The sequence below is a fragment of the Trifolium pratense genome, linkage group LG4 (genome assembly GCF_020283565.1).
Source record: "Trifolium pratense cultivar HEN17-A07 linkage group LG4, ARS_RC_1.1, whole genome shotgun sequence".
NCBI lineage: Eukaryota > Viridiplantae > Streptophyta > Magnoliopsida > Fabales > Fabaceae > Trifolium > Trifolium pratense.
Window position 1 is genome coordinate 56,938,612 of NC_060062.1, and position 72,089 is coordinate 57,010,700.

General features: G+C 37.7%; 1 long non-coding RNA gene, 1 other non-coding gene and 1 pseudogene across 2 annotated transcripts; 1 reads left to right on the top strand and 2 right to left on the bottom strand.

Annotated features, from left to right (window-relative positions):
* The first annotated feature begins 11,410 nt into the window (after window positions 1-11,410).
* LOC123922997 lies at window positions 11,411-32,092 on the top strand (annotated as a pseudogene).
* On the bottom strand, window positions 24,974-25,080 carry LOC123882508. Its single transcript, XR_006799838.1, has one exon. It is a non-coding gene; the product is annotated as a small nucleolar RNA R71 (small nucleolar RNA).
* A 3,459-nt stretch (window positions 32,093-35,551) lies between the features above and the next one.
* LOC123920381 lies at window positions 35,552-45,447 on the bottom strand. The gene is made up of 3 exons (XR_006813636.1): window positions 45,152-45,447; window positions 44,423-44,605; window positions 35,552-35,869 (listed from the first exon to the last, which is right to left on the bottom strand). It is a non-coding gene; the product is annotated as an uncharacterized LOC123920381 (long non-coding RNA).
* Window positions 45,448-72,089: the final 26,642 nt, after the last annotated feature.

Sequence of the window (72,089 nt, forward strand, 5' to 3'; positions counted from 1 at the left end):
GTGACAACTTCCTTTAAATAACCTGCGCTAGCATGGGCTAGGTCTTGAATTGGGCTTCGAAAACTCAGCAGGATCAAAAGTTCCAGCAAGGAATATTCTTGTATCAAATGTTTTGTATCCTAAAATAGTTGATTTGTTTAGAAACAAAACTAGGTCATGGCCGCCTTCTAGAACATCAGGAAAGGCGCTACTTAGTGCACAATACTTCAACTCAAAGCAACCTTGTAGAAAAAATATATTTTCCACAAATATATTTTCACCAAATATTTATTCCTTCCATAAATATATTTATTGTCCATAAATATATTTTCAGTAACAATCTCCTTGAATATATTTTCAATAATAATCTCCTTGAACCATAAAGATTTATTTGAAATAAATCTTTTATATTTTCTACAACAATCTTCACAAAATATATTTTAGAATCAAATCTTTTATCTCTTAATATTGAGGAACAAATAACACATAAATCGCTTTCTGAAGAATCTGGAAACACCTGTGTGTTGGCACACAAATTAAAAGATGCTCGCCATGAGCAGGTGATCCCCTGGTGAGCTTCGCTAAGCCTTCGCTAAGCCTTCGCTTAGCGAACAGTACTGTGACAGCAACTTTTTGATAGTTGTTTTAAGTGCAATTAGGCACTTGTAACATGGATTTAAGGTATCCTAACATGCAATTAAGTGTTTGTAACCATGATTGATTGCTTGTTGATGAATGATGAATTGTTGTTGATTATGATTATGATTATGATTATGATGATGTTTATTTAAATGTCAAAGAAGTATATTAAGGTGTTAATTAACTTTAATAAAGAAGTATATCGAATTATGTTATTCGATAAAGACGGATATTAAGGTATTGATTATCTTAATAAAGACGGACGTTGGATAGTGTTCCACGTTATTGTTGATGGGCTATATGCCATAATTGTTGATGGATATATTCATGAGTTTTGAGTGCATGCATCATGAATATTTAGGGATATTGGCTTGTCCAATAAAGAAGGATATCGAACTATAGTTGTTTGATAAAGAAGGATATCAGAGGTGAAATACCCTGATAAAGACGATGGTACCACATGCATTAGAGGTGTCTAGAGGACATAACATGAATGTGAAGCATTAGATTGCATTAGGAATTATGTGTGCATTTTATAATAAATGATGTTTGACACATACTTGGTAAATGTTGATTGTTAATCCGTATGTGAGGAACAGAATCCGTCATGACTATAAAATGAACAACGCAGGGTCCGTCATGACCATAATCTGAACAATGTATTTGTGGTGTTAGATTACATTAGGAACTTTATGTATATCCCTATTTGTAATTGAGTTATGTGATAATTGTTGATGTTTTGGTATTGTCCGAGACGACGTGAAACTATATGTTTGGTGTATTTTGTGAATGATTGATTATGTGATAAATGAAGTATATGCATGATATATGAATATGCATGAATGATGGTGATGTATATGTATAATGTATGATTATGCATGTTTTTATGAAGAAGTGTTTAAGTACCATTTACTTACACTTATATTTTGAGTATGTTATCTAACTCTCTTTTATGTGTTATGTGCTGGACCGTTGGGGGTCCAGATTTTACAGGATTTTGTGGTATTCGATGTCGAGTCGTCGGTGAAGCTCTGCTCTGATTGTGACACGGGAAAGGGTTTTATATTGTATATAAAGTCTATTGTCTAGGTTGTTTTGTATAATCAATAAATACATTATTTGATTCAAAGATTTGTATAAACACTACTTTTACTAATTAATTACATTAGTATTATTTTGATAGAGGAGTGTAATACTCGAACCGATATTCAATAAATTAAATGTGATTTTCCGTTGCGTGTTTTGAAAAAGATTTTACTAGAGGTAGAAATATATAAATAATGGGATTGGGTGTTACAATTGGTATCAGAGCCCCGTTGTCTTCGGACTGTGTGGGTTATGTGTCGATCAGAGCAGGTCTGTGCAGTCAGACCAAGTGAGTATTGTGTGTCAGTCGTGTTGGTCTAACAATTTTGTTGTGTTTGTTTTGTGAAATCACTTATATTGTTCATTTAGGAACTATGAGTGGTGTGAATTGGATTGGTTGATCCATTCTTTTGTTGAGTAATTGTATGAGTGCTATGCTTCTATGTTTATAATAGTTGTATATGCTTAGAGTTTAACCTTTGTGTAGTTTAAACTTCGTTGATTGATGCTTATTTGCTAATTGTTGACGATCCGGCATGATATAAAACTGCATGTGACGATCCGGCATGATATAAAACTGCATGTGACGATCCGGCATGATATAAAACTGCATGTGACGATCCGGCATGATATAAAACTGCATGTGACGATCCGGCATGATATAAAACTGCATGTGACGATCCGGCATGATATAAAACTGCATGTGGTAATGATTTGAAATAATTTTAAAAAAAACTAATATTATTTCTTGAAGATTTTGGTGAAAATAAAGAGTTATTTTCTTTTGAATAAGTGAAAATTAAAATTTCAAAATGGTGAGAAGATTAGGATATTAATGTGTCCTTGTATGTGTTTGTTATATGTTTGTTTATAACATGTGTTAGATGATTACTAGGGATTTGAACTGCTATGCGTTTTATGAGTAAAAACATGAAGATCTCATAATTCTATGTCGTGATTGTTGATGCATGATTCTAATTGTGCTTTCAAGTCTATAATGATGTTATATGCTTGATGTTTTGGATTTTGTGGATTAGTGAGTCGAGAAAACGAGAGTTTAGTGAGCGTAAGTTCAAAACCGTAGTAGAGCACCCAGATTTTTGGATGTGCTCGCTAGGCGAAGAATGAACCTCGCTGAGTCTCGCTAAGTCTTGCTAAATCTTGTGAATGTTTTTGACTTGTCTCGCCGGGAGCTCGCTAGCTTTTGCTAAGCGAGGGAGCCAGACAAGAAATTTATTTTGTTGACGTCTTGTTCTGAGTTGATTGAATGTGAGTATGAATTATTGCTATGCAATGTTCATTTTTCTTGTGTTGTTTTGAATTCCTAACTTTGAGAAGTGAGGGAAGTATAGGTTACTTGGATGCTTGCATGAATTTGTGTTAGTGTTTAGGTATCGTGGGTTAGGTTTTGTCCCCTGTATGCGACATGCATGTAAACGATGTCGATACTAGTTTCTTCTTAGGAAGAATATGTTTAGAGACGATAGAACAATTAGGTGTGAGCACCGGAAGTTCTAGTGGAAGAGTAGGAGTGAGTTTGAGATAAGTGGGGGAGAAGGTTATATCCCTCCGAGATGTTTCGAACGTGAGAAGATTGGATGAGTAGAGATGTTCTTGAAGCAGAATATTCAGGAATTGGCGACGTTGTTCGAAGTGGAATGAATGAGCGCAACAAGTTATGAGAAACTACTAGAAGGAAGGTTGTCGGACCAAGTGTTTCGTCGTGGGGCGTTAGTGAGATTGGTTAAGTGAAATGAAGAGAATTCGAGTCGATTGAGGATCGTGTGTTACACTAGAAGTATGGAGGCGTTGTTTGTGTGGACCAAAGTTGAAGTACCTATTCGATTAGTAGGAGTCGAATATGTAGAAAAGGAAGTGATTAAGATTCTTGAGGAGGTGATGATTTTGAAGTAAGTTGTCATCCAAGTGGATCGGATGTTGTACCGGATTCTTGAGTAAGAAGTTTTACGTGAGTCGTGCATTTGGTAGTAGGTTGAATTGGTTGAACAATTTGGAGTTCTAAGTCTAGTGTGTGAAGTAATTTTCATAAGAGATGTGAAGATTAGTGAACCGTTGGTGTTCATTAATCGATGAAGGGAAGTAGGCTTTAAGGTAGACGAGAATGGAATTGAGAAATATCATAATAGGATCGGTATGTTTGTTGAATCGTTGGAAGTAAGGATTGTATGAGTAGTCGAGTTTATTCGAAGATGGAAGTAGGATAACGATCCGAAAGATTTTGTGAGAGGCTTGTTGAAGAAAGAGTGATTGGATTTGGATAATGACCGAACAATTTGTGTCACATGTTGAACGAGAACGTAGAGATCTTAGAGGTGGAGATGAAGCTAAAAGAGAGGTATCATTTTTGAATGATGAAGAATAAGAAAGTTAGCCGTTGGAGAACGTGCAGAGAATGAGTATATGAGGTCATGTTGGAAGTGACTTGTGCTAGGTGAGAATTTGCGAAAGGGATTACCGCACATGTGAGTAGATGTTGTGTTTGAGCACATATAGTGAGAGGTTGAAGGCGATGCCCAAAGTAAGTGTCGGAGAGCATTTGGTAGTGCCCAAAAGATAAGGGCGAGTAAGTATTTGCTAAGGAATTTGGATTCATGGAATGAAAGAGTCGGTAGAGACTAGTTTTGTTAGATGCATCGTGGATGTTGATGTAGTATGGTCTCATCGTGGACGACGGAATGATAATGATTCGAGGAATAAACTTAAGATGTATTTTGGACGAAAATTTTGGAAATTTTCTAGATGTCATATTGAGATTAGACAAGGAGTCATGAGTAAGAATACTAAGACAAAGGTTGATTAGAATTTAATGGATAGAATTAGGTCGTATGGCGAATATTTGGAGTTTTGTAGATTTAATTCAAGAGTTTGATTTTGGTATCGAATGTACTAAGGAGGAGTTTAAAGATAGCTATCCAAAGAGAGATGATGATTGGTAGAGGTCGTAAGTGAATAAGAATTCGATGAGTGAATAAACGGAGAAGATTATGCTTGTTGCAATGCAAGATGATGAGGGACATCGATAGATGGATTATGGGCGAATTGAAGATGTCGTTTGGAATCAACGAGATAGAGGTTATGATTGTTTGGAGAACCAATTTTTGGCGGTAGCCTAATTTTGAAGTAGCAATTTGCTAAGGGATTAAAGAGAAGTGGTATTGGAAAATGTTTGCGTTAAGGAATGCAAATATTGGTTGAGAGATTACTTGGGAACAGAGTAGTCGTATTGGATTCGACTCGATGTGAGGAAGGAATTTGACGGTTGGAGACGGTAGTTTTTAGCATGTGTCAATGAAGTTTGAGAATGTTGGTCATCAAGTGATTGTTGGAATTGAATTATCGAGTGATATGTTGGAATAAGATTCGAACATGAATAAGTGATGTAACACGGTTAAGTGATTCATGAGGGAATCAAAGATTTATGAGAATTATGGAGTTGTGGAAGTATTCCACGGAAGTATCTTTTGGAGAGTTCGATTGTTTGTACCTGTTTTGGGGAAGAGTTGTGAGTACCATAGAATGTGAGTCTGTGGATGTTTCGTACGAAGTTGACGTTTTAGCGGTTTGATAAGAATGGTTTATGCCGATATCATGATTGTTGACTATCTATCGACAAATTGAGGAACTGGCCGTCCTTAATCTCTTGTTGATAAATGGACAAAAATTGTGTTGGATGGGATAAACTAATTTTGTCATACTTGGTAATGTGTAGCGTTTTGAGCGTTTCGTTGGAGGGTCGGATACAGGAGTTATCCGGAGTTGTTTTAGTCGCGTAATTTTCGAGGGCGAAAATCTCCTAAGTGGGGGAGAGTTGTAACGACCCAATTTTCATATTATTATTTTTATGTGTTAAAATATTTTATTTAACGTGGCATTTTAATTAAGTTAATAACTTGAGTTATTTATCGAGTACTTTAGTTATTAAGCGAGTAGAGAGAGTTAACGTGTTATTGGGCCAAGCCAATTGGGCTTGAGGCCCAATGGGCCTTGTGTGTGTGTGGAGCGCCCATATGGGCATAGTGAGGGAAGAGAGAATTCATTTCTCATGTTCTTGTGTTCTTGAAGAGAGGAAGAGAGAGCTTGAGGAGCTAGGGCAAGGGGAGAGCTAGAGATTCGAGAGCTTCGTCGTGTTTTCTTCGAATCCAGGTAAGAGAGTAGATTTCATATTCGTGGGTGACCCGAGGAAGGGGAGAATGTCGATTTCTCCTCACCCGAACTTCCTCCACCCCATTTTCGTTTTAGTTTGGATGGATTTTCTTAATGGAAATCGATTCTAAGGTTCATAACATGTTTAACATGCTCTTATCATGATGTATGAACGAATCTAATGGTTAAAAACGAGATTTATAAAGGATTAAACTCAAGAACTTTGTGTTCTTGAGAGTTTTGAGTAAAAGTGTTGAATCCCTACTTTTTCGTAGTAAAAATGGTAGATCGATGAAATGAACCGTCCTTTTGTGTTTAGATATGCTTGTTATGCTTGAATATAAACTTATTTGGGGTTTATAACATGAAAAATGGGATTTTTGGGTGATTTGGTGTAGAAAACGCAAGTTTTGAACTGTCCTGACAGGAGGCACTCACTAAGCCTTCGCTCAGCGAACGTGTGGCGAACAGCTCGCCACAAGCTCGCTGCATGCTCGCCATGAGCAGGTGATCCCCTGGTGAACTTCGCTAAGCCTTCGCTAAGCCTTCGCTTAGCGAACAGTACTGTGACAACAACTTTTTGATAGTTGTTTTAAGTACAATTAGGCACTTGTAACATGGATTTAAGGTATCCTAACATGCAATTAAGTGTTTGTAACCATGATTGATTGCTTGTTGATGAATGATGAATTGTTGTTGATTATGATTATGATTATGATTATGATGATGTTTATTTAAATGTCAAAGAAGTATATTAAGGTGTTAATTAACTTTAATAAAGAAGTATATCGAATTATGTTATTCGATAAAGACGGATATTAAGGTATTGATTATCTTAATAAAGACGGACGTTGGATAGTGTTCCACGTTATTGTTGATGGGCTATATGCCATAATTGTTGATGGATATATTCATGAGTTTTGAGTGCATGCATCATGAATATTTAGGGATATTGGCTTGTCCAATAAAGAAGGATATCGAACTATATTTGTTTGATAAAGAAGGATATCAGAGGTGAAATACCCTGATAAAGACGATGGTACCACATGCATTAGAGGTGTCTAGAGGACATAACATGAATGTGAAGCATTAGATTGCATTAGGAATTATGTGTGCATTTTATAATAAATGATGTTTGACACATACTTGGTAAATGTTGATTGTTAATCCGTATGTGAGGAGCAGAGTCCGTCATGACTATAAAATGAACAACGCAGGGTCCGTCATGACCATAATCTGAACAATGTATTTGTGGTGTTAGATTACATTAGGAACTTTATGTATATCCCTATTTGTAATTGAGTTATGTGATAATTGTTGATGTTTTGGTATTGTCCGAGACGACGTGAAACTATATGTTTGGTGTATTTTGTGAATGATTGATTATGTGATAAATGAAGTATATGCATGATATATGAATATGCATGAATGATGGTGATGTATATGTATAATGTATGATTATGCATGTTTTTATGAAGAAGTGTTTAAGTACCATTTACTTACACTTATATTTTGAGTATGTTATCTAACTCTCTTTTATGTGTTATGTGCTGGACCGTTGGGGGTCCAGATTTTACAGGATTTTGTGGTATTCGATGTCGAGTCGTCGGTGAAGCTCTGCTCTGATTGTGACACGGGAAAGGGTTTTATATTGTATATAAAGTCTATTGTCTAGGTTGTTTTGTATAATCAATAAATACATTATTTGATTCAAAGATTTGTATAAACACTACTTTTACTAATTAATTACATTAGTATTATTTTGATAGAGGAGTGTAATACTCGAACCGATATTCAATAAATTAAATGTGATTTTCCGTTGCGTGTTTTGAAAAAGATTTTACTAGAGGTAGAAATATATAAATAATGGGTTTGGGTGTTACAGAGAGTGAGGATTGTTTTAAAGGCAATAAACCAACATTGACGAGAGTTGAGGTTTAGGGCCGGATAGTTAAAACTGACCGTTAGTTCTAAAGTCCGCGAGAGCTATTTAGGATTGATGAGTTTTATATTGGTTTTCAAAGGTACTTATATAGGTAAGTGAGCGCGTGAGAGCAGAGCATTTATTTTATCTAAGTATAACGCTAGTCAAGATTTGCGAGAGCTGAGATTAGTGTTTTTAAATCAAATATAATTCTTGAAAACTGGCGACTGTTTTATTTTCTTAAGAAGTTTTTAATTAAACGTTGACTATAATTCGTCACGAGAGTGAGGATTAATTAAAGTAAAAATCAATAGAGCGAGAGCGTGAGATTTCTACTAGATAGTAAAAACTGAACATTAACTCTAATTCGCAACGAGAGTTGGGATTAGAGTTAATCAAATTATATTGCTTTTCAAAGAGTATTTTATTAGCGGATGTGACAACGAGAGTTAAGCATCACCTTTATATTATATAATGTTGGTCAAGATTTGCGAGAGCTGAGATTAGTATTTTTAAATCAATATAGTTTCAAAAATTTAACAGTTTGTCTAGCACGAATTAAGCATTGAAACCTCTGAAGCAACTAATAGCACGTCCTAGTAATACTTATTCCAAATTAATTTAAAAATCATAAAAAAAATATTTTATAATTTAAATCCCCTTTAATTAAATCATTAAGCCTTAGATTTACACAGTAACATTAGATAACGGTAGGTCGATTACTGGTCCTTTGGGTTCGATATCTTTTTAAAACTACACGACACGACTGTATACTTGCAGTCACGTTGTCGTCCGATCAAACAAGAGACATGCCAAATGGGTTGAATTTCTCGAACAATTTCCATATGTGATTAAGCACAAAAAAGGTAAGGCTAATGTGGTTGCGGAGGCACTTTCAAGAAGGTATGTGTTACTTTCCACTCTTGAAACCAAAATTTTTGGTCTTGGGCATATCAAAGAATTGTATGAACGTGATCTTGATTTTCCTTCAAAATATTTAGCTTGTGAGCATGCTGCCCTCAATGGATATTTTAGGCACAATGGCTATTTGTTTAAAGAAAAAAGACTTTGTGTGCCCAAAAGTTCCGTAAGAGAATTACTTGTGAAGGAGGCGCATGAGGGAGCTTTAATGGGGTATTTTGGAGTTTCTAAAACTCTAGAATTATTACAAGAACATTTTTTTTGGCCCCATATGAAAACTGATGTGCAAAAATTTTGTGACCGATGCATTGTTTGTAAAAGGGCTAAATCAAAAGTTATGCCCCATGGTCTTTACAATCCCTTACCTATTCCTGAATTTCCTTGGATTGATATTTCAATGGACATTGTTTTGAGGCTTCCTAGAACAAAGAATGGGAAAGATTCTATTTTTGTGGTTGTTGACAGGTTTTCAAAGATGGCACACTTCATACCATGTAAGAAAGTGGACGATGCATGCCATGTTGCTGATCTTTTCTTTAACGAAGTGGTACGCATTCATGGGCTACCAAGGAGCATTGTTTCGGATAGGGACTCAAAATTCCTAAATTATTTTTGGCGAACATTGTGGGGTAAGATTGACACAAAATTACTGTTTTCAACCACTTGTCATCCCCAAACGGATGGACAAACCGATGTAGTGAATAGAACCCTTTCTACTCTTCTTAGGTCTGTTCTTAAAAAGAATTTTAAATTGTGGGTAGAATGTTTACCACATGTGGAGTTTGCTTATAATCGGGTTGTCCATATTACTACCAATCACTCACCCTTTGAGATTGTTTATGGTTTTAATCCTTTAACACCACTTGATTTATTACCATTACCTAACAATTCTCTTTTGAAGCATAAGGATGGGAGGTCTAAAGCTGAATTTGTGAAAAAGTTACATGAGCAAGTAAAATTGTAGATTAAAAAAAGGAATGAAAGTTATGCTAAAAGTGCAAATAAAGGGAGAAAGAAACTGGTTTTTGAACCCGGCGATTGGGTTTGGGTATACCTGAGGAAGGAAAGATTTTCGTTACAAAGGAAGTCTAAACTTCAACCAAGAGGGGATGGACCTTTTCAAGTGCTTGTTAGGATAAATAATAATGCCTACAAAATAGAACTTCCAGGTGAGTATGGTGTTAGTGCTACCTTTAATGTTGCTGACTTGACACCTTTTGATGTAGGTGATGATTTAAATTCGAGGTCGAATTCACTTCAAGAGGGAGGGAATGATGAGGAGATTACCCAACAAGACCTTAATGAAGCAATCCAAGGTTTGGGAGGTCCAATGACAAGGGAGCGAGCTAAGAAGGCTAAGGAAGGTTTAACTAACTTAGTAACCAACTTGATGGGAGCAGAAGAACAAAAGGACGAAATAGAGCCAAGAATTATCAATTTGATCACGTCAAGTGAAGATGGCACTAGGACAGGGCATGCTGCCCAAATTTGAAGTTTTCTTAATTTTTTATTTCATGTTGTAATAAAAGTGTGAGGTCCAAATTATCTAAATTAGACCAAAACACTTAAAATATTTTTAGTTTATTTTGCTTGCCAATTATAAGCTTTTAAAGTTTTAATTAGGCATTTGGTGTGTTTATTTTCTTGCAAATAAAGAGCTGAGCAAGGGAGAGGAAAACAGCTGAGCATGGGTGAAATTACACAAGAAAACAGCTAGTTCACTCTTAATGTGTGATCATACCTTCCTTAATTGGCCACCAAGTGAATATTGGCTGGTCAATGCTAATTATTAGCAATAATGAGCGAGATTTGGCTCAGTTTTTTAGCTTTTGTAATTCTCCTATTTAAGGGGACGAAAATCAATGAATAAAGCAGACTATTTTGCAGAATTTTACACTTTATGTGTGAATTGAGAGTATTGTCTCTTTTTGGTTCTAGATTGGACCAAGCTTTTGATCTTATCAAGAAACCAAGTTTCTTGTGGTGATCCTCATTTTGGCTTATCATCCTTTCTAATCAATAGAAAGAGTGTGGCGCCCCATTTCTGACCTTTTCCACCCCATTCTTCACGTTATTTCTATGTTTCATTCTGCCATAACTATATTTTTATAAGTAATTTTCGTACTCCATTTTACCCTTTCCAAATACAAGCTTAAACTTCATCAAATATTGTGAAAATGGTTAATTTGTATTTAGTTAGCCATCATTTGGTATTCAGAGCAAGGTTCGTATAGGACCATCTCTTAGCACAAATTTCAATTTCATCTCTTGATAGTGCTGTTTGAATTAGGAAAAAAAGAAAGAAAAAAAAGAAGAGAAGTTTCTGATTATATGAAGCTTGTGATTTTTCAAAGTTATTTTGCTCCACACTCTTGTTTGTTTTATTTTTGTGAGTTATTTGTCCATACCTCGTATTTCTCTTTTGTTTCTCTCGATATATTGTGTCTGTGTTCTTGTTTCCTTTCATCTTAAGCCTTTTTGTGTGTTTACTACTTGAAAATTGTTTTTCTTGTGTGATTGAGTTTGGTTTTTTAAAGAACTAAAAAGAGCAATTGAGTGGTAAAAGGCAGAGTGTTTTTATTATATAAAAAAATGCCAAATTTGAGTGAAACACGAGTGATTGAGTGTAAACACGTGAGTAGAGTGGTGAGGTCCATTTTAAACACTTGTTACTAATTTCACAAATATTTCATAATCATGTCAGGTGCAGAAAATAGGTTGTTGTTAGAGGCTCTTACAGCAAGAATGCAACAAATGATGAGAGCAGAGTTAGAAGGTGAAATTCTGGTACACAGTAGACAAGTGTTGTCCACGATGTTCAGACACTTGTCGTAACACTTGTCTTAACAGAGAGAACAATAAAGAAGAGTATTAAAAACAGATACTGAAAAGCATAAACAACACACATAATTGTTAACCCAGTTCAGCCTAACAGCCTAATCTGGGGATACCAATCCAGGAGGAAATTCACTATCAGCAGTATTAATTCAGAGGTAAACTCCCCCGTTTACAACTCCTCACTTAATCCCTACCCAATGTAACTTCTACCTAGGAACTCCTACATATGAGACCCCGTCTCAATCCCCTCAACCTTACAACCAGTAAGGATTTCAATAACAACAAAATGGAGACACTCTCCTTGACAAAGATGAAGACACACTTCAATGACATTAACACCTAGCCAGCGACTAAGTTCACAATTTGGAGTTGCTTAAAAGCTTCCTCCAAGTACAATACTCAACTCATTACCTACAGGTTTCTGAGTGAGGACATAGTGACCATCTCACAACCCGAGTGGTTCACTTTACACCAACTCTTCTAGAGAGTGGCTTAAAGACACGAAACCCTTAAAGGACTACATCTTTGATATTCTATTTTAGCTTCAAGTTTCGGTGTCTAAAATAGGGTTAGCAACACCCTTTAAATAGCAGAGCCTCGTGGGCTTTTCACAATGCTTCAGCTCCAAGAAATCTTCTAGATGTAAAATATATATTTTTACCAAAACTTTTTTTGCATCAAATATTCCTCCCATAAATATATTTGTTGTAAATATATTTAAAAATTAAATCTTCTAATCTTCTTGAAGCACAAAGATTTATTTGAAATAAATCTTTTATATTTTCTGCAGCAATCTTCACAAGATATATTTAAAAAACAAATATTATATTTTCTAAAAGTTATTTTATTCCTTTAGAAAATAGAACTAGGGTTCAGCTGCCTTCTGAAACACATTGATCACGTGCGCCTTGTTGAGTAAGAAACCACGAAACAATTCTTCAATCAAATCTTCGAAAGATTGAGTAGAAAATAAAAACGCTAGCTGACGCGCAGTTCAGACAGACAGGTGTTGTTCCAATGTGTACGCACATCTGTCTCAACACATGTCGTATGCACATATGTCTCAACACTTAGCTAAAAGATGTTTTTGCAAAATGTAGCCAATATACAAAAACCCAACAGAAGGGTTTACATGAGAGGATTCACCGAATAGAAAATCGAGTTTCTAGTGGTGATGAGGAGGAAAGGAGAAGGAGAAGGCATGCGGAGAGGCCTAGGGAGGACAGATTGAGTGGCATAAAAATTAAAGTGCCACCCTTTCAAGGAAAAAATGATCCGGAGGCTTACTTAGAGTGAGAAACGAAAATTGAACAAATTTTTGCTTGTCACACCTATACTAATGTTCAAAAAGTGCAGGTTGCAGCCATTGAATTCACATATTATGCCTTGGTATGGTGGGATCAACTTGTCGAAGAAAGAAGAAGGTATGATGAACCTGCCATTGAAACTTGGGAAGAGATGAAAAGGATCATGAGGAGGAGATTTGTGCCATCCTATTATCATAGGGATCTGCACAACAAATTACAAAGACTCACTCAAGGCACCAAAAGTGTTGATGAATACTACAAGGAGATGGATGTTGCAAAGATAAGAGCCAATTTGATAGAAGATAATGAAGCAACCATGGCTAGATTTCTTCATGGCCTAAATCGTGACATAAGCGACATAGTGGAGTTGCAACATTATGTGGAGATAGAGGACTTAGTGCACCAAGTACTTGTCTACTGTGTACCAGAATTTCAATTGGTATCAGAGCAGGCATCCTGTTCTGTATCTGGGTGAGATCCTAGGGAAGATACTTTCTGGTTATGAACAAGTAAGGAATACTGAAAAGTTGTTTGGACTTGAAGAAGTTCATATTTGTTTGAATGGTCCCTAGAAGTGGAGGATGGACTATTCATGGCATGGTGTATAGCTTTGATGTTGAGCTTCTGTATGGTTTGATTTATTTTCAAACCTTTGTTAACCTGTTGCACCTGGAGTGTGGAATTTGTGCAAAGGTCATTATGGTGTGCCTGAAGTTTGTTGAGGAGTTTTTCTGCTTTGAATTCCGCTGCATATATATATGGAAAACTCTTGGTGGTTTTGAGTGTGCAACACTCTGTTCTCCTCTGAAGAGGTTCAACTAACTTGTTGGAGATGCCAACGATACTTGAGGGTGATCTCAAGTCCACTCATAAAGGCACTCATACATGAGTTTGTTGAAGAGAGATCTGAAGGTAGTTATGAGCAATTTATTTTTGCTTCTAACCCTAAAAGCCAACCTCCAATGGCTTTGATAAAAGATCTCTTGGTGTGTTCCTTGAGAAGGGGACTGATGTCTTCCCAGATGTTGGTACATCTGACCAGCAGTATGCAGAATCTTGTTGGAAACTTATGGTTGACTTCTTGGGTGAGTTTATTTCTGATCCAAGTAAGTGGTGGTGCAGATGTGTGTTTTGATTTTCCTATGGAAGCTTGATAAAGGTATCTCATTTAGATTCTTTATGTGGAGGTCAAGCTCAAATGTCAAGGACATCTTCTCTGACATCTGGAGAATCCTTCTGATCAAAGGAACCAGATTTATGGAATCTTGTTTATGGCCATGAAATAGATTCTGTTTGGAGGAGAGTAACTTGCGTATACCAACCACTAGATGTGCAGCTATTGAAGGGGAGAATGTATAATTCTCTAGAGTGCTCTGAGAAGTTATTAATATGGAGTCCTTATTCTGAAGTTGTGAGATCTTGAAGACAAGTCAGACTCAATGTCTTGACATCTTTATATTGAGAACCTATTTTGTTTTGTTCAATATGTCTAGTGGTATTTCTCTAAAACAGGATGGAGGTTGTTTACTCTAACTTGATATTATCAAGTCTACGAGAGCATGAAACTCTTGTTCTGTTGTAGTGAAAAGAGCTTCATGGGATTATGAACATTGGAGCTGCTTCAACCTATGTCCAATGGGTGAATTGTTATCTGCACTTTGGAGTGTCATCCAAATCACCTAGGATAGACATTTCAGTTGTTTCTAGCAAGGAGGAGTTATTATTTTTGGGAGCAAAGGATTATTGCTCTTTGGTATTGAAAGTTGATCAACTACTGATGGTTGATTCTCTTGTGGCCCCCTGCTGTTGTTAATTATGATGTTGGTGCTTCTACTAAGACCACAAGTGAATGTGTTGCTGATTCTCTCAAGGGAACTGTCCCTGAGACTGATGTTGTGCCAAATATTGACACATCTGTGGCACCTGAGACGGATGTTGTGGTAGATGATGACACATCTATGGCATTGGAGACAAATGTTGTACCAAGTGTAGGTACATCTGGGGTACCTAAAATTGTCACAAGTGACACTGTTCATAATGATGCTACTGAAAAAGAAGGAACTCCTGTGGTAGCAAAATCTAGTAATAATCTTGTGGATTACTCTGAATCAGATGAAAGCAGTAAGACCCTATCTGAAGGTAAGGGAGTGAGTGATCCTGATGTTGTCTTCATGCATGAAAACGTTACAGGTGACAAACTTGTGACAGAAGTGCCTGATACTGGTGATGGTAAAAGAACTAGAAGTAGGACAGGTAAAGGTGTGACAACTGTTAGTACACCTGTCCATCAGTCTGAGGCAGAGAAGTCTGCTAAAATGGCTGGGAAGAAAATTGTGACTGGTCCCCCTAGAACCAGGAGCAAGGTGATTCCAACTTCTGAGGTCAAGAAGAAGAGCTTAAAGAGAAAAGAACCCTCTTCTAGTGATTCAGACTTTGAAAGGGAGACAAGTGTAGCTACATCTGGTGGCACATCTTGAAGAAGTGTGAAAGGTTTGATGAGAAAAGTGTCTGATCTAGGTGACTGTTTTGATAAGCTGATAAGGGAATTTGTAGTGAATGTTGCTGACAATTGTGATGACCCTAAAAAACCTTGAGTAAAGGCCAGGTCTGATTATGGCTCTTATGTGTTTGATGCCACTTTGGAACATGCTGTTTATTTTGCTCTATAACTGCCCATAGCATTTACAACCCTGCTGTGTGGTATTATACTTGACCAACATCCAACTATTCTTGTGGATGCTGATGTTCCCTGTAGAAGGGCTAGTAAGCTGACCGTTAGTAAGAATTTACTGTCTGGGACACATGTAGATGCCGGTGTAGGTACATCTGTCCAGCAAAAGGCTGGTGCTCTCACTAGGTAGAAAATGAAAACTGACTTTACTAAGTCTAGTAGAGCTGTTGAAGCCAATAAACTGAAGACTGTGATGATCCTTTGAGCAAGGAATTCATGAAGGTTTTTTTAACATGGGTTGATGTGTTGAATTTTCACCTACTGTGATTAATAAGTTTTTGGCCAGGAGTGAAGATCCTGATGCTGAGGTAGAGTTATCTGACTGTGCTATAGATTTGAGTAACTTCATCTACATTGTTGGTATCAAGACCAAATGAGGTTTTGACTCTTATATTTTTTTTAAACTACTAAGCATGCTAAGTCTTTGGCTGTGAAGATGCCAACAACATTTCCCACTGTGCTTTGTAGTATTATTCTTGATCAGCATCCAAATATTTTGATCAGCTCTGATGTTGTCTGTAAGAGGGAATCTCCTCTCACATTGCACTATAGACTAGTTGAAGGGACAAATGTTCCACATAATGTTGCAACATCTGGCAAGAAAACTTCTGGCTTCATGATCAGAAAAGAGATGATTGCTGATTTGATGAGACCTATGCAAGTTGAAAACCTTGGTCGAAAGAAGTATGTCTTTTTAGTTGTTGATGATTCCTTCAGATTTACTTGGGTAAATTTTATTAAAGAAAAATCAAATACTTTTCATGTCTTCAAAGACCTTTGTCAACGCCTCCAAAGAGAGAATGAGGGTGTAATTGTCAGGATCAGAAGTGACCATCGGAAGGAATTTGAAAATGCTAAATTCTGTAACTTCTGCTCCTCTGAAGGAATTAGTCATGAGTTCTCATTTGCCCTCTATGAGCTTTGGAAGGGTAGAAAACCAAATGTTAATTATTTCTATGTCTTTGGGAGTAAATGCTACATCTTGGCTAATAGAGAACAAAGACGAAAAGATGAATCTTAAAAGTGATGGTAGGAATGGTGATCCTTTTGTTGTTGTCAATAAATCTCATACTATGACATGTTTGTATCTTGAACCTATCAAAACCCCTAATGTCGAATCAAATGTTGTTACCCATGTTAAAGGTTTTGTCAGTTCAAATGTTGTGGGTAGTGTTGGAACATCTGTCAGATGTACCTCTAAAACTTTCAATCTAGTATGAATATTGATGTTGTTGATGACACTGTTGTTGAAATTGTGCATGTGTCATCTTCCAAGGTTGTTGGTTCTGACACTTTGTCATCCCTCACTAAAGTTGTGGTTGAGTCCCCCAAAGGAACCTAACATAAGTCTAATGTCATATCGGATGTTGAAACATCCTGGACCAACCAGTTAGTGTTGTTGAAACCTGTTCTGCAATCCCCCAAACTTATGCTGATATGGTTCTGAGAGTCCTCAATCTAATGAGGTTGAAGATCAACTAATGGTGGTTTGGAGTATTAAGGTTTTGAATGTGGTAGAAGAAACTAATCTTGATGATCTTCCACTTGACCAAAGTTGTTGCTCAAAGTGTGACTAAAAGAGAACTAGCATGGTACGATTGTTTGGATGTGCATTCTGCTGAGAAGTATTATATGTGTTCAAATGTGTTATGATCACATGCGATAATGCTCAGATATGTGATGATCAAAGGTGATTACTACTATGGTAAGTGATTGTTTCAGACCTGTTTCTGAAACCTCTAGTTTGATGTTCTTATGTGATGACAATATATCTATTATTGAAGATGCTTTTGGTATATGTCTCTTGAGATTGACACTGAATAATACTCATCTGTGTTGAATAACTTGTCTGTTCTGGTACGAGATGTTGTAACATCTGTCTCAACATCGTGTTATCTCAAGTGTTCCAACATTGTGTACAACATCTGTCACCAAAATGCCAAAATGTGGTTGACTCTGAGCCAAATATTGAGGATGATGTTCTGGGCATCATGTCACTTGACAGGAAGAAAGTTGACATCTCTTCTGTCCTCTTAGAGAATGTTTCATTCATTTTGAAGAAAATGTCTAGAAATAGAAATTTGTGTTTTAAAGGAGATAATGTTATGAGAAGCTGGATTTTTTGTGAGTATGTTTTTAACTATGAAGCAAGCTACAGCGTTTATGGTGAAGCTACCAATAACCTTTATGGGTGTAATCTCTAAGAGTATTATGAGACAACTCTTTGAGATTGAAAGATCAGAAGCACTCCAAAGCCAAAAAAGGAGTGTCTTTGACTTATGACTATAGATTTCTTTTGTCGGACCACATGTTCCTAACATTGTTTTCTCTGCCGGTTGGTACATGTTGTTTCCAAGAACAATGTTTTCTCATGCTCTTGTCATGTTGTGGAAACAAGGGGAAAATGTCTATTTTATGAGTGTTAACTATAGAGTTTGATGTGGTAGATATGATATGGTTCCTCCACTTCTGATATATATCTGATGAACTATGTATCCCATGGTGTTATATTTGGTTGTAGTAGCTCTGTGCACTATGTGGTTGATGTGATGAAGATAGTATAGGTTTATGCCTTGTTACTTATGATCTTCATGCTATACTGTTGGAGTTTGGTCATGGTATTGTGGATGAAAGCGCGCATGTTCTCTTTCCACTACTTTTGTTCTCCGTATCTTTTGTGGGCTAGGCCATGGATTTCTAGCACCTGTATGTGCCTATGGTCTGGAATATCTGCACTCTGGATATTTCTGTTTTTGCTACTCTGTGTTCTGATATGTATGATGTTTGTCAAAATTATGACTAAAAAGGAGGAGTAGTGTGTGTGTGCACAAATGTGTGGACCGATGTTCTTACATTTGGTGAAGTTGCTGTTCTTATGCTTCTATGCTCGTATTGATGTTCTTATGCTTCTATGCTCGTATTGAGGGGGAGTGTGAGTTATATATATATGCATGTGTTGAGGGGGAGTAATGTTATTCAGGAGGAGTAGTAGTGTGTAGCTAGCTTGATAATGTGTTCTGCTAGCTTATGCTCTAATAGTGTGCTTGATGGTTGTGGGAGTGTTATGTTCCTGATGTGTGATGTCATGCCTGATGTCTAGACATCCTGATCTGATGTGTGAGAATTTATTTTTCTTAGTATGTGGGAGTTTATTTCTCCCTATGTGGTTCTTTCGTGAGAGTTTAGTTCTCTCTGTTATGTAACTTGCACTTCTGATACTGCTATGGTGCCTCTTTGCCTCTGTTCTTTTGTTTAATGCACACTGACTTTATTTGTCAGAATTTGTGGCTAAAAAGGGGGAGTAGTGATCTGTGATATGTAAGATCTATCTGCGTGATGTGTGGACAGATGTGCTGACATTTGGTGTGTATGTTGTTGCGGTTCTTCCCACGATGTGTTAATCGTTAATCTTTTAGGCCTATGTCTGAGCGGAGTAAATGTTACCTTCAGCTCTGTGTGATGTGCATGCAAGAATTCCAAAAAGCATTTAAACTTGTAGCATAGGGCATGATCATAATCATAGTCATAGAAATATGGATGATTCATCGTGCTTAGTCATAATCATAGAAATATGGATGACTTTTATGCTTAGGATCACAATCATAGAAATATGGGTGATTTGGGTCACAGTCATAGCAATATGGGTGACTTAGTTAGTTACAGTCATAGAAATATGGGTAACTTGTACATGCTTATTTATGAATGCACACATGTGTGTCTACAACAACCATTAAGCGTTGATCACTCTGATTGAATGCTTCTGCTATTACAAGGATGTTGTAGTTCCTATGGTTGACTACATTGTATGCTCTTGCTCTATCATGCACAAATTCAGGGGGAGTGGTAGTATGAATAAGTGACAAGTGTGATGCCAGATGCTGAGACATCTTGGCTTTATTCTCTGGTGGCTGGGAATTTATTTTTCCTAGTTCTATGTTTGTGGGAATTTATTTTTCCCTGGTGATCTTTTGTTGAATGGATGTACTCTGATTGTAGGAGTTTATTTCTCCTATCTTTGAATCCAGTGTGAGAGTTTATTTCTCTCTATCTGATATGTGTTTATTCCTGCTGTTGCATGCCTCTGTTACTACTTACAAGTTATTCGTAGCTGAAGAGCTCTCTTGGAAGTAGCTTTTCTATGTTACTTTCTTTCCTAGTTGTGTGCTCATGTTGACTCGAAGGAAAGGTGATACTGTATCTCTCTTAATACTAGTCTAATATTGTTTTAGCCAAAATTTGCCAAAGGGGGAGATTGTTGGGTTTTTGTATGTTGGCTACATTTTGCAAAAACATCTTTTAGCCAAGTGTTGAGACATATGTGCGTACACCAAGTGTTGAGACAGATGTAACAACACTTGTATGTCTGATTGTTCGCGCCAGCTAGCGTTTTTATTTTCTACTCAATCTTTCGAAGATTTGATTGAAGAATTGTTTCGTGGTTTCTTACTCAACAAGGCGCACGTGATCAATGTGTTTCAGAAGGCAGCTGAACCCTAGTTCTATTTTCTAAAGGAATAAAATAACTTTTAGAAAATATAATATTTGTTTCAAAAATATATCTTGTGAAGATTGCTGCAGAAAATATAAAAGATTTATTTCAAATAAATCTTTGTGCTTCAAGAAGATTAGAAGATTTAATTTTAAAAATATATTTATAACAAATATATTTATGGGAGGAATATTTGATGCAAAGAAAGATTTGGTAAAAATATATATTTTGCATCTAGAAGATTTCTTGGAGCTGGATCATTGTGAAAAGCCCACGAGGCTCTGCTATTTAAAGGGTGCTGCTAACCCTGTTTTATATACCGAAACATGAAGCAAAAATAGAATATCAAAGATGTAGTCTTTTAAGGGTTTCGTGTCTTTAAGCCACTCTCTAGGAGAGTTGGTGTAAAGTGAACCACTCGGGTTGTGAGATGGTTACTATGTCCTCACTCAGAAACCTGTAGGTAATGAGTTGAGTATTGTATTTGGAGGAAGCTTTTAAGCAACTCCAAATTGTGAACTTAGTCGTTGGCTAGGTGGTGATGTTATTGAAGTGTGTCGACTTCATCTTTGTCAAGGAGAGTGTCTCCATTCTGTTGTTATTGAAATCCTTACTGGTTGTAAGGTTGAGGGGAGTGAGACGGGGTCTCATATCTAGGAGTTCCTAGGTAGAAGTTGCATTGGGTAGGGATTAAGTGAGGAGTTGTAAACGGGGGAGTTTAGCTCTGAATTAATATTGCTGATAGTGAATTTCCTCATGGATTGGTATCCCCCAGATTAGGCTGTTAGGCTGAACTGGGTTAACAATTATGTGTATTGTTTATGCTTTTCAGTATCTGTTTTTAATGCTCTGCTTTATTGTTCTTACAGCTAAGACAAGTGTTATGACAAGTGTCTGAACATCGTGGACAACACTTGTCTACTGTGTACCAGAATTTCATTGCGTGTTTCAAGTGTCAAGGCAAAGGGCATATTGCATCTGAATGTCCAACAAAGAGAACTATGCTTATGGAGGAAAATGAAGAAGTTCTAGGAGAGGAGGAAGGTGAGGATGATGAAGAGTATGATGAAGAAGAAGAAATACCTAGTGGAGAGCTACTCATGGTGAGGAGGATGTTGGGGAACTTAGTCAAAGAAGGAGACACAACTCAAAGAGAAAACCTTTTCCATACAAGATGCCTAGTTGAAGGAATGGTATGCTCTTTAATTATTGATGGTGGTAGTTGTACTAATGTTGCTAGTACCCGGTTAGTGTCAAAACTTAATTTAGAAACAAAACCTCACCCTAAGCCATATAAACTTCAATGGCTTAATGAAAGTGTTGAAATGGTTGTTAACAGGCAAGTTGAGGTTTGTTTTGAAATTGGGAAGTATAAGATGTTGTGTTGTGTGATATAGTTCCTATGGAGGCTAGTCATTTGTTGTTAGGAAGGCCTTGGCAATTTGATAGGAAGGTTAATCATGAAGGGTATTCCAACAAATATTCTTTTGTGCTTCGTGGCCAAAAGGTTGTTCTTGTACCATTGAGTCCTAGTGAGGTGAGAGAAGATCAAAAGAAAATGAGAGAAAAAAATGAAAAAGAAAAGAAAGAAAAAGAAACAGAAAAAGAGAAAGAAAAGAATGAAAAAGAAAAAGAAAAGAAACAGAGTGTCAAAAAAAAAAGAATGATGAAAAAAAAGAGAGTTTGATTGCAAAAAAATGAGAGGTTAAAGATGCAATTGTTTCACAACAGCCCCTATATTTGCTATTTTGCAAAGAGGTGGCATTACTAGCTAACACTCCTAACACCCAAAATTTGCCAAGTTGTGTTGAAACTCTTTGCAGGAATTTAAAGACATTTTCCAAAGAAGATACCAAGTGGTTTACCACCTATAAGAGGAATTGAGCATCATATTGATCTCAATCCGGGAGCATCCTTGCCTAATAGGCCGGCTTACCGAAGCAATCCATAATAAACCCAAGAAATACAAAGGCAAGTGACTGAGTTGGTAAGTAAAGGATGGGTAAGAGAAAGTCTAAGTCCATGTTCTGTCCCGGTAATTTTAGTACCAAAAAAAGATGGTAGTTGGAGAATGTGCACTAATTGTAGAGCAGTTAATAACATTACCATTAAGTACAGGCATCCTATTCCTAGGCTAGATGACTTACTTGATGAATTGTTTGGTGCATGCATATTCTCTTAAATTGATTTGAAAAGTGGGTACCATCAAATTCGGATAAGGGAGGGGGACGAGTGGAAAACGGCTTTCAAAACAAAATATAGTTTGTATGAGTGGTTGGTTATGCCATTTGGACTAACTAATGCACCTAGCACTTTCATGAGACTAATGAACCATGTTTTGAGAGAATTTTTGGGTAAATTTGTTGTTGTGTATTTTGATGATATCCTAATATATAGAAAAAATTTAGAGGACAATTGCATTCACTTAAGGGCTGTTTTGCAGGTACTAAGACAAGAAAATTGATACACCTAAAAATATGCTATTTATTTAGTTAAATTACTATTATATTTTATATGTTTTTATTTCGATTTCGAAGTTTTATTATATAAATAGTTACTTATTTCTCGTATTTTAAATAAACAGATAAAAATGTACGAGTTGAAGAAAGGAGCGAAAACGGACCGAAAAGGAGCAAAAATGGACAAAAAGGCCACACATGTGCAGCCAATTGGGCCACACATGTGCAGTCCACACAAAACAAACACACAAGTCCACAAAAGAAGAAGAAGTGCCGCCCACCAGCCAATAACAGATGGCGCTCACCAAGTTGGGCCTAGTGGTGCTCACCAACCTTCCCATAATGGCGCCCGCCAGCTTGTTCCAAGTGGCCCTCGCCACTTCCTTCAAAATCACGGCCACACACTTGATCAAACGGCCAGGCGAGAATTTCACAAAGTCCCACATCGGCCAGTTTTCCCCTTTCCCCTCTTGTATTTTAGTATAAATAGGCTAGTTCTCTTCACTCAAAAACATAACACTTGACTTGGAGAATTGAGAACTAGGCTTAGTACCACAAGGTTTTCTTCTCTAAAGTTGAGAGTTTAGTATTATTTTATTCTCCTTTGAGAATTTAATAAGTTTTTTTTATTTCCTACCGTTACGCTGTCGGAATCCGTACTCAAGATTTCTTTTATTATTTCAAGTTCTTATTTTATTTTATGGTCTTATTTATTTCTTGTCTTTATTTTATTGCTTTTATTTCATGCTTTTAATTTTTGTTTTTATTTTTATTATGTCTATTTATTTATTTGCTTATTTTATTTTTATGTCTTTATTTTTAGTTATGTCTAGCTAAATTTAGCTTTGCTAGGATGTGTAGTTAGTAGCTAATAGGGGTTCGGTAGATAATTCGTGCTTAATAGTTTTCAACCACCAGTTTTAAATAAATACGTTTTCAAATAATTCGTCACGAGAGTGAGGATTGGTTTAAAGGCAATAAACCAACATTGACGAGAGTTGAGGTTTAGGGTCGGATAGTTAAAACTGATCGTTAGTTCTAAAGTCCGCGAGAGCTATTTAGGATTGATGAGTTTTATATTGGTTTTCAAAGGTACTTATATAGGTAAGTGAGCGCGTGAGAGCTGAGCATTTATTATATCTAAGTATAACGCTAGTCAAGATTTGCGAGAGCTGAGATTAGTGTTTTTAAATCAAATATAATTCTTGAAAACTGGCGACTGTTTTATTTTCTTAAGCAGTTTTTAATTAAACGTTGACTATAATTCGTCACGAGAGTGAGAATTAATTAAAGTAAAAATCAATAGAGCGAGAGCGTGAGATTTCTACTAGATAGTAAAAACTGAACATTAACTCTAATTCGCAACGAGAGTTGGGTTTAGAGTTAATTAAATTATATTGTTTTTCAAAGAGTATTTTATTAGCGGGTGTGAGGACGAGAGTTAAGCACCACCTTTATAATTTATAATACTAGTCAAGATTTGCGAGAGCTGAGATTGGTATTTTTAAATCAATATAGTTTCGAAAATTTAACAGTTTGTCTAGCACGAATTAAGCATTGAACCCTCTGAAGCAACTAATAGCACGTCCTAGCAATATTTTTTTTACATATAAAAAATCTAAAAAATATTTAATTTTCTTATTTTAATTATTCAATTAATCAAAATCCTTTAAATCATTAGCCTTAGATTTACAAAACAACACTAGATAACGGTAGGTCGATTATTGGTCCTTTGGGTTCGATATCTTTTAAAACTACACGACACGACTGTATACTTGCAGTTAAGTTGATAAACACGCGATCAAGTTTTTGGCGCCGTTGCCGGGGACCAATTTAGTCGATATCGTAACTCCAGTGTTACACCGTATAGACTAAGGCAATTTTATTTTATTTTTATTTTACCCCGATTAGTTCGTTTGTTGCATGCCAAGCACTCGCTCTAGAGGCGAAAGATTGGTGCAACTAGTTAGCGAACCCGAACGTCTTTTAAGACGTAGAAATTTAGAAAATCAATTAGAGATTCCTCTTCCCGAAATAATTAACGAACCAGATATGGCTGAAGGACCGCAAAACCGTCCACTTAAGTCATACGCTATCCCTTCACAAGCTGAACCTCATAACAGCATTGTTGCCCCTGCTATTGAAGCGAACAATTTTGAGCTTAAACCTTCGCTGTTGTCGGTCGTACAACAAAACCAATTCTCCGGAAATCCCACAGACGACCCCAATCTACACTTATCTATATTTCTGCAATATGCGGATACAGTAAAAGCAAATGGTGTCAGTCCCGAAGCTATAAGACTTCGTTTATTCCCATTCTCATTAAGAGATAAAGCTAGAGCCTGGCTCCAGTCCCTACCATCCAACTCAGTCGCAACATGGAACGAGTTGAAGAAAGTCTTTTTAGCGAGGTATTTCCCGCCTAGCAAAACTGCTATGCTAAGAGCCCAAATCAATGGATTTAGACAAAGAGACAACGAGTCTCTTTTTGAAGCATGGGAAAAATACAAAGAAATGATTAGGATATGTCCTCATCATGGGCTCGAAGAATGGTTAATCATTCATACCTTTTACAATGGTCTCTTGTACAACACAAGATTGACCATAGACGCCGCAGCTGGTGGCGCACTAATGGATAAGGCCTACAATGAAGCCTATCAGCTTATCGAAAGCATGGCTCAAAATCACTATCAATGGGGAAGCGAGAGAGCACCAGTAGAGAAACCTCAAACGAAAGGTGGAATGTACGAAATCAGCAACATAGACAACATCAACGCCAAGTTAGATGCCTTAACTCAAAAGATAGATAGTCTAACCACCGCACCCAAAGCCACCGTGGCTGCAACAACACAAAATTGTGAGTTGTGCGGAGCTCAAGGTCATGCTATCGCTGAATGTCAACTTCTAACCGAAGCTCCCACCGACCAAGTGAATTACACTCAAGGGAACTCTTACAACCAAAACCAGAGAAATCACCCGTACCTTTCGTACAAGAGCAACAACGCTTTATATGCACTCGCCCAAGCACCTGCTCAAGCACCACCAGGTTTCCAAAATACTACATACCCTGCTCCTAGGAAGTCTAACCTTGAACTATTAATGGAAAACTTCATAACTACCCAAGCTCAAACCAACCTTCAAACTAGTGAGCAAATTAAGCAAATACAAGCAAGTTAGATGTCTTGACCGTTCACAATAAGATGTTAGAGACACAAATCGCACAAGTGGCACAACAACAAGCATCTACCTCTCCTCCTGCAGGAATTTTTCCTGGCCAGCCTCAGCCAAACCCTAGGGGACATGTGAATGCTGTTATATTACGAAGTGGGACACAATACGATGGACCAGGTGATCCTAGACTTAAAAATCCTGCCATGCAACCCAATTCCGATAAGATAACCGAGAAGGAGAGTGAACCAAAAGAAAAGGAGGATAGTGGAGAGGAAACCAAAGAGAAAGAGAAACCTTACGTTCCTCCCCCACCATATAAACCACTCATCCCGTATCCTCAAAGATTAGTACAGTCCAAAAACGTAGGGCAGTTTAAGAAATTTGTTGAGCTTCTACAAAAACTAAACATCACAATACCTTTTACGGAAGCTATCACACAAATGCCCTCGTACGCTAAGTTTCTTAAAGATATCTTAACTAATAAGAAAAAAATCGAGGAAGAAGAAACCGTTATGCTTACTGCCGAGTGTAGCTCCATACTTCAAAATAATATGCCTCCTAAGCTAAAAGACCCAGGAAGTTTTTCCATACCATGTGTCATTGGAAAACATGTCATAGATAGAGCACTATGCGATTTAGGAGCCAGTATAAGCTTAATTCCTATGCCCATATATGAAAAACTTAAGTTAGGAGAATTGAGACCAACTAAAATGTCAATACAATTCGCTGACCGTTCTGTCAAATACCCCCTAGGTATACTAGAAAACGTGCCAGTACGTATAGGTCAATTCTTTATCCCAACTGATTTTATAGTCATGGACATTAGGGAAGATTCCAATACACCCATAATTTTAGGAAGGCCATTCTTAGCAACCGCCGGTGCCATAATAGATGTGAAAAAGGAAAGCTCACCTTTGAAGTAGGTGAAGAAAAAGTTGAATTTATCTTAACACAATTCATGAACGCATCGGCCATTGAAGATAGTTGCTATATGTTAGACGTCGTCAAAGAATGTGGAAAAGAGATGGAGAAAGATAAAACCAAAAATTCTGAAATTCTAAAAACTCTCATCCCTCTGACTCATAAAAATGGTAATGACGACCTAGCTAAATGTTTAAAGAAAAGCTCTTGCTGTAGACTCGACATAGCTGAATCAAATGTCGATAACACACCCTTTAAACGAGTACCTCCCGACATACTAAAAGCCTAACCAGAAAGTAATATCTTCCAAAATAAAACATCTCTGTTTGCCTCCAAGAAAAAGAAAGGAAAAAGGAAAACACCTATGAGATGGTTTGACATGTTCAAATGGAGACCTAAGGATACTGGGCATAATTTTAAGAACGTGAGTTTGGAAGAGGCACCATACTAATCTAAAGGGTTAAGAAGTCGAGCTAACCGACGTTAAACAAAGCGCTGCATGGGAGGCAACCCATGAGTTTTCTTTAATTCTTGTTTAATTTTTGCTTTCTTTTATTTTTGATTTTTTTTATGACTATCTCTGATGATCCTGTGACTAATAGAGCTCCCACGCACATTTCTCCAAATGGTGCTGCTGGTGGGGGCGCAAGCATTGTTCCACCTGCACACACTACACATTTTTCTAACACTTTTGCAGGTAGTTCCTCCTCATCAAGGCAAAGCACTATCGATGATGTACTCCATGAGATTCGCGCCCAAAATGAATTAAATCAAGAGCGCGATGGATTATTTTATGCCATGCACCAACAACAAGAGGAGATGATGGAACAAATGACATTCATGCAAGCCCAGCAAAACCAAATTCTTCAAAACCAACAGCAGATGCAGGGCTATTATCATAGATGGGAGAGCTCAGAAGAGCACCGTCAGCAACAGCTCGACAACGTCATACAAGAGCTAGGCGGTTTGAGGCTTCAGTTCAACAATTTCCAAAATTATCAACAGCCTCCCCCATGATCTACCACAGGTTTTATGCTCTAGTTCTACTCTTGAGTCGCAACAGTGAGGACACTGTTGGATTTAAGTTTAGGGGAGTATTCTACTATCTTTATTTATTTTTAATTTTTAGTTATTTGAATTTTAATTTCCTTTCGCATAATAAAAAAATTGAATTTATAGTATATTCTTTGGTTTTTCTAAATTTTTCCTTTTCTTGAGCCAAATTAATTTTTTTTTTCAAAGACTTAGGCTAATAGCTCACTTAGAAAGTATATAGGTTAAGAAAAGACGAGAGGCTAAGTTAAGGAAATTAGGGAATTTTACAACAAAATCGGTATTTTTCCAACACCCAGAAGTCTCCCTAGTATAGATATCAATTTGAATAACCATTGTGCCAAAATCTCCTGATTTAAATTTGTGGAATCCTTTAGTAGTTTATCTATCCAGTCGAACACCATCTATAAAGTCACACATTAAGTAAGTTTGTCGATGAATATAAGCGAATCATCTAAGCAAATTTTTAAGGTCATACTATGGTAATACAGTTAAACCTTAAAGAAAAAAATAATATAAGGTCATACTGTGGTAATACGATTAAACCTTGGAAAAAATATTTATATGATTGCTAATACAAAAATTTGTATCATCAAAATTTGTATCATCAAGCTAATTGCGAGTTGAAAAAGATGAATAAAGACGCTAACCGACTTCCTTACCATGTGTGTGACATAGATAAAGGGTCTTAATGTGACTGTCTAGAATGAAAAAGGATGAAACAAAGGAGAAGATTTAGATTTTAGTACAACGGCATGATCCAAATTCGATATGTATAAAAGGGAGAACTTTGTGTGTCGTTGAAACACCCTTCTTGATTGTGTAAAGAACCTAACTAATTAATCTTAGCCGATTTGAATTTCTGACCACGTATGAGTACTTGTGATGTTATTTTTCTCTAAGTCTGTGTGTGTGAGTTGCTTCGCATTTCAAATGTTTTCTATATGCAAGCTAAATTGCTTGAGGACAAGCAATGGTTCAAGTTTAGGGGAGTTTGATACACCTAAAAATATGCTATTTATTTAGTTAAATTACTATTATATTTTATATGTTTTTATTTTGATTTCGAAGTTTTATTATATAAATAGTTACTTATTTCTCGTATTTTAAATAAACAGATAAAAATGTACGAGTTGAAGAAAGGAGCGAAAACGGACCGAAAAGGAGCAAAAATGGATAAAAAGGCCACACATGTGCAGCCAATTGGGCCACACATGTGCAGCCCACACAAAACAAACACACAAGTCCGCAAAAGAAGAAGAAGTGCCGCCCACCAGCCAACAACAGATGGCGCTCACCAAGTTGGGCCTAGTGGTGCTCACCAACCTTCCCATAATGGCGCCCGCCAGCTTGTTCCAAGTGGCCCTCGCCACTTCCTTCAAAATCACGGCCACACACTTGATCAAACGGCCAGGCGAGAATTTCACAAAGTCTTATTTATTTCTTGTCTTTATTTTATTGCTTTTATTTTATGCTTTTAATTTTTGTTTTTATTTTTATTATGTCTATTTATTTATTTGCTTATTTTATTTTTATGTCTTTATTTTTAGTTATGTCTAGCTAAATTTAGCTTTGCTAGGATGTGTAGTTAGTAGCTAATAGGGGTTCGGTAGATAATTCGTGCTTAATAGTTTTCAACCACCAGTTTTAAATAAATACGTTTTCAAATAATTCGTCACGAGAGTGAGGATTGTTTTAAAGGCAATAAACCAACATTGACGAGAGTTGAGGTTTAGGGCCAGATAGTTAAAACTGACCGTTAGTTCTAAAGTCCGCGAGAGCTATTTAGGATTAATGAGTTTTATATTGATTTTCAAAAGTACTTATATAGGTAAGTGAGCGCGTGAGAGCTGAGCATTTATTTTATCTAAGTATAACGCTAGTCAAGATTTGCGAGAGCTGAGATTAGTGTTTTTAAATCAAATATAATTCTTGAAAACTGGCGACTGTTTTATTTTCTTAAGCAGTTTTTAATTAAACGTTGACTATAATTCGTCACGAGAGTGAGAATTAATTAAAGTAAAAATCAATAGAGCGAGAGCGTGAGATTTCTACTAGATAGTAAAAACTGAACATTAACTCTAATTCGCAACGAGAGTTGGGATTAGAGTTAATTAAATTATATTGCTTTTCAAAGAGTATTTTATTAGCGGGTGTGAGGACGAAAGTTAAGCACCACCTTTATAATTTATAATACTAGTCAAGATTTGCGAGAGCTGAGATTGGTATTTTTAAATCAATATAGTTTCGAAAATTTAACAGTTTGTCTAGCACGAATTAAGCATTGAACCCTCTGAAGCAACTAATAGCACGTCCTAGCAATATTTTATTTACATATAAAAAATCTAAAAAATATTTAATTTTCTTATTTTAATTATTCAATTAATCAAAATCCTTTAAATCATTAGCCTTAGATTTACAAAGCAACACTAGATAACGGTAGGTCGATTATTGGTCCTTTGGGTTCGATATCTTTTAAAACTACACGACACGACTGTATACTTGCAGTCACGTTGTCGCACGATCAAAAATCTATATGCAAATTTAGAAAAATGTGTCTTTTGCACCGATCATGTGATTTTTTTAGGTTTCATTGTAAGCTCTAAGGGAGTCCATGTTGATGAAAGCAAGGTGAAAGCAATTCAAGAATGGCCAACACCCAAAAATGTAAGTGAGGTAAGAAGTTTTTATGGCTTAGCTAGTTTCTATAGGAGGTTTATAAAGGATTTTAGTACCTTGGCTGCACCTCTTAATGAAATTGTGAAAAAAGAAGTTGGTTTTAAATGGGGTGAGAAACAAGAGCAAGCCTTTGCTGCCCTTAAAGAAAAACTCATCCAAGCACCTATTCTTGCATTACCTAATTTTTCTAAATCTTTTGAAATTGAGTGTGATGCTTCCAATGTTGGAATTGGTGCTGTTTTGATGCAAGAAGGGCATCCAATTGCTTATTTCAGTGAGAAATTAAAAGGGGCTGCCCTGAATTACTCAACTTATGATAAGGAATTGTATGCCTTAGTGAGGGCATTGCAAACTTGACAACATTACCTACTGCCCAAAGAATTTGTCATTCATAGTGACCATGAATCTTTGAAACATTTAAAAGGGCAAGGTAAGTTGAACAAGAGACATGCCAAATGGGTTGAATTTCTCGAACAATTTCCATATGTGATTAAGCACAAAAAAGGTAAGGCTAATGTGGTTGCGGATGCACTTTCAAGAAGGTATGTGTTACTTTCCACTCTTGAAACCAAAATTTTTGGTCTTGAGCATATCAAAGAATTGTATGAACGTGATCTTGATTTTTCTTCAAAATATTTAGCTTGTGAGCATGCTGCCCTCAATGGATATTTTAGGCACAATGGCTATTTGTTTAAAGAAAAAAGACTTTGTGTGCCCAAAAGTTCCATAAGAGAATTACTTGTGAAGGAGGCGCACGAGGGAGCTTTAATGGGGCATTTTGGAGTTTCTAAAACTCTAGAATTGTTATAAGAACATTTTTTTTGGCCCCATACGAAAACTGATGTGCAAAAATTTTGTGACCGATGCATTGTTTGTAAAAGGGCTAAATCAAAAGTTATGCCCCATGGTCTTTACACTCCCTTACCTATTCCTGAATTTCCTTGGATTGATATTTCAATGGACTTTGTTTTGGGGCTTCCTAGAACAAAGAATGGGAAAGATTCTATTTTTGTGGTTGTTGACAGGTTTTCAAAGATGGCACACTTCATACCATGTAAGAAAGTGGACGATGCATGCCATGTTGCTGATCTTTTCTTTAAAGAAGTGGTACGCATTCATGGGCTACCAAGGAGCATTGTTTCGGACAGGAACTCAAAATTCCTAAGTCATTTTTGGCAAACGGATGGACAAACCGAGGTAGTGAATAGGACCCTTTCTACTCTTCTTAGGTCTGTTCTTAAAAAGAATTTAAAATTGTGGGAAGAATGTTTACCACATGTGGAGTTTGCTTATAATCGGGTTGTCCATAGTACTACCAATCACTCACCCTTTGAGATTGTTTATGGTTTTAATCCTTTAACACCACTTGATTTATTACCATTACCTAACAATTCTCTTTTGAAGCATAAGGATGGGAGGTCTAAAGCTGAATTTGTGAAAAAGTTACATGAGCAAGTAAAATTGCAGATTAAAAAAAGGAATGAAAGTTATGCTAAAAGTGCAAATAAAGGGAGAAAGAAACTGGTTTTTGAACCCGGCGATTGGGTTTGGGTATACCTGAGGAAGGAAAGATTTCCGTTACAAAGGAAGTCTAAACTTCAACCAAGAGGGGATGGACCTTTTCACCACTAACCAATATTGACTGGCTGATTCCCTCATTGATCAAAAGCCTAAACGGCTAGTGTAAAAAAAAGTAATTACACGATACTCAGATTGTTAAAAAGCCATAGTTTTAGTTTCTTACTATAACGACCCAATTTTCATATTATTATTTTTATGTGTTAAAATATCTTATTTAACGTGGCATTTTAATTAAGTTAATAACTAGAGTTATTTATCGAGTACTTTAGTTATTAAGCGAGTAGAGTGAGTTAACGTGTTATTGGGCCAAGCCAATTGGGCTTGAGGCCCAATGGGCCTTGAGGGTGTGAAGGTGGCGCCATATGGCCATGAGGGGGAGAAGAGAACATTTCATTTCTCATGTTCTTGTGTTCTTGAGAGAAGAGAGGAGAGCTTGAGGAGCTAGGGCAAGAAGAGGAGCTAGAGATTCGAGATCTTCATCGAGTTTTCTTCGAATCCAGGTAAGAGAGTAGATTTCGTATTCGTGGGTGACTCGAGGAAGGGGAGAATGTCGATTTCTCCTCACCCGAACTTCCTCCACCCCATTTTCGTTTTAGTTTGGATGGATTTTCTTGATGGAAATCGTTCCTAAGGTTCTTAATATGTTTAACATGCTTTTAACATGATTAATGAACAGAATTAATGGTTAAAAACGAGTTTATGAAAGATTAAACTCAAGAACTTTGTGTTCTTGAGAGTTTTGATGAAAAAGTGTTCAATCTTTACTTTTTCGATGTTTATGATGTAGATCTGAGAAATGAATTGTCCTTTTGTGTTTATATATGCTTGTTGCACATGAATATAAACTTATTTGGGGTTTATAACATGAAAAATGGGATTTTTGGGTTATTTGGTGTAGAAAACGCAAGTTTTGAATTGTCCTGACAGGAGGCACTCGCTAAGCCTTCGCTCAGCGAACGTGTGGCGAACAGCTCGCCACAGCTTCGCTGCAGCTTCGCCACGAGCAGGTGATCCTCTGGTGAGCTTCGCTAAGCCTTCGCTTAGCGAACAGCACTGTGACAACAACTTTTTGATAGTTGTTTTAAGTGCAATTAGGCACTTGTAACATGGATTTAAGGTATCCTAACATGCAATTAGGTGTTTATAACCATGATTAATTGTATTGTAATGATAATTGTTGATTATATGTGTGGAAATATAATTGTGTTGATGATGTTTGTTTAAATGTCAAAGAAGTATATTAAGGTGTTAATCAACTTAATAAAGAAGGATATTAGAGTATGTTATTCTAATAAAGAAGTATATCTAATTATGTTATTTGATAAAGACGGATATTAAGGTATTGATTATCTTAATAAAGACGGACGTTGGATAGTGTTCCACGTTATTGTTGATGGGCTATATGCCAAAATTGTTGATGAATATATTCATGAGTTTTGAGTGCATGCATCATGAATATTTAGGGATATTGGCTTGTCCAATAAAGAAGGATATCGAACTATATTTGTTTGATAAAGAAGGATATCGGAGGTGAGATACTCTGATAAAGACGATGGTACCACATGCATTAGAGGTGTCTAGAGGACATAACATGAATGTGAAGCATTAGATTGTATTAGGGATTATGTGTGCATTTTATAATAAATGATGTTTGACACATACTTGGTAAATGTTGATTGTTAATCCGTATGTGAGGAGCAGAGTCCGTCATGACTATAAAATGAACAACGCAGGGTCCGTCATGACCATAATCTGAACAATGTATTTGTTGATGTTTTGGTATTGTCCGAGACGACGTGAAACTATATGTTTGGTGTATTTTGTGGATGATTGATTAGGTGATAAATGAAGTATATGCATGATATATGAATATGCATGAATGATGGTGATGTATATGTATAATGTATGATTATGCATGTTTTTATGAAGAAGTGTTTAAGTACCATTTACTTACACTTGTATATTTTGAGTATGTTATCTAACTCTCTTTTATGTGTTATGTGCTGGACCGTTGGGGGTCCAGATTTACAGGTTTTGTGGTATTCGATGTCGAGTCGTCGGTGAAGCTCCGCTCTGATTGTGACACGGGAAAAGGGGTTTTATATGTATATAGAGTCTCCTTATCTAGGTTGTTTTGTATAGCTAATAAATACGTTATTTGATTCAAAGATTTGTATAAACACTATTTTTACTAATTAATTACATTAGTATTATTTTGATAGAGGAGTGTAATACTCGAACCGATATTCAATAAATTAAATGTGATTTTCCGTTGCGTATTTTGAAAAAGATTTTACTAAGATAGAAATATATAAATAATGGGTTTGGGTGTTACACTTACAAAGTTCTCTTTCATAGTACAAAGAATAGTGATGAGGGATTCAATAATACTCTGCCATGGGAGAATCTTTACTAAAAGATCGGCCAGACCTTAATACTCCATTTGATGTTCATGGTGCCTGTATACAGCAATATGAATTGCATTAGTAACAGTATTTAAAAAAAAAAAAACTTAGGAGAAGATAAGAGAGCTGAGGATTATAATAAGACATTCAACATTACTTATTCCATTCAGATTCAATTAAACAATTGTATTCAAAATACCTGGATACATAATGAAATAAATGATGACAACTCTTTCTTCAAGTTGTCCCGCAAGATACCATATATTTTCTCCTCATAGGCCGTGAGTTGTTGCTTGAAAAGCAAAGCAGGATACATAGCCTCTACTTTGCGTACAACCTCCAATCGGGCAAGAAGGTTGGCAGAAGAAGGAGATGATCGAAAACCTGCAATTCAGGTAACAAATAAATATGAAATCTTAAGTGGCAAAGGGAGAATAGATTACAAACACTGTAAGATTATTACTATAGTCATTCTGCAAAAGAGGGATGTTGGATTTGGTGGTTTTCTAACTGGGGTTGTGATGAGGAAATTACCCAACAAGACCTTAATGAAGCAATCCAAAGTTTGGGAGGTCCAATGACAAGGGAGCGAGCTAAGAAGGCTAAGGAAGGTTTAACTAACTTAATAACCAACTTGATGGGAGCAGAAAAACAAAAGGACGAAATAGAGCCAAGAATTATCAATTTGATCACGTCAAGTGAAGATGGCATTGGGACAGGGCATGCTGCCCAAATTTGAAGTTTTCTTAATTTTTTATTTCATGTTGTAATAAAAGTGTGAGGTCCAAATTATCTAAATTAGACCAAAACACTTAGAATATTTTTAGTTTATTTTGTTTGCCAATTATAAGCTTTTAAAGTTTTAATTAGGCATTTGGTGTGTTTATTTTCTTGCAAATAAAGAGCTGAGCAAGGGAGAGGAAAACAGGTAGTTCACTCTTAATGTGTGATCATACCTTCCTTAATTGGCCACCAAGTGAATATTGGCTGGTCAATGCTAATTATTAGCAATAATGAGCGAGATTTGGCTCAGTTTTTTAACTTTTGTAATTCTCCTATTTAAGGGGATGAAAATCAATGAATAAAGCAGACTATTTTGCAGAATTTTACACTTTGTGTGAATTGAGAGTATTATCTCTTTGGTTCTAGATTGGACCAAGCTTTTGATCTTATCAAGAAACCAAGTTTCTTGTGGTGATCCTCATTTGGGCTTATCATCCTTTCTAATCAATAGAAAGAGTGTGGCGCCCCATTTCTGACCTTTTCCACCTCATTCTTCACGTTATTTCTATGTTTCATTCTGTCATAACTATATTTTTATAAGTAATTTTCGTACTCCATTTTACCCTTTCCAAATACAAGCTTAAACTTCATCAAATATTGTGAAAATGGTTAATTTGTATTTAGTTAGCCATCAGGTTGCGTCATTTGAACAACCGGATTTTAAACTTTGTTGGAGCAGAAACAATAGTGTAGATGTATTTGACAGCCAGTAAGCCATGAGATCATTGTCATCTTGATTCTGGAAAGTAAGCAATGAAGGAAAAAGTTAGTTTGGATAAGGGATCCATTACGTAATTTTACAATACAAGAAAAAACCATATCATAGACTTTCACTGAAAATTAGAATCATATATGTTGGTGTTTTGATTGGCTACATTTTGCAAAAGCCAACCAGCCAGATGCTGGACTGAGGTGCTGTAGCATTATAGTACAGCATACTGAAGCTCTGTTTTCGTGCAGAATTTTTATTTCAAATCTGAGTCAAGATTTGCTTCAATTATATATTCAAGCACGTGCGTCTGGGCAAAACGAGCCTTGCTCAGCAAGTTTTATTGAAGTCGGCTGAAGGAATGTTATTTAAAACAAAAATATAATTATATTATATTTTTGGCGTTTTTTTTTGTTTGGTACAACATGAAACAAACAAATTATATTTTTGAAATTAATTTAGGGTTGGGCCGAAATTCCTACAGCTGTACATGTCTGAAGACCTAACTTGGACATCAAGACAATTGAAGACTATAAATATGTGAAGCCTCAAGCCTTTACAACTCGTGTATTCTAAACCGTGTTCTTTACAAAGTGTGAGTTTTTAGGGTTTAGAGTTTGTGTCTTTTGTCAGCCTTTCTTGTATCAATTTGATGCAAGTTTAGGACTGTGTTTTGGTTGTTAATTGTAAGCTACTCCTAAGCTTTTAAGCACGGAGGTAGTGTGTGTGATTCACTCATAAGCTTTTAAGCAAAGAGTGTGTTCTAGTTTCTAGGAGAGTGTCTCCATCCTGATTATTATTATTGACAGCAACATGGTACGTGTTGTTAGAGGGAATTTGGGACGGGGTCTCATTATCTAAGAGGTTCTTAGGTAGGATTGCACGGGTAGTGTCTAGGTGATAAGTCAAGTACCGGGTATTGGTCGAGGGCTTTGAACTAGAGCTATTATAGTGGATTCATTCCTGGATTGGTATCCCCCAGAGTAGGTGACGTTGCACTGAACTGGGTTAACAACTATCTGTCTTATTTATTATTCTGCAATTTATTTATTTATTTCCTGTGTTCTGCGACTGTCTTGCTGCAACGTATGCTATAGCATCTTGTGCAGCATTGTGTTCACTGCGTGCCAGATTTCAATTGGTATCAGAGCAGGCACCCTTTCTGGTTATAGGGTGAGCTCCAGGGAGAATGTCTGGCAACATGGACAAAGAAGGAGGGCTTGTAAGCAGACCACCGCTTCTCGTTGGTGTCTCCAACTATGATTATTGGAAATCACGCATGATTGCTTTCCTAAAATCTATGGATAGCAAAACTTGGAAAGCTGTTCTGAAAGGATGGGACCCCCCTGTGGTCATGGACAAAGATGGAAAGCCAACACTTGAACTAAAAGCTGAGGAGGACTGGTCTAAAGAAGAAGATGAGCTTGCTTTGGGAAACTCAAAAGCATTATATGCATTATACAATGGGGTAGACAAACACATCTTCAAGCTGATCAAAAAATGTGTCTCAGCAAAGGAAGCTTGGAAGATTCTTGAAACTGTTCATGAAGGTACTCCTCAGGTAAAGATGTCTAAATTACAGATCCTTACTACTCAGTTTGAAAATTTACGTATGAAGGATGAGGAAACAATCCAAGATTTTCATATGACTATTCTAGATTATGATAATCAATTTGATTCTTTGGGGGAGAAAATTCCCGAAGAAAAGTTAGTAAGAAAAATGCTCAGATCTCTTCCAAAGAAATTTGATATGAAAGTCACAGCTATGGAAGAAGCCAAAAACATATCTCAGATGAAACTGGATGAACTGGTTGGATCACTCCAAACTTATGAAAGTGCTGCAAATGGAAGAAGTGAAAAGAAAAATAAGAGCATTGCCTTCTCATCTAAAAATAATGAAGAAGAACTGGAGGAGGATGAAGAATCTAATGAAAGTATCTCTGAAGCTATGGAATTGCTGGGAAAACAGTTCAACAAAGTTCTAAAACAAATGGACAAAAGACCCAGACCAAATTCTAAGAATGATGCTCCAGGCACTATGCGCAACATTGTGAATCAAGGAAAACCTAAGAGTGATGAAAAGTCAAGCTTAAACAAGAATATTCAATGTCATGAATGCGAGGGATATGGTCACATCAGACCTGAATGTCCAACATATCAGAAAAGAACGAAGAAAGGACTAACTGTCAGTTGGTCTGATGATGATGACTCAGAAGATGATACAGCATCTGTGACTGCCAAACATATCTCAGTCTTAACAGGTACTATTACATCTGATACAGAATCTTGTGATGGAGAGGTAACCTATGAAGAACTTGCTGATTCTTACAAAGAACTCTGCCTCAAGAGTGGAGAAATATGCAGAGTCATTGAGAAACAAAAGGTAACCATCAATCAATTGAAGGCAGAAAAATTTGAAAATATATCAAAGATGGATGAGCTCCAGAAGAAGGTAAATTATCTATCCTCTGATCTTGATGAAGCTAAGGAAGTCATTGAAAAATTAAATGCTGACATTTGGCGTTTGAGAAAATTCTCCGACATGTTGTATAAAGATGATGATCATCTTGATAAACTTCATAAAGCTGATGGTCAACTAGAAGAAATCTTAGAGAAAAATGTTCTAAAGCCTAAACATATTGGGCTTAGTTATGAGAATGTCAACAAACACAAAGGTTACAGCTCAGATCTCACGTACATACATCCAAAAGAAACTCATAAGCAAAAGATGCCTCAACAGATGCTACAACATCATAAGCAGCATCCCTTGTCAAAGAACAAAAGAAAACATCACTCTTGGATATGTCACTACTGTGGTAGAAAAGGGCATATAAGACCTTTTTGTTACAAATTGTTTGGATACCCTAACAGGCATCATCAGCCTAAACCAGTTTCCACAACTGCCTCAACTCAACAAGAATGGAAACCTAAAGGTAGGAATGTGAAGACCAATGATGGTACTCAACATGAGAAGAAGATTACTGCTCTGGTTGCTCACACATCACTTAGAGCTTCATCAAGGGAAGACTGGTATTTCGATAGTGGTTGTTCAAGACACATGACCGGAATTGGAAAATTTCTTGTTGATTTAAAGTCTTACTCAACTAGTTTTGTAACTTGTGGTAATGGTACTAAAGGAGAAATTGTTGGTATAGGGGAGCTCAACAGTAATAGCTTGCCTAAACTAAGCAATGTGTTGTTAGTAAAAGGATTGACTGCAAATTTAATAAGCATCAGTCAATTATGCGACCAAGGGATGAAGGTAAACTTCACCAAGTCTGAGTGTTTGGTTACAAATGATGAGGGTGAAATTTTGATGAGGGGCGTCAGATCAAAAGACAACTGCTACTTATGGGTTCCCCAAGAAGAGGCAAATGTGTCTACATGCTTAATCACGAAAGAAGACGAAATAAAATTGTGGCACCAAAAACTTGGTCATCTCAACCTAAGAAGCATGAAGAAAGCTATACCTGAAGAAGCCATCAAGGGCTTGCCAAATCTCAAGATCGAAGAAGGAAGCATTTGTGGTGAATGTCAAATTGGAAAACAAACCAAGAAGCCACATCCAAAGCTGCAGCATCTTACCACTACCAGAGTTCTTGAGCTTCTACACATGGATTTGATGGAACCCTATGCAAACTGAAAGCTTAGGAGGAAAAAGGTATGCCTATGTTGTTGTAAATGATTTCTCTAGATATACCTGGATAAATTTTATTGGAAAGAAATCAGAGACCTTTGACGTATTCAAAGATCTATGTATTCTACTTCAAAGAGAGAAAAACAATGTTGTGTTAAGGATCAGAAGTGATCATGGAAAGGAGTTTGAAAACTCTAGATTCTCTGACTTTTGTGCCTCTGAAGGCATCATCCATGAATTTTCATCTCTCATTACACCACAACAAAATGGTGTAGTAGAAAGAAAGAATAGAATTATACAAGAGTCTGCAAGAGTAATGTTACATGCAAAGAAACTCTCTCATGGTTTTTGGGCAGAAGCTATGAACACTGCTTGTCATATTCATAATCGTGTCACCTTGAGATCTGGAACTACATCTACTCTGTATGAATTGTGGAAAGGTAGAAAACCTACTGTTAAGTACTTTCATGTGTTTGGAAGTAAATGTTATATCTTGTCTGATAGAGAACCAAGAACTAAAATGGATCCTAAAAGTGATGAAGGCATATTCTTGGGATACTCAACAAATAGCAGAGCCTACAGAGTATATAACTACATAACCAAAGCCATGATGGAATCTATAAATGTAGTAATAGATGGTATTTCAAGTGAAGTTGTGAAAGATGATACAGAAGATGCTACAGCATCTATCCAAGGTAGTATAGATTCTGAAACTATTGAGGAATTCAAGAATGATACAGAGATTACTACACCTGAACCAATCTTTGCTACTTCAAAGAAAGGGTCATCCATTCGTACTCAAAAGAATCATCCTACAGATCTGACTATTGGTAATCCTAATCATGGAATTACTACTAGAAGGACACTTGACTTAGTTCCTAATGCTTGTTTTGTTTCTAAGTTTGAACCCAGAAATGTGATGGAAGCCCTCACTGATGAGTTTTGGATAAATGCTATGCAAGAAGAGCTAAATCAATTCAAGAAGAATGAAGTTTGGGACTTAGTTCCTAGACCAGAAAATACTAATGTGATTGGTACCAAGTGGGTCTACAAGAACAAGTCTATGCTAGAGGGGTATTGTAATGCTGATTGGGCAGGTTGTGCAGATGATAGAAAAAGCACCTCAGGAGCTTGTTTCTTTTTAGGCAACAATCTTATATCCTGGTTCAGCAAGAAACAAAAGTGTGTATCTTTATCTACAGCTGAAGCAGAGTACATAGCTGCTGGTAGTAGCTGTTCCCAACTATTATGGATGAAACAAATGCTGTTGGAGTACAATGTGGTACAAGATGCTATGGCATTGTACTGTGATAACCTTAGTGCAATCAATATTTCAAAGAATCCTATCCAACATAGTAGGACGAAGCATATTGATATTAGGCACCATTTTATCAGAGATCTTGTTGAAGAAGGTATTATAACTCTTGAGCATATTGCCTCTGAAGAACAACTGGCTGATATTTTTACCAAGGCTCTAGATGCGGTCCAATTTGAAAAATTGCGAGGCAAACTTGGGATTTGCCTATCTGAAGAGTTATAGCAATTATTGCAAGTGTGGCGTGCAGTTTTCTTTTCAATTTATTTAGTAATGCACGCTATTATGGGTAATGTTGAAACATCTGAAGATTTGGTAACAATTTTGTGTCTGTTGATGATAAAGATGTTTCTTGTGGTGAGAAAGTGTTTGTTAGTAGAAGTTATGTGGTGTTCTCCCCTGCTGTATTTAACAAATTCTAAGGAAGGAGATGGAAAAGAAGAAGATGTTACTATTGGTGATGATATTGACTTTATGTTGGACCATGTAAAGAAGAGTGTTCTTGAGAAGGATGCTGCACATGATGCTACAACATCTGCAGCACAAGAAAATTTGGAGAACATAATTGTACCTCAATCTCCAGATAATGTTATTATCCCTGATAAAGGGAAGTATTCTGATAGTAACACTGCTGTGATCTCTCAGTCTGATGAGAGTTTGAATACTTTGTCTGTGCATGATGAATCTGCTAAGAAAGATAATAATGCAGATTCCAATGTTATTGATGTGGACAATCTCACTCTTACAGAGAGGACTCCTGCTCCTAGTACTAGGAGGCTAAGATGCAATGCTGGTAAGAGTGTGCCTGTTTATAGTGTTCCTGTCAAGACTACCAAGGAAAAGAAAATATATGGTCTTAAAAGACAGTGGAGTAAGGTTACTGGGTCTTCTGAGCCAAAGAAGAAAATTTTGAAAAGGAAGGTTGTTTTCTCTAGTGGTTCAAAATTTGAGGAAGACCAATATTCTACAGCATCTCCTGAAGCATCCTCAAAGAAGTCTGTGAAGAAAAAGAGGATCCCTCAAGATGTATCCCCTGTACCCATTGAAAACATTTCCTCTCATCATGTTGAAAATGTTGACAGGTGGAAATTTGTGTTAAAAAGAAGGCTTGCTGTGGAAAGGAATTTAAGTGAAGTTTTTTTTACAATGCCAAAAGCTTGTTGATTTGATTAATGCAGCTAGATTGATGAAAACTGCAACTGGGCTCCAACTACTCATTCCAATACTGTGGCTACAGGTTTGGCTAGGTTTATATATGTTGTAGGGACCAAATCACCTTTTGCCTTTGGTTCTTATATTCTTGATGAAACTGTTCTGCATGGTAAGTCATGTACTGTGAAGATGTCTATAATCTTTCCTACACTGACGTGTGACATTATTCTAGCTCAACATTCTGACATTTGTACTAAGGCTGGTGTTCTTAGTAAGAGAGGTTGTGATTTGTCTTTTGATTTTAGACTGTTTGAGGGTACACATGCTGCAGGCTGTGCTGCATCATCTGCCAATCAGTCAAACTGATGTTTTGCCTAGGAAGCAAATGACTGTTGACCTCAAGGTGTTTTCCAATGTCAATCCTGGTGTTCTCGATGATAATACAGGTGGTGATACTGAGGTAGAGGAGGAGGACTCTGATGCAAGTCCTTCTATGTGACCTGCTTATGCTTTATTTGCATGTCCTTTCGGATTTTAATTTTGTTGGGCTACGCCCTGATGCTCTCTGGATTGTAACATGCATAATCCATGTCTTTGGGTCCGATACTCCAGGTTTTCTATGCCCTGATGGTTTGTATATGCACTTTATGAGTTCTTATGCTCTGATTCTCTCTGCACTCTATGTTCTCTATGATCTGATAACTCTGTGGAAATATGTATTTTGCTCCTACTATGTGATACTGACTTTATTTGTCAGAATTTATGGCTAAAAAGGGGGAGTAATATCTGTTGTGAATGATGTGATGCATAATGATATAGCATCTAGTATAGCATGTCTGTTCTATGTGATATGCAAGTTTTGAGGGGGAGTGAAATTTATGCATATACATCAAGTATAGCATGTTGTTTTATGATGCATATGTTGAGGGGAAGTGAAGTTTATGCATGTTTTGAGGAGGAGTGAATTTACGCATGTATTGAGGGGGAGTAGAATTTATTTTTCTACTACTTATGATATGCATGTCTGAAGTATTCATATAGGAATTTATTTTTCCTATTCTCTGTGGCGTTGCTTAAATATTACGGAGTTTATTTCTCCTATCTTGAATCCACTATGTGAGAGTTTATTTCTCTCTATCTGTACTTTGAGGCTAAGATGTGTTATGTTCCGCTGTTGCATGCCTCTGATGCTTACGTGCTAGCTATCTTTTCATCTGATAAATTCCTTTACTTTCTTTCCTAGTTGTGTGCGTATGTTGACTCGAAGGAAAGTTCAAATAGCTTAGCATCGTTCTACTTTCTCTCCTAGTTGTGTGCTTATGTTGACTCGAAGGAAAGTTTAGACTGTATCTCTCTATGCACTGGCCTAAGGTTGTTTTAGCCAAAATTTGCCAAAGGGGGAGATTGTTGGTGTTTTGATTGGCTACATTTTGCAAAAGCCAACCAGCCAGATGCTGGACTGAGGTGCTGTAGCATTATAGTACAGCATACTGAAGCTCTGTGTTTTATTTCAAATCTGAGTCAAGATTTGCTTCAATTATATATTCAAGCACGTGCGTCTGGGCAAAACGAGCCTTGCTCAGCAAGTTTTATTGAAGTCGGCTGAAGGAATGTTATTTAAAACAAAAATATAATTATATTATATTTTTGGCGTTTTTTTTTGTTTGGTACAACATGAAACAAACAAATTATATTTTTGAAATTAATTTAGGGTTGGGCCGAAATTCCTACAGCTGTACATGTCTGAAGACCTAACTTGGACATCAAGACAATTGAAGACTATAAATATGTGAAGCCTCAAGCCTTTACAACTCGTGTATTCTAAACCGTGTTCTTTACAAAGTGTGAGTTTTTAGGGTTTAGAGTTTGTGTCTTTTGTCAGCCTTTCTTGTATCAATTTGATGCAAGTTTAGGACTGTGTTTTGGTTGTTAATTGTAAGCTACTCCTAAGCTTTTAAGCACGGAGGTAGTGTGTGTGATTCACTCATAAGCTTTTAAGCAAAGAGTGTGTTCTAGTTTCTAGGAGAGTGTCTCCATCCTGATTATTATTATTGACAGCAACATGGTACGTGTTGTTAGAGGGAATTTGGGACGGGGTCTCATTATCTAAGAGGTTCTTAGGTAGGATTGCACGGGTAGTGTCTAGGTGATAAGTCAAGTACCGGGTATTGGTCGAGGGCTTTGAACTAGAGCTATTATAGTGGATTCATTCCTGGATTGGTATCCCCCAGAGTAGGTGACGTTGCACTGAACTGGGTTAACAACTATCTGTCTTATTTATTATTCTGCAATTTATTTATTTATTTCCTGTGTTCTGCGACTGTCTTGCTGCAACGTATGCTATAGCATCTTGTGCAGCATTGTGTTCACTGCGTGCCAGATTTCAATATATCAAGGATTAATTTTCCTAAAAGCTCAAGTTATTAGGGGAAGGTTCAAAGTACTATACTTGTATATATCTAAATAAATAAAAAATTACCTCAATTGCAGAACCAATCATTTGTATAAGGCGATCAAATACACTTGTCCTTTCAGCTTCAAATGATTTCCGGTGGAGAAGACATTTGTAAATGGTGAATGCAGCAATAGGCTTTCCATGATGGAATCCAATTCCTTGCTCTTTTGCACTCTTAAACAAACTTTAAGGCCAATTTCTTCATCTCTTTTGGCATAAAAGGTAGTGAAAATGCAGATTAGTTCTTCATATTAGGAACAAATATACTTTGGAGTAGAAAGTCTAAATAGCAACAGAAAGTTTAAGATAATATATAACAGATTTATCAATGGCATATATCATTGAACTCATATGATTAAGCTTACAAATAGAGGGAATTTATAATCAAATGCATAGTCTTCCAAATAAAGAAATTAAAGTAATCAAATACAAGCATCGAGGGAATTTATAATTAAATGCGTAGTCTTCCAATAAAGAAATTAAAGTATATGAATGTATATAGACAGTTAGACGATAGAAAAGACTAGAGATAAGATTAGTCTTCCATCAGATTCATTCCTTAATTGATACACCAATTGGTAAAAAAAAATAGTCTTAACTTTATCCAAATGTAAAGCCATGAACTATGGTTTTGGGTTTTATCTTCATTTTCAATCCTATTAACATTTTATGAAGCCACTACGAGACTCTCCCTAAATCTCAGTAGTAGAGATGGCGGGGCAGGAGGCAATTTGTTAGCCTATGAATTCTTACCATTCCAGGTCAAACCAAAAATCTTCCCTTGCCTGAGAATTCTGCACCTTGCTACATATTGTCAATCAAATATAGTTAAAAGAGGTTACTGCATATATTTAGTGTACTCAATTGAAATGAATCAACTATCAAATGCATTACTACTAAAATCAATCAGCTTAATAGCACTAAAAAATTATCAAATGTAGTACTATCAAGATATGTGTGATTTCGACATTATTATATGATTATTTAATTATTGAATCACAACAAATGAATCAAATTAGTAGCACTAAATTTTTGCAAGCTGAAGTAAGTAGACACAACAAAGATACACTAGTACTGCATCTAGAAATATGTTATATGACTATTGTATCACAACAAAAAAACACAACTGTTGGTGTAAGCCCTAGAGGCTAATTATTTATAATTGCATGCATGATACTTGTATTGGATAATTTACTTATTAAATAAAGGCTTTTCTTTATTATGTTTATGTGTTAAATAATAATAGAGTCCCTAAAATAGTAAGTTCATTGAATGGAACGTTAAGTGTGACTTAATCGTGAGAATCCATTATACATGAGAACACTATTCTTAAAACATCCGTAGTCGAGCTTTAATGTGAATTGGGATAACATCAAAACATAGAGACTATTATGTTGGTAGACTGATGATCACATCTCACGGATCATAGATAAAGAGTTATCAAGTCTTCACATAGATATAAATATTAAGAGTAATATTTATATCGGATTGACCCACCATGAGAATACTACATAGTATGTTATGAAATGTCATACGATATTCTCATAGTGATAAGTGGTGTATTCCACCCTTCGACCTGAAACCACTATGTTCCCTAGATGTAGGAGTGTAGTACTTTGTCGCCATTCAAAGTTATCCGTAACAGGATGACTATAAAGTTGGTTGATGGGTATTCCACGAATCATGCTAAGGGACATGAGTGACCTAGATGGAATTTACCCCTCCTACATAACAGGAGATATGTCTATGGGCCCAATATTGAACTTAACAAGGGTGACGTACTATGCCTTGTGTTCAATATAGACATAAGGGTAAAAGGGTAATTATATACATGAGTTTTATCACGGAAACGTTTGTCAGATCACGTGACATTCTTGTGACTTGGGTAGCAGTGATGTGTTGCTAGATACCGCTCACTGTTTATAATATTAAGATTAATATTATTGCCAACGTCATAAGAACCTACAGGGTCACACACATAAGGACAGCCGATATGGAAGAAATAAGTAAGACTTATTTTGAGGGTGCGATTAGTGAAAAACAGTTTTGGGCTTAAGAAGACCAAACACCGTTTGACCCAACTGACCACACAAGAAACTCTATAAATAGAAGCTTGTGTAGTTCAGTTTGTTTTTGCTTTTTCACAATTCGTTTTCAGAGAAACCCTAAAACTCTGAAACCTTAACCGCACTTCCTAAGCCTTCATCTTGTAGCAGCTAGCACTGAAAGTTGAAGACCTGTTCGTGTGGACTAGCTAGAGGTGCTGCCGTCGTGTGGTGCTTGTGATCAATAAGAGAAGCAAAGAGTTTTCTGTTTCAGTTCTACAAAGGTATAACGTTTAACCCTGATCATGCCCATTCGCAAGGATTCAGTGAAGGAAATTTTAATTCCGCTGCATTTTAATCTCTTTTATACACGCTATTTTCCTTTAGTGGTATCAGAGCCACTTGTGAAACCATGAATCGGTTTTGTTGTTATTTACAGTTTTATTAATATGATCAGAATCGGTATTAATAATAATAATAACAAAGATTAATACAATTTGAATGATCAATCTTAACATATATGTGATATATGGTATAATTTTGATACGATATCAGTGTATGTGATATACTGATAGTATCATTCGTTGAAAGTTTTAAGTGATTGTCGTGAGCATGGATGATTGTGAGCGTGAGCTTCGGAACCGATAACTGGTGAAGCATCATATATCCAATCGTCTGTGATGAACAAAATCCTGAAACGTTTTGATGAATGGTCGTTGTATTAGGGTTTATAACAATACAAGTGTTGTGTTGTTATATAAACAGAACATATTGTTCATTGAAAGTTTTAAGTGATTGTCGTGAGCATGGATGATTGTGAGCGTGAGCTTCGGAACCGATAACTGGTGAAGCATCATATATCCAATCGTTTGTGATGAACAAAATCCTGAAACGTTTTGATGAATGATTACTGTATTAGGGTTTGTAACAATACAAGGGTTGTGTTGTTATACAAACAGAGTACGGCTAGGGTTTATATCTGAAGCATCAAGTGTTGGTGCGATTAGGATTCACTGATGAAGTGTTCATCGAAATTGGACCCCCGGCTAACTCTGTGTAAGGTGATCAATCATGGTATTTTATTAATTGGACTAATTTAATAATAATAAATTATGTGTTTATTATTATTAAAGTTGCATGATGAATGGTTATGGCCTTAGTTCTTCTTTTCGTTTTATTTGGGATTTTAAATACGGCTTGCGTGTCGTGCCTCTCTTATATTCTCTTGATGTAATTTCTCTTCTCATCTCACTCCCTCGTATGAACACGAGTTTCTTGTAGTGATGTAATATAAGATTAGCAAATAGGACAGGAAGGACAACAATGAAGATCTATCTTGGAGAAGTATAGGTCGTTCTTAGATATAGCATAGGTTCTCTCATTGGCTTGAGGGAACAATCACGCTAGGGGCCATAACCATGTCACTTTATTATATTATGTATGTTGATGCATGTTATGTATGGAGTGACGTCATTGTATGTAAGCCGTGGTAAGGTGAGATCAAATTAATTATAAAAGCCTTCAAAGGAATTAATATTAAGTTTTATCGCTTTCCAACAAATAGCGCCCTTCAAGATCAATATCGATCAATGTAGGTTTTGCCAACGCGAAGTGCGTTGTCAATATTGATAAGTTGCGGTGAGGTAATTTGTTTATCCGATCGCTATTTAATGGGTCTAACTTAACTAAAGAAAATATAATAAGATTATATGACTTTAGAAGCAAGTATTGGGTTATTCCATGTGATGGATTAGAATAAGCGTTATTCACCCAATAGAAAGGATATGAGAGTTGTATGAGATACAATTGGAAAGGAGTTTCCTACCTAAATAACTAAATTTTGTGTAATCAGCCCAACGCTGACTTAAAACGAAGTGAAATATGGATCTCATTCTCACTAGAAAATCTTCCAACGGGATTTTCCGAATCAAATGTCGAGGGTCATTTGTTTTGAGTAAAATAGTGGGAGCACATGTTTAATTAAAGGCCTAATTAAATGTGTATTAAAATTGTTCAATACTTATATTTTCACTTTTACAATTGTAGATCACCATGTCAAACACCAATTCTTCGAACGACATTTTGCGAAGCATTCTTGACAAAGAGAAATTGTCTGGGACAAATTTTCTTGATTGGCATCGTAACTTGAGGATAGTCCTCATGCACGAGAAAAAGCTGTATGCTATTGAGGAACCCCAACCTAACCCTGAGGATGAACCTGCGGCCAATGCTCCTAAGGCTCAAAGGGATGCTTATCAGAAGTGTCTTGATGATGCCATGGATGCAAAGTGCCTCATGCTGGCTACCATGACCTCTGAGCTTCAGAAGCAACATGAGGACATGTATGCGTTCGATATGATCGAACACTTGAAGACGCTCTACCAAGAGCAAGCCAGGATTGGGAGGTTTGAGGTTTCCAAAGCCCTGTTTTCAGCCAAGCTATCTGAGGGATCTCTAGTAAGTCTGTAACACCCCGTTTTTCAAAGCATAAAAAGGGGTATTTTTTTTTTTTTAAAACAACACGCTTAAATAAAATGGCGCGCGTGAACGCCCGCAGCTATCTCGGCAATTCGTCATTCAATAGAAAATAAATATAACATCAACACATTATATTACAGGGCTTCCTCGAAGCAAAGTGTGTACCTGAATAATTTACATACGGCGGATACATTAAGTTCATCAACCAAAAGACACGAGTTATGAACCGAATATATCACAAGGCCAAAAGGCACTAAACATGTCTGAGTATTAATGTATAAGACATACAGTCATCCAAAATACAAACTAGGCCCTAAGCCTAACCAAAAATGTAGCCTAACAAGCGCTACTCTCTACACTCCGGGATAGTCCACGAAGTCCTCGCCATCCACATGACCCACAGTCTCGCTAGGCTCTCCGTCATCTAAGGTGGGGGATAACCCGTTCATTTATCACATACAAAGCAAGGGTCACCAACTGGAAACAAGTATAAAAATACCAAATACACATACCAAATGCCAAGTACCAAAACGGAAAGCGAGTAAACGTCAAACATATTCTCAACACCAAGAATAATAAATAAAGTGCACACATAGCCTAATGCAAAACCTCTAATGAATGAACGTGATAACCGTCACTGGTTACCACTGTGAAATAACCGTCACTGGTTAAGTCACATGCATGAATTCCGGAATTTAACCTCACCGCAGCGAGTCGTAGGGTCACTCCTACTAAAAGGGTGCAGTCGTCACTGACAAACACCGACTCAATAAATCCCGTAGGATTAGGTGGTCCCATCTGACACACCCCGTGCAGTCGTCACTGACTTACACGACTATGAATGCATGAGCATATTATTTTCTTTTCACATACATAGGGCAGTCTTCACTGACTTACCCCGTGCAGTCGTCACTGACATACACGTTCACATATGCTCCTGCAAACAGTTACATATTCACATAACATGTAATATTCCACAACAACACGCCAACATACATATTCACATAATATGTAAAACAACAAAACAAGTATTCATCACGATCTCATATCGAGAATACATCACACGAATCATACCAAGCACTCACCAATTAGTGCACAAACAACAAACATACACTCATGTTATCGACGGAAGTAAGGCATAAATAGAAAGGTGCCCTTACCTCGGCAAGCTTCCAAACAAATACGTTCTCGCACTATTCTACGCTTTCTCGCTTCCTAAAAATAAGGAGCGGACAATGAATAAGTTTCTCCCAAATTATCTTATCGAAACTAAACCTATCTACAAAGGTCTAGAGGTGTCTAAGGTGTAACACCCTAACCCGTACTACCCTTAAAAACGTAATTTTAAAAACTTTTTAACAAGCGTAAAGGCAGAGTGCCACGCGGTAATTAAAACACAAGCATACACTCAGAGTGTCATGAAATTTAACATGAAAAGCAACAGCGGATTCATTCACATCATATATATACATATATATATACATAAGCCATATTCATCCCTAAGGATGTCACTTATACAAGAACTAGCATAACAAAAAGGTAACACCGATATACGATGAAATCCAAGCGTAAACCCCGACTCGATGTTACATTACCAGAGCATTCACTATTTACAAACTCTAGTCAAAAGCTAGTACTAAGAGGAGTAAATCTATGCTAAGTCTCCTCACCAAAAAGTACTTCAACACCACGTTAGAACAGCAGTCTAAACGTCGGCACGATCCTCAGCCTGAATATCTGAACCCCCAAAGGTCCAGCAAATAACACAAAGCAGAGAGTTAGAAAACATAATCGCATATCATACGAGTATAAGAAAGGTCTCACACCTTCGAACTACATCATACATATTCTAACTCACGTTCAAAACGTCGTATTAAACAGTTATCAATTAATAAAGTTTAGCACAGATCAACCAGATAATGTCACATACCATTTATCAAATATATGCGCATTTATCCTAATGTATCTAATGTCAATCATTCTATGTCATGTCATCCCTAGACACGACTAATGCATGTGGTACCAATTGCCTTTTACCCCTTATGGATAAGTTAAACAGTTTTACATCTTGCCGGATTGTTCGGAACTTACCAAACCTTCATATCCCTCATGGATAAGTTAAACAGTTTTATATCCTGCTGGATAGCAGCTCTAGATCTTATGGATTCATCAAATCCGATCCTCGGCTTCCTTATGGACTCAAAAATCCATTTAAATCTATTGGAACCCAAGTTTCCAATTTCAACATATATATACATGAATGCATGTATGTTTGCACATATCATCAATATGATATTTCTAGCTCGAAGCTACTCATTATGAATGCGGAAACACAATTCAAACACATTCACTTAACATTACAAATAAATGCCAAATCTTCACATTGCTCATTTTAAGCTACAACTTATTGCATACACGTTTATCAATCATATAACGATTAACAATAAGCATTAACAGTATCAACATGTATCAACAATCATGTAAGGATACTCTTAAACCATGTTACAAGTGCCAAATCACACTTACAAACATTAACAAAAGTTGCAGGTTCAGTACTGTTCGCTGAGCGAATCCAAAGCGAACAGGTAGCGAACTCATTCGCTAAGCGAATCTCAATTCGCTGTAGCGAACTACATCAGAGGATTACAGGTACATGGCGAACAGGTAGCGAACTGGTAGCGAGCTTATTCGCTGTAGCGAACTCCTGTTCGCTAAGCGAACTACACCAGAAAGAAAATCTGTTCTTGAGTTGTCTAAGGCGGTTTAACACTAAATCAACTCAAAAATTCATCCAAACATGTTATAAATTCATATAAACAGCCATTCCAAACATATATGGTATCAAGGAACATTAATCATCCCTTCCAAACATCCAAATACCTCTAATAATCAAAATCATGGCAATTACTTGAGTTTTAAGTAACTTTCTCAAACTTTCCAAAAATGATCTAAACACATACATAATCATCATGGAATCAAGCTAGTGATTAACACATACAAAGTGATGATGAAAAACATCATACTCACATACAAAAGCTTATCAAAAGTCTAAAAGAAATTGAGTGGGAGAGTTCGGGAACGGAGACATAGACAATCTCCCCCCTCCTTGTCACTCAAGAATCATGAATTCTAATCTCTTACCTTAAGCAAAGATGATGATCCAAGCCTTCTCTTGCTCAAGCTTTCACTCTTGATCCAAACCCTAGCTTAGCTCTATGTTGCTTCTACTCACTCAAACTCAAGAAATGAATTTATGAAACTATTCATAAGTTGGACTTGCTACTTATACTACTTCTCAAGTGTCATGAACCAAGCCCATTTGGCTTAGGCCCATTACCTCTCACGCCCCTCAAGCCCAAAACAAGGTTCTCGCGCCTAATAACTTACGATCGGCTAAATAATTATTCGTCGCTCACTAAAATAATAAAAGCCAATTAATAAATAAAATAACATTTAATAAAATATACGAATACGAAAAACGGGTCGTTACAATCCTACCCCCCTTAAAAGAATTTCGCCCTCGAAATTACCTAGAAACAGATCGGGATAAGAATCTCTCATCTTGCTTTCCAATTCCCACGTTGCATTCTCACCAGCCGGTCCTCCCCACACGACTTTCACGGATGCAATCTCTTTGTTTCTCAACCTCTTCACTTCTCTTCCTTCGATTCTCAAAGGCACAGTCTCGATGGTCAAGTCATCCCTCACTTGAACATCGTCCGATTCAATCACGTGTGTCGGATCAGACACATACTTGCGCAATTGTGATACATGAAAAACATCGTGCAAATTCGCCAATGATGGCGGTAATGCAATCCTATACGCAACTTTCCCAACTCGCTTCAAAATCTCAAACGGTCCAATAAACCTCGACGTCAACTTCCTTGACTTCAACGCACGTCCTACTCCAGTAGTCGATTTAACTCGTAGGAATACATGATCCCCTTCTTGGAATTCAATGTCCTTCCTCCTCTTATCATGATAACTCTTCTGTCGACTCTGAGACGCTTTCATCTTCTCACGAATCATCCGAATCTTCTCTGTTGTTTCTTGTACAATCTCTGGTCCAAGAATTGCACCTTCTCCATTTTCATACCAACACAGAGGTGTCCTACACCTTCTCCCATACAAAGCCTCAAACGGTGCCATTCCGATACTAGAATGGTAACTGTTGTTGTATGTAAACTCTACCAACGGCAAACAAGAATCCCAATTCACGTTTTGCTCCAAAACACAAGCCCTCAACAAGTCCTCTAAGGATTGTATCGTCCTCTCCGACTGACCATCTGTCTGAGGATGATACGCTGAACTCAACCTCAACTTCGTTCCTAAAGCTTCTTGCAAGCTTTCCCAAAATCTAGAAGTAAATCTCGGATCTCTATCCGAAATAATACTTGTTGGAATACCATGTAGCTTCACAATCTGCTCCACATAAATCTCGGCCAACTTAGGCACCAAAGTACCTTTCCTAATAGCAATGAAGTGAGCACACTTCGTCAAACGATCTACTACTACCCAAATCACCTCATGACCTTTCTTGGTCTTCGGTAAACCTCCCACAAAATCCATTGCAATGCTATCCCATTTCCATTCGGGTATAAACATTGGTTGCAACAAACCAAACGGCTTCTGATGCTCAATCTTCGATTTCTGACAAGTTAAGCATGAATAAACAAATTCAGAAATTTGCCTCTTCATTCCCGGCCACCAAAACAACTTCCTTAAATCCTGATACATCTTGGTTACTCCAGGATGTATACTTAAACCACTTCTGTGACCTTCTTCCATGATCATTCTCTTCAATTCGGGTACATCCGGTACACAAACTCTTCCGTGAAATCTCATGACTCCACTTTCGTCAATCTTGATATTGGTCTCCTTACCTTCATTGATGAGTACCATCTTCTCCATCAATTTCTTATCCGATTTCTGACGTTCTTTAATATCCTCGAGAAAAGGATTCGTCAACTTTAACATTCCAAGCTTCACACTTGTAGAAGTAACCTCGCACACAAGACTCAAGTCTCGGAATTCTTCTATCAACTCTAACTCTTTCACCATCAATGATGACATATGCAAAGTTTTCCTACTTAATGCATCGGCCACTACATTGGCTTTTCCAGGGTGATAACTCAATTCAAAATCGTAGTCCTTTAAGAATTCGAGCCATCTCCGTTGTCTCATATTCAACTCCTTCTGGTCGAATAAGTATCTCAGACTCTTGTGATCACTAAACACTTCAAACCTCGATCCATACAAGTAGTGTCTCCACACTTTCAAAGTAAACACCACGGCGGCTAACTCCAAATCATGCGTCGGATAGTTCCTCTCGTGAACCTTCAGTTGCCTTGAAGCATATGCTACCACGTTACCCCCTTGCATAAGCACTCCGCCAAGTCCTAACTTCGAAGCATCGCAATACACGACGAACGACTCTTTGGCATCAGGTAAAATCAACACGGGTGCAGTAGTCAATCTTCTCTTGAGCTCTTGGAAGCTCTCCTCACAATTACCATCCCAAACAAACGCTTGATCTTTCCTCGTCAACTTGGTTAACGGTAAAGCCAACTTCGAAAAAACCTTCGATGAATCTTCTATAATAACCGGCTAAACCAAGAAAACTTCTAATCTCTGAAACAGATTCCGGCGTTCCCCACTGTGACACAGCGTCAACCTTCGCAGGATCTACCGCGATTCCTCCACTTGAAATTATATGCCCTAGGAAACTCACCTCTTTCATCCAAAATTCACACTTTGACAACTTGGCATACAACTTCTTCTCCTTCAAGACTTGCAAAACAATCCTCAAGTGCTCTTCGTGCTCTTCCTCGGATTTTGAGTAAATCAAAATGTCGTCGATGAACACCACCACGAATCTATCCAAAAATGAATGGAAAATTCGGTTCATATACTCCATGAAGACTCCAGGTGCATTGGTCACACCAAACGGCATAACTGAATATTCGTAGTGCCCATACCTCGTCCTAAATGCAGTCTTAGGTATGTCTTCCGTCTTCACTCTAATCTGATGGTATCCAGATCTCAAATCTATCTTACTAAACACACAAGCTCCAACTAGTTGATCCATCAAATCATCTATCCTTGGAAGTGGATATTTATTCTTGATCGTCACTTTGTTCAACTGACGATAGTCTATACATAATCTCATGCTTCCATCTTTCTTCTTTACAAGCAATACTGGCGCTCCCCATGGCGAAACACTCGGCCGAACAAACTTCTTCTCAAGCAGCTCTTCAAGTTGCTTCTTCAACTCATTCAACTCTGACGCTGACATTCGATACGGCGCCATCGATATCGGGCTAGTTCCAGGTACTAGGTCGATAGAAAACTCTACCTCTCGCTTCGGAGGCACGTCAGATATATCATCCGGAAACACATCTGGGAATTCACAAACGATCGGTAACTCTTCTATCTTAACTCCTCCTTCGAGTTTCAATGATGCAAACATCATGAACATCTCGGCATGTTCTTTCAACGCTTCCGATACTTCCTTCCCGTTCATCAAATGCAAGTTCTCCTCCGGCTTCGGAAAAACAACGGCCTTCTCACGACAGTTGATATGAATCCGATTAAAGATTAACCAATTCATACCAAAAATCACATCCATACCACTAAGTGGAATACACACTAAATCCATACCAAAATGCTTACCAAAAATGGTTACGGGGCAATTACGACATACTTGTCGAGTAATTACTGAACCATTAGCAGGAGTTTCTACTTCCATCCTACCCATCATATCCGTTAAAGGAATACTAAGACGCTTCGCACAATCCAAAGAAATAAAAGAATGCGTCGCTCCCGTATCTATAATCGCAATTAAAGGAGTGTTATAGATGAAACACGTACCTCTAATGAGATTGTCCTCAAGGCTAGCATCCTCTCCACTTAAGGCAAACACCTTGCCCATCACCTTCTTGGGCTTCTTGCAGATTATACTCTTGTGGCCCCTCCTCACCACAGTTGAAACAAAAGACTCTTGTCCTACACACTTCGGCTTTGTGGCCTAACTTCCCACGATTCAAACACTTGTCCAATTTCTTCTGGCAATCATACGACATATGACCCCTCTCTCCACATTTGTAACAATTCCCATTCACCGGCCTCTTACCACCACTGGTATTACCCCTACTGCGGTTATCATAAGGTTTTCCGCGCTCTTGCCCTTTCCCTTTTCGGTCGTTCACAGCCTTGTAGTAGTTCACCTTAGCCATACCATCTTCATCACAGATCCTACTCTTGTTCACAAGGGTCGCAAAATCCCTTATCTGTGAAAATCCAATCATATGCTTAATATCTGGACGTAGACCACTTTCAAACTTCACACACTTGTCGTTCTCCGCTTCCATAGTGTTGTAATGCGGACTAAACGCACACAAGGTCTCAAACTTGACGGCATAGTCAGCTACCGTCATATTTCCCTGTTTCAGTTCCATGAATTCCACAACTTTCTTGTTCTTCACATCCACAGGAAAATACTTAATCAAAAATTCCCTTTTAAACATTGCCCATGGTATAGCCATACCACCGGGTCCTAGCCTCAACTTGGCATTCTTCCACCACACATTCGCTTCCTCGCGCAACACATATGTTCCAAGGGTTGTCTTCCCTTCCTCGGAACAATCCATTGCTTCAAAAATTATCTCAAGTTCTTCCAGCCACTTGTGAGCTCCATCCGGGTTGTAACCTCCGGTAAATGTTGGCGGTTTCTGCTTCATGAACCTTTCCAACCTCATCTCTACCTCTCTTCCAGGTTGATGATCTCTAACCACAATGTTGGTAAGTGCGGCCAAAGCTTCCGCAATCTGAGCATTCGTCCTCGCAGCAGCCATGATTCCTGAACGAATCACAACTAGACGTTAGAAAGTACTAACAGTGTTCCCTACACATGCTCATACGGGGAAAAGAAAAGTCCTAATTGGTTCACATGAACCAACCAGGCTCTGATACCACTATTGTAACACCCTAACCCGTACTACCCTTAAAAACGTAATTTTAAAAACTTTTTAACAAGCGTAAAGGCAGAGTGCCACGCGGTAATTAAAACACAAGCATACACTCAGAGTGTCATGAAATTTAACATGAAAAGCAACAGCGGATTCATTCACATCATATATATACATATATATATACATAAGCCATATTCATCCCTAAGGATGTCACTTATACAAGAACTAGCATAACAAAAAGGTAACACCGATATACGATGAAATCCAAGCGTAAACCCCGACTCGATGTTACATTACCAGAGCATTCACTATTTACAAACTCTAGTCAAAAGCTAGTACTAAGAGGAGTAAATCTATGCTAAGTCTCCTCACCAAAAAGTACTTCAACACCACGTTAGAACAGCAGTCTAAACGTCGGCACGATCCTCAGCCTGAATATCTGAACCCCCAAAGGTCCAGCAAATAACACAAAGCAGAGAGTTAGAAAACATAATCGCATATCATACGAGTATAAGAAAGGTCTCACACCTTCGAACTACATCATACATATTCTAACTCACGTTCAAAACGTCGTATTAAACAGTTATCAATTAATAAAGTTTAGCACAGATCAACCAGATAATGTCACATACCATTTATCAAATATATGCGCATTTATCCTAATGTATCTAATGTCAATCATTCTATGTCATGTCATCCCTAGACACGACTAATGCATGTGGTACCAATTGCCTTTTACCCCTTATGGATAAGTTAAACAGTTTTACATCTTGCCGGATTGTTCGGAACTTACCAAACCTTCATATCCCTCATGGATAAGTTAAACAGTTTTATATCCTGCTGGATAGCAGCTCTAGATCTTATGGATTCATCAAATCCGATCCTCGGCTTCCTTATGGACTCAAAAATCCATTTAAATCTATTGGAACCCAAGTTTCCAATTTCAACATATATATACATGAATGCATGTATGTTTGCACATATCATCAATATGATATTTCTAGCTCGAAGCTACTCATTATGAATGCGGAAACACAATTCAAACACATTCACTTAACATTACAAATAAATGCCAAATCTTCACATTGCTCATTTTAAGCTACAACTTATTGCATACACGTTTATCAATCATATAACGATTAACAATAAGCATTAACAGTATCAACATGTATCAACAATCATGTAAGGATACTCTTAAACCATGTTACAAGTGCCAAATCACACTTACAAACATTAACAAAAGTTGCAGGTTCAGTACTGTTCGCTGAGCGAATCCAAAGCGAACAGGTAGCGAACTCATTCGCTAAGCGAATCTCAATTCGCTGTAGCGAACTACATCAGAGGATTACAGGTACATGGCGAACAGGTAGCGAACTGGTAGCGAGCTTATTCGCTGTAGCGAACTCCTGTTCGCTAAGCGAACTACACCAGAAAGAAAATCTGTTCTTGAGTTGTCTAAGGCGGTTTAACACTAAATCAACTCAAAAATTCATCCAAACATGTTATAAATTCATATAAACAGCCATTCCAAACATATATGGTATCAAGGAACATTAATCATCCCTTCCAAACATCCAAATACCTCTAATAATCAAAATCATGGCAATTACTTGAGTTTTAAGTAACTTTCTCAAACTTTCCAAAAATGATCTAAACACATACATAATCATCATGGAATCAAGCTAGTGATTAACACATACAAAGTGATGATGAAAAACATCATACTCACATACAAAAGCTTATCAAAAGTCTAAAAGAAATTGAGTGGGAGAGTTCGGGAACGGAGACATAGACAATCTCCCCCCTCCTTGTCACTCAAGAATCATGAATTCTAATCTCTTACCTTAAGCAAAGATGATGATCCAAGCCTTCTCTTGCTCAAGCTTTCACTCTTGATCCAAACCCTAGCTTAGCTCTATGTTGCTTCTACTCACTCAAACTCAAGAAATGAATTTATGAAACTATTCATAAGTTGGACTTGCTACTTATACTACTTCTCAAGTGTCATGAACCAAGCCCATTTGGCTTAGGCCCATTACCTCTCACGCCCCTCAAGCCCAAAACAAGGTTCTCGCGCCTAATAACTTACGATCGGCTAAATAATTATTCGTCGCTCACTAAAATAATAAAAGCCAATTAATAAATAAAATAACATTTAATAAAATATACGAATACGAAAAACGGGTCGTTACATAAGGCACTTCCTAACACTCTCGGATATTATTTCCGAGTCCTCCCCATAGTGATTAAAAATTCCCGAAGTTAAATACACTATTTTTCACAAAACAAACACATTTTCGACAAAATAGTTTTCAAACTAAAATGACCATAACTAATTCAACTCTTGTCCACTCGAGACGAACCATACGCCAAACTCTTCGTCTCGAAAAGACGGATCAAATGGTTAAGTTTTGAGGGAACTGAAACAATTTTAAATGGACGAAAATGCCCCTGCACAGTTCGTCCAGAATTGAGAAATCAAGGCATTCTCCCACAAATTTTCATTTTCAAAGCATACCATAACCTCTATGGCTTTTAAACACCAAAGGACCCATTTACACCACACCAAAACACTTGAAAACAACCTAAAAATTTTACGAAAATATCTCGACAAAATAATCGAGTTTTTCTTGCGTCGCAAGTTTTAAGTCTTTCTTTCCAAATACAATCCTATAATCAAACTTTGACCCACCTATGATCATTTTATCAAAGCATGCTCAATTTTCACAAAATGTGGACTTAGAAAAATTTTGCAAATTTTCCCCTCCCACTAAGTTTTGGTTCTGCCCTTTTTTTCAAAATCCCCCTTCCGCTCAAAATTTTTCGCTTCCGAGGGCATGGTAATATCCCATAATACCCCCGAGTTACTAATCCAAGCCCCAAAAAATTTTCCGGGCAAAGCCTCAAATTTCGAAAATTCAATTTTTGGTTCTTTAACACACAAACAACACTAAAACCATTTTTTTCCCAAAAATTTTTGCATGGTAATTCGCCCTAGGCCACCATTGTGCCTCCCTCAAAGCCCTGACAATTTTTGAAAACTCCTCCTCACTTTTCAAAATTTCTCATGACCAAAAGTTTTGAAAAATGTAAACCACACCCAAAATTTTTTCAATACTAATACCTAGCATGCATCTATGAGTCCACAAGTCTTTGAAATTGATCAACCAAATCATTTTGAGGGCCAAAGCAAGGATTTCCAAAAATTTGTTCATGAACACCTCAAGAACACACATACAAAATAAATTTTCTTGTTTCACAAAAACAAAACCATTTCCTAACATCCATTTCCCTACAAAGCTCATAAACAACTTCAAAAATAAAAGCACAACACAATTTTCCAAAGTTATGAGCAATTCAAATCAATTTTTCAAACCCTAACAAAAGTTTTCATGAAAATCTTAATCACCATGGAAATCACAACATGCCAAGCTTAAACAAGCTTAAATACTACTCCTAAACACTTCCCTAGAACCACAAACAACCAAAACTAATTTCTAGAAAAATAATTCTCAAGAACATAACCCAAAAATTCCTAGAATCATGAGTTTCTACCAAGCAAAAACAAGGAGAAGGTTAGTTACCTTAAGAGAAGTGATTTCCTTGCAAGTTCCTTGATCCAACAAGACCGATCCAAGCTTGAATGGGTGAGAAATGAAAAATCTATGGTGAGGTGAGTGAGAGAGAAGAGGGGACGGTTTTGAGAGGAAGAGAGGAGAGAGCTTTTCAATTTTTTTCTAAGTTAAAAATCTACCAAACAATCCTATGACAAAGTGATCTTGCTCCATCTTAGCCATTGGATCAAAAGACAAAACCCTAGGCCAATCCTAGCCATCCATTTTACTTTAACAAATATCTAGATATTTTCTCTCACGCCCCACAGCTCTCGCGCGCCGCGACGAGCAAAACTCGTAAAAACAGAAAACTTACGGAACGGAAGTCCGTCTCAAAATAATTCCAAAACTTATCGCCGAATCTTTTTCTGCGACTGTAATTTTCTTCCACACTCTCGAAAATTATTCTCAGGACATATCCTAACTCGCGCAGATATATAAAACTTCCACCCAAAATTCTACTGAATTCAGAAACCGTAAAATTTTACGTCAGCGGGTAAAATTTCTACTCGTTTTTCCAAAAGCGAGAATAATCCAAAACTCGTCATTCTGAATTTGCATAAACCTTCTCATACATAAAAGAGGATTACAGCCCAAAAGTCTGTGCCTTTTCAGCGCACGAGTACAAAACAGACTTAAACTCAGCAAAAATGCCGTTATTACAACGATACGTACAAACGACTTAAACAAAAACCCTAAAACTTTTATCCAATATTTATTTTCCTTACACAAAATAAACTGCGAAATTACGGGTCTTACAAAGTCCACATGTGCTCAAGATGATTGGCTACGTGGGGAACTTAGAAAAATTGGGATTTCTACTCGGAAATGAGCTTGCAACTGATCTGATCCTACAATCGTTGCCGGAGAGTTTTAATCAGTTTGTTCTGAACTTCACCTTGTCGGACATGGAGAAGACTCTGCCACAACTGCTAGGCATGTTGAGGCAAGCTGAGCAGAACATGAAAACAAAAGGGAAGTCCAACCATGTTCTTATGATTGGCAATGGAAACAAAGGGAAGGGCGACAAAGTGAAGGGAGGCAAAGGGAAGGGCAAGGAAGTTGCCAAACCCAAACCTACCCCTCAAGCTTTGAAGCCCACTGGGGGAGTTGCAAAGGAGGGTAGGTGCTTCCACTGTAACAGGACTGGACATTGGAAGAGGAACTGCCCAAAATACCTGGAAGATAAAAAGAATGGAGTAGAGAGCTCCAATTCAGCAGGTATCTTTGTTATTGAAATTAATTTATCTACTTCTTCTACATGGGTATTAGATACCGGATGTGGTTCTCACATTTGTACTAATGTGCAGGGGCTGCAAAGGAGTAGAGGATTGGCTAAAGGTGAAGTCGACCTACGAGTGGGAAATGGAGCAAGAGTTGCCGCATTAGCTGTAGGAGTTTATGCTTTAACTTTACCTAGTAGACTAATAATATAGTTAGAGAACTGTTTTTATGTACCTGCCATTAGCAGGAATATTATTTCTGTTTCTTGTTTGGATAAACTTGGTTTTTCATTCATAATAAAGAACAATTGTTGCTCCATTTATATGAATGATATCTTTTATGCCAATGCACAAATGAGTAATGGATTATATATTCTTGACCTTGAAATGCCAATTTATAACATCGATACTAAAAGGATAAAACGAAATCAGTTAAATCCTACTTACCTTTGGCATTGTCGCTTAGGCCATATAAGCGAGAAACGTATTTCCAAGCTCCATAAAGATGGGCTCTTGGATCCCTTTGATTATGAATCATTTGAAGAATGCAGATCTTGCTTAATGGGGAAAATGACAAAGGCCCCATTCACTGGTAAAGGTGAAAGGGCAAATGATCTGTTGGTTCTCATACATACTGATGTGTGTGGACCATTTAACACACCTGCCAGAGGAGGTTTTCAGTACTTCATCACATTTACTGATGACTACAGTAGATATGGGTATGTATACCTAATGAAGCATAAGTCGGAATCCTTTGAAAAGTTCAAAGAATTTAAAAATGAAGTACAAAACCAACTAGGAAAGAAAATCAAAACCCTTCGATCAGATCGAGGAGGTGAGTATTTAAGCCTAGAGTTTGATGACCATCTAAAAGAGTGTGGGATCTTATCCCAACTCACTCCTCCTGGAACACCACAATGGAATGGTGTGTCTGAGAGAAGAAACCGAACCTTGTTGGACATGGTGCGGTCTATGATGAGTCACGCTGATCTTCCAAACTCCTTTTGGGGACACACCCTATTAACAGCAGCTTATACACTTAACCGCGTTCCTTCTAAAACGGTTGAAAAGACACCATATGAGATGTGGAGTGGCAAGAAACCACATATGTCTTACTTAAAGATTTGGGGTTGCGAAGTTTATGTAAGACGCCAAATTTCTACTAAACTTGAACCTAAATCTGACAAGTGTTTCTTTGTGGGATATCCTAAAGAGACAAAAGGATATTACTTCTACAATCCTTCCGAGGGCAAAGTGTTTGTCGCTAGGACAGGAGTATTCCTAGAAAAGGATTTTGTTTCCAAAGGAATCAGTGGGAGGAAAGTAGATCTTGAAGAAATTCATGATCCACAAAGTAAATGACACACCAATGGAGGAACAAGAGCAGGATGCACAAGAGGTTGTGACAGAGAGTCCTACTCAAGTAACACAAGAACCGCGTAGGTCTAACAGGATACGTCAAGAACCTGAAAGATATGGATATTTCATATCGGAGCAAGGTGATGTATTACTCATGGATCAAGATGAGCATGTGACTTACCAAGAGGCTATTACTGGCCCTGAATCTGAGAAGTGGCTAGAAGCCATGAAATCTGAAATGGATTCCATGTACACAAATCAAGTTTGGAACTTGGTGGAAGCTCCTGATGGGATCAAACCCATAGGATGCAAGTGGGTCTTCAAGAAGAAGACTGACATGGATGGAAAGGTACAGACCTACAAAGCGTGATTGGTTGCTAAAGGTTTCAAACAAATTCATGGGGTAGACTATGATGAAACATTTTCACCAGTTGCGATGATCAAATCCATTCGGATCTTACTTGCCATCGCTGCATACTATGATTATGAAATCTGGCATATGGATGTAAAAACTGCCTTCCTTAATGGGAGTCTCCTTGAGGATGTGTACATGACACAACCTGAAGGATTTTGCATTCCAGGAGAAGCCAAAAAGATATGCAAATTACATCGATCAATCTACGGATTGAAGCAAGCTTCCAGAAGTTGGAATCTTCGTTTTGATGAAACTGTAAAGCAGTATGGATTCATTCAAAATGAAGATGAGCCTTGTGTTTACAAAAAGATTAGTGGGAGCATAGTCGCATTCCTAGTATTATATGTAGATGACATATTACTAATAGGAAACGACATCCCTACCTTGCAACAAGTTAAAACTTGGTTAGGGAATTGCTTTTCTATGAAAGATCTGCGTGAAGCAGCCTATATATTAGGAATAAGAATCTATAGAGATAGATCACAGAAACTGCTTGGCCTAAGCCAGAGTACATACATAGATAAAGTGTTAAGACGCTTTAATATGCATGATTCCAAGAAAGGATTCATTCCTATGCAACATGGCCTATGTCTTTCAAAGACACAGTCTCCTTCATCTAAGGAAGAAAGGGACCGCATGAGTAAGATCCCTTATGCATCGGCTATAGGATCTATCATGTATGCCATGATATGTACTCGACCAGATGTTTCATATGCCTTAAGCGCAACAAGCCGTTATCAGTTTGATCCTGGTGAGGCTCATTGGGTGGCTGTCAAGAACATCCTTAAATACTTAAGGAGGACTAAAGACTCATTCCTAATATATGGAGGCCAAGAAGAGCTAAATGTAATTGGTTACACTGATGCTAGCTTCCAAACAGATAGGGATGACTTTAGGTCGCAATCAGGCTATGTGTTTTACATAAATGGTGGCGCTGTGAGCTGGAAGAGTTTAAAGCAAGATACAGTTGCTGATTCTACAACCGAAGCTGAGTACATTGCTGCATCAAATGCAGCAAAGGAAGCTGTTTGGATAAAGAAGTTCATTACTGAACTTGGCATATTCCCTAGCATTGTGGATCCCATTGAATTATTTTGTGACAACAATGGTGCAATCGCACAAGCTAAGGAACCTAGATCTCACCAAAAGTCCAAACACATACTCAGGCGCTATCATCTTATTCGAGAAATAATTGATAGAGGAGATGTGAAGATATGCAGAGTACCAACACTTGACAATGCTGCTGATCCACTTACAAAGCCTCTTGCTCAGCCGAAGCATAAGGGCCACACTAGGGGCATAGATATTAGGAGTATGCCTGATTGGCTCTAGTGCTAGTGGGAGATTGTTGGTGTAAGCCCTAGAGGCCAATTATTTATAATTGCATGATACTTGTATTGGATAATTTACTTATTAAATAAAGGCTTTTCTTTATTATGTTTATGTGTTAAATAATAATAGAGTCCCTAGAATAGTAAGTTCATTGAATGGAACGTTAAGTGTGACTTAATCGTGAGAATCCATTACACATGAGAACACTATTCTTAAAACATCCGTAGTCAAGCTTTAATGTGAATTGGGATAACATCAAAACATAGAGACTATTATGTTGGTAGACTGATGATCACATCTCACGGATCATAGATAAAGAGTTATCAAGTCTTCACATAGATATAAATATTAAGAGTAATATTTATATCGGATTGACCCACCATGAGAATACTACATAGTATGTTATGAAATGTCATAAGATATTCTCATAGTGATAAGTGGTGTATTCCACCCTTCGACCTGAAACCACTATGTTCCCTAGATGTAGGAGTGTAGTACTTTGTCGCCATTCAAAGTTATCCGTAACAGGATGACTATAAATTTGGTTGATGGGTATTCCACGAATCATGCTAAGGGACATGAGTGACCTAGATGGAATTTACCCCTCCTACATAACAGGAGATATGTCTATGGGCCCAATATTGAACTTAACAAGGGTGACGTACTATGCCTTGTGTTCAATATAGACATAAGGGTAAAAGGGTAATTATACACATGAGTTTTATCACGGAAAGGTTTGTCAGATCACGTGACATTCTTGTGACTTGGGTAGCAGTGATGTGTTGCTAGATACCGCTCACTGTTTATAATATTAAGATTAATATTATTGCCAACGTCATAAGAACCTACAGGGTCACACACATAAGGACAGTCGATATGGAAGAAATAAGTAAGACTTATTTTGAGGGTGCGATTAGTGAAAAACAGTTTTGGGCTTAAGAAGACCAAACACCGTTTAACCCAACTGACCACACAAGAAACTCTATAAATAAAAGCTTGTGTAGTTCAGTTTGTTTTTTGCTTTTTCACAATTCGTTTTCAGAGAAACCCTAAAACTCTGAAACCTTAACCGCACTTCCTAAGCCTTCATCTTGTAGCAGCTAGCACTGAAAGTTGAAGACCTGTTCGTGTGGACTAGCTAGAGGTGCTGCCGTTGATGGATAATTTTCGCAAGTGAACGAATTACCACGTAGTAATAAAAATATCGATCCACAGGGATTGTGTGATTAAACTAGTCTAATAGTGTTCATAAACATTATGCAAGAAATACACATAAATTGGGGGTACGTTGAGTGATGAATTGTTAGAAAACGTGCTTTGATATAATGGAAAAGCGAGGTAGAATCATCGGAATCATCTAGTCTATAGCTAAACCACATGCAATCTACTATATCATAGGAATCTACTCAAGTGTTCACAACTGGATCAACAAATTAGTGAATCGCAATCTCTTGTCAAAATCCACTCTATTCGTTGTCGATACTCCCCCGATCTCTCGGGCGGAAGCTACCTACAACGAATGATATGAAAGCGCGTTGATCGTTCGCTACACTCTATGTCTCAATCTCTCGACCGGAAACACTCGAGTGCTCAATGCAATTCAGTTCAGAAATTAAATCAATACTCTCGCACGTGACTTAACTCGAAATCATTACAACACTAATGAAGGATTATAAAGCATTAAGAGACGAATTGCATTAAGTAAACACTGTTAACAGAGTAAATTCTTACAATTAAGCAGATTACATGAGATTCATCTACATCCTAAGCTATCCTAGATCCTACCTCCACAAGGAATTTAGCTCCTCATGTTGCTTCGTTCGCGTCCTCGCTTCAACGTCATGGCTTGAGAATCCATGCTATTGAGTTGCTCGGAGCTATCCTATGGAATCCTTGATCTGGATCTTGATGCTTCCAAAATCAGAGAATAGATGAATTTTGCAGAATTTTCCAACCCCTTAACAGAAAAATGCAGAATCCTTATATACTGAACGCAACCACGCCGCGCGCCAGATCTATCACGCCGCGCGTGGTTGCACTTTCTTCAACGACGCCGCGCGTGTAACGATATCACGCGGCGCGTGATCAAATCTGAGGTCTCTGATCTTCAACTCTGCCATCTTCACGCCGCGCGTGATAGCTCCACGCCCCCGGCGTAGTTGTTCTTCTTCTTTTCACGCCGCGCGTGGTCAGGTGCTACGCCGCGCGTAATCAAGTCAGAGAGCAATCCAATTCCTGCATAAAGCTTCACGCCGCGCGTGGTCAGGTATCACGCCGCGCGTGATCAAAGTGAAAACTAAGCTCCCTGTGATCTCCATCACGCGGCGCGTGATGGGCTACGCCCCCAGCGTAGTGAAAATCAGCAATTTCCTGCAATTTTTCCTGTTTTCTTGCAAAACAAGTAATCAAGCTTATGATTAGATTTCTCTTACATTTATTGCTTAAAACCTACTAAAATGCATTTAATGTTGCTAAAATAGGCATGGATTAGAGAGTGTAACGATCCGTCATCACAACCCCAAACTTAAACCTTTCCTTGTCTTCAAGGAAACAACTTTTACCTCAAGCTTTTGTGTCAAGACCTTGGCATTTTCCTTAAATTCACTCGAATCATACATACGTGAGAATCACCTAATGATCAATGATCCACCTGCAAACAATGCTCAATTGCACAATCGTTCCCGCAAGACATTTTCAAGTAATTCACACTTTCCAACCAAGGCTCTAAGATCTCATCACACTACTCACATACCCTCTTCAGTTTTGGTAATTCACTCAAATCAACACATCAATGCAAGTCAACAATAATTTTGCAAGTAGTCTAAGAATTCATTCGGTTCACTTTGTGCACACACATTAGAGGTCTTTTAGGGTTATAACGTGGCTTGGCTAGGGTGGATGGTGACATTTTGGATAAGTAGTAGAAAAACTTGGAGTTAGATCCCCCTAAGATCAAAAATTCATAAACCAACCCCCTTCTTCTTTTGAAACATAGTGGACTAGAGAACTTTTTCAACACAACAAGTAAAGTTAAATCTTTTTGTAACTCAAGGCTATCACTTCTTTTTGCATTTCTTTTCTCTTTTGCAACATTCATTTCTTTTTTTTTTTCAATCTTTTCTTTTCTTATCTTTCACATAAAGCCTTGTAGCTTTTGAAATTTTTTTCTCAATTTTTCAAATCAAAACTTTTTGTAAGTTCTCTAGTACCCTCACCCCAAACTTTATTTGTTGCTAATTCCAAAGAGCAACCCCAAACTTAGTGGTGAGCAATGCGCATCAACCACTAATTAGGTGCCTAACCTCCAAGAAAGTCATTCCTTTTTTTTTATCAAAATTTTCTTAAGGTTTTGCAAAAATAACATTTTCTTTTTCAGCTCAAATTGGTTAAGCAAAGGATAATTATATGTAAGGGTGGATAGAAAGGCTCAAAGGTACCAAGGAACATGCCTCGTGTGTGCTACAAAAGTACCAATCAAATAAAAAGACGACAAGCAAAATCGAGAGACAATACATGAGTGGATATCACACATAGAAGGAAAAAGAGTGTTTGGCTCAATACCTCTCGGTTGGGTCGAATCAAAGAACCGGTCAAAAAGTGTTCGTTCCCTTCCTTTGCCTCTTGATCACATGAGTGCAACAAGCTATTGCACTGCAAGCTTCACACATCACATACGGAGAAAATCATGCAATTGATACTCAAGTAACTAGAAGGAACATGCCAAAGTATTGAAACAAACTCTAAAAGTAAAAACCATTCCACAATCATGCAAAAGAAGATTCAAATTCAGAGTACACAAATAAAACATCCAGCCAATATCCAAGCAACATCAAATTATTATTACAAACCAACGAAAGTAAAGTGGAAGAAAGTAAAAGTAAAGATAGAGTAGTAGAGTAGCAGCAGCAGAAAACCATAACCAAAGACGTCAAACGGTGTCATCCGGCTGGCCAGTGAAGTAATTTGTGAAAGGGCTATTCAAGTTCAGATTCAGCCCATCCACATCCAACATCTCCCTCTCCATAGCAGCTGCCTCATCCTGCTCAACCCGGCGGCGCCTCTCGATCTCGGCCAACTCTGAAGCTCTCAAACCAGAATTGTAAACTTGTCTGGCCTGGAATGATGTCAGCTCCCTCGCCTGATGCGCCTCCCAATCAGCATCCACGGGATACAAAGTCCCGAAAGTGGGAGGAGGGAAAGTAGACCGGTAAGTCATCGCCTCGGTGTACATGGAAGAGGCGGTATCAAAGTAAAGATTCGGCAGCCCGGAGTATTGAGAAATCTCCATCTGATGCAACATAGAAGCAAGCTGATTCATATCATGAGAGTAACGAGGAGGGTCCTGAGCTGGTATATCTTGAGACTCATGTATCGGATCCCCCTGTTGATCCGGATGATTACCCTCTTCAAACCGATTAATCTCTTCTTCTTCCCTCAAAGCTTCTTCCCTTGCAGCATTCCCCTCACCTCGGGGCACAATAGGACCTCTCTCAAACTTCTTCTCAAAGTATGATAATGATAGTGGGCGGATAGGATGTAAGTCACCTTCTTGCACACACATAGGGACATTGTTTGCTCTACACAAAGCAGCAATCAAGTTGCAATGCCCCAAAGTAAAAGTCGGATTAGTATTATTTGCCATTTCATGTAAATCCTTTTGTAACCAAAGACCAAGATCGACATAACGACCATCAGCTAATAATCGAACAGCAGCAACATTATCAATCTGGATTTCAGAGTTATTACCAACCACTCTAACATTCTTAAGCCAAAACTCACCCCAAGCACGGTGAATGGGGTTAAAACTCATCAAACTCAACCGAGTAGGAAGGGATGAGGGCGAGTGTGTCAGCCATCTAGCACCAGGCCTACAAACAACTTCCTTTATTTCTTCCCTCACCAAGAGACCACTATTAGCAATTCTTTCCTTCTCGGATACCAATTCACAAGCACCTCTCACACGGCAACCCAACAATGTATTAATGTGAGCTGCGGAATAGTACACTCTAATTCCCCTAACTGTCGAATAATACTCCGAAACCGATGACTGATCAGGTAAGTAAGCATTGGCGAGAAATTCCCTAACCCACATCTGATTACCAGGATTAACTTCATCTTTAAACATCAACTTATTAAACTTCCCCCATTTTCTAGACTTAATCTCATTTCCTATCTCAGCAACACCTTTCAGCAAATCCTCACCAAAACCCTTCTCTTGATTAATAGTAAAGGTTTGGATTTTTGTGTACCTTTTCTCATGAACTTCACTGATGAAGTGAGGGTGGACCTGTGGTCGAGTAGCATTGCTCCGGCGAGGAGGAGATACTTGAGCAGACCGCGAAGATTGGCCCTTGCTGGCACTCATCTTCGTTCTTGGTTTCTTCGGAGGCTCTTGTGTTGGATTAACATCACTCTTCTTCTTCCCCTTTCCGGTTAGCCGTGTCAACATCTTGATATTGTGAAGATTGAAATGGGTTAATTTGGGAAAGTGGTGAAATGAGGGATTTGGAGTGACTTAGGAGTGGGTGATATGGGTGGTATGTGAATGTGAAGGAGTGGGATGATTGAAGGTGATTAGGAATGAAATTGGAGAGGTTTGAAGGATGAAAATGGGTTAACAATGGAGTTTTTCGTGTGGGAGGCCGTGTGAATTGATGATGGGACAGATGGAGTGGTTGAGAAGATGAAGAAATTCAAATTTTACACGTTTTCCTGTGCAGCCACGCCGCGCGTGGCCCCTGCGACGCCGCGCGTAGTACAAACTGTAACGGTCAAGAACTTCTTTCAAAAGGGACACGCCGCGCGTGATCACCATCATGCGGCGCGTAATCACTAGTCAGAGAGTCATTCTTTCTCCAGGCTTCACGCAGCGCGTGATACACCCCCACGCCGCGCGTAATGTAATCAAGAAAACTCCTTCCTCTGTGCTGAAGGATCACGCCGCGCGTTATTGCACTGCGCCCCCGGCGTAGTAGAGCTCTGTTTTGCCCTATTTTGCTTCAGTCCCTGCTTCTGCTGCATACCTACCTACATACTTCAAAAACAAAACAAACGAAAACATTAGAAACCGTTGGGTTACCTCCCAACCAGCGCTTGTTTAACGTCCCGATGCTTGACGTTCCATGCCCCTAGGGGTTATGGAGAAGAAGTGCCACCATGTGGCAAGTAGTGTGCATTCCAAGGTAACTTAAGGGCATCCTTAACAATATGATCATAAACCTGGATTTTAAAGCATTGTGGGTCTCCATCGTCACACTTCATCTTATCAAAGACATTGAATGTAACCTGCTGATCATCGGTCCTTAGCATGAGTTCACCCATCTCTACATCAATCAAAGCTCGGCTAGTTGCTAGGAAGGGTCTACCAAGGAGCAAAGGCTCCCACTCCCTAGTTTCTTCTATGTCCAAAACCACAAAATTTGCGGGAAACACAAATCCAGCAACTCTAACCAACACATCATGGAGAATACCTTCCGGATGCACAATCGATCTATCCGCCAAAGAGAGACTCATCTTTGTCGGCTTTGCTACCGCTCCCGGTATCTTCTTCATCATTGATAACGACATCAGATTTATGCTAGCACCCAAATCACACAAAGCCTTTTCAATAGTGAGAGTTCCAATGGAACATGGAATTGTAAAGCTCCCCAGATCTTTCTTTTTCTGAGGTAGCTTCCGTTGGATGAGGGCGCTGCACTCTTCCGTCATACTTACCATTTCATCATCTAATGGTTTTCTTTTCTTTGTAAGCAGCTCCTTCAAAAACTTTGCATAACTTGGCATTTGCTCCAATGCTTCTACTAATGGTATAGCCATCTCAAGCTTGTTCAACACCTTCATGAACTTCTTGAACTCCTTCTCTCGCTCAAGATTCTTAACTTTCTTTCTCCTAGGGTAAGGCATCCTAGCATATGGTGATTCATCAATTCCCTTACCTTTCTCAACCTTCTTGCTTTCTTTTTCTTTTCTCTCCCTCTGTTTTTCAACTTCTTCTTCCTCATCCTCACTAATCTCCACTTCCTTAGACATATTTTCATTTTCCACTTCATCCTCATGTCTCTCATTTTCAACTACAACTTCTTGCTTATTTTCAACCTCTCCCTCATTGACCTTCTTTTTCAAGGGCTTCTCCACAGCTGGCCTTTCCGGTATCTCTCTACTCCTCAAAGTGATTCCATTGCAAGTCTCATTTTTCGGATTATCATGAGTATTTCCACCGAAACCTCCTTGGTTTTGCAACATTGAAAACTGCCTT